The following is a 72,089-nucleotide window of genomic DNA, read 5'->3' on the forward strand; positions in this document are numbered from 1 at the left end:
ATTTCTAGTCTCTTTGCACCCTATTATCCAAACCTAGGCTCATATATCATTTGTCGGAACATTGTCCATCAAATGTGAATTTTCGCCCTCACTTGCTCCTTGTGGCTGGGGCAGACACCTAGATGGTCTGCTCCCATGAAGACACCTTATCCTGAGACATCCTAGAGGAGACACTGCAGCCAGGGCAGTGGACACCTACCTGGTCTGCTACCGTGGAGACACCATATCCTAAGACGTCCTAGAGGAAAACACAACCAAACAGGTGAAGGAATTAAAAAAAAATCCAGGATCTAAAAATGGAAGTAGAAACAATAAAGAAATCTCAAAGAGAGACTACCCTGGAGATAGAAAACCTAGGAAAGAGATCAGGAGTCATAGACGCAAGCAGCACCAACAGAATACAAGAGATAGAAGAGAGAATCTCATGTGCAGAAGATACCATGGAAAACATTGACACAACTGTCAAAGAAAATGCAAAATGCAAAAAGCTCCTAACCCAAAACATCCAGGAAATTCAGGACACAATGAGAAGGCCAAACCTAAGGATAACAGGTATAGATGAGGGTGAAGAATCCCACCTTAAAGGACCAGTAAATATCTTCAACAAAATTATAGAGGAAAACTTCCCTAACCTAAAGAAAGAGATGTCCATGAACATGCAAGAAGCCTACAGACTCCAAATAGACTAGACCAGAAAGGAAATACCTCCCATCACATAATAATCAAAACATCAAATGTACAAAACAAAAAAAAATACTAAAAGCAGTAAGAAGAAAAGATAAAGTAACGTATAAAGGCAGACCTATAAGAATTACACCAGAATTCTCACCAGAAACTATAAAACCCACAAGATCCTGGACTAATATAATACAGATCCTAAGAGAACACAAATGCCATCCCAGACTACTATACCTAGCAAAACTCTCAATCACTATAGATGGAGAAAACAAGATATTCCATGATAAAACCAAATTTACACAATAGCTTTCCAAAAATCCAGCACTTTGGGCTGGAGAGATGGCTCAGCCATTAAGGCTAGGCTCACACCCAAAAATCCAGCACTTCAAAGGATAATTGATGAAAAACTCCAACACAAGGAGGGAAACTACAACCTAGAAAAAGCAAGGAAGTAATCATCCAACAACCCCAAAATAAGATAGTTACACAAACATAATTCCACATCTAATAACAAAAATAACAGGAAACAAAAATCATTTTCCTTAATATCTCCTAATATCAATGAACTCAATTCTCCAATAAAAAGATATAGACTATCAGACTGGATATATAAACAGGACACAGATTTTTGCTGCATTCAGGAAATGCACCTCGGTGAAAAAGACAGACACTACCTCAGAGTAAAAGGATAGAAAACAATTTTCCAAACAAATGGTCCCAAGAAACAAGCTGGCGTAGCAATTCTAATAGAAAACAAAATCAACTTTCAACCAAAAGTAACCAAAAAATATTCATCAGAAGAAAAATCTACCAAGATGAACTCTCAATTCTGAACATCTATGCCCCAAATGCAAGGGCACCCACAGACATAAAAGAAACTTTACTAAAGCTCAAACAAAGTACACATTACACCTCACATAATAATAGTGGGAGATTTCAACACAACACTCTCAGCAATAGACAGATCATGGAAACAGAAACTAAACAAAGACATAATGAAACTAACAGAAGTTATGAACCAAATGGATTTAACTAATATCTATAGAACATTTTATCCTAAAATAAAAGAATATAACTTTTTCTCAGCACCTCATGGTACCTTCTCAAAAATAGACCATATAATTGGTCACAAAACAGACCTCAAATGATACAAAAAGATTGAAATAATTTCTTGCACCCTATCAGACCATCATGGACTAAGGCTAGTCTTTAATAAGGACAAAAACAATGGAAAACCCACATACACGCAGAAACTGAACAAGTCTCTACTCAATGACGAATTGGACAAGGAAGAAATAAAGAAAGAAATTAAAGACTTTTTAGAATTTAATAAAAAGAAGTACACATCATACCAAAACTTGTGGGACTCCATGAAAGCAGTACTAAGAGGAAAACTCATAGCTCTAAGTATCTACAAAAAAAAAACTGGAAAGAGCATACACTAACAACTTGACAGCACACCTGAAAGCTTTAGAACAAAAAGAAGCAAATACACCCAAGAGGAGTAGACAGCAGGAAATAATCAAACTCGGGGCTGAAATTGACCAAGTAAAAACAAAAAGAACTATACAAAATATCAACAAAACCAGGAGCTGGTTCTTTGAGAAAATCAAGAAGATAGATAAACCCTCAGCCAGACTAACCAGAGGACACAGAGACAGTATCCAAACTAATAAAATCAGAACTGAAAAGGGAGACATAACAACAGAAACTGAGGAAATTCAAAGAATCATCAGATCCTACTACAAAGGCCTATACTCAACAAAACTGAAAAATCTGGATGAAATGGTCAATTTTCTAGACAGATACCAGGTACCAAAATTAAATCAGGAGCAGATAAACCGTCTAAACAGTCCCATAAGCCCTAAAGAAATAGAAGCAGTCATTAAAAGTCTCCCCACCAAAAAAAGTCCAGGAACAGATAGTTTTAGTGGAGAATTCTATCAGACATTCAAGAAAGACCTAATACCAATTTGCTTCAAACTATTCCACAGAATAGAAACAGAAGGAACACTACTCAATTCTTTCTATGAAGCTACAATCATGCTCATACCTAAACCTCACAAAGACCCAACAAAGAAAGAGAACTTCAGACCAATCTGTCTTATGAATATTGATGCAAAAATACTCAATAAAATTCTCAAAAACTGAACCCAAGAACACATCAAAACAATCATCCATCATAATCAAGTAGGCTTTATCCCAGGAATGCAGGGATGGCCAATATTCGGAAATCCATTAATGTAATCCGCTATGTAAACAAACTCAAAGGGAAAAAAACACATGATCATCTTACTAGATGCTGAGAAAGCATTTGACAAAATTCAACATCCCTTCATGTTAAAAGTCTTGGAAAGTTAAGAAATTCAAGGCCCACACCTAAACATAGTAAAAGCAATATACAGCAAGCCAGTAGCCAACATCAAACTAAATGGAGAGAAACTTGAAGCAATTTCACTAAGAACAGGGACTAGACAAGGCTGTCCACTCTCACCCTACCTATTCAATATAGTACTGCAAGTCCTAGCCAGAGCAATTACACAACAAGAGGAAGTCAAAGGGATACAAATAGGAAAGGAAGAAGTCAAAATTTCACTATCTTCAGATAATATGATAGTATACTTAAGTGACCCTAAAACTTCCACCAGAGAACTCCTAAACCTGATAAGCAAAGTTTATTCAGCAAAGTGGCTGGTTATAAAATCAACTCAAACAAATCAGTAGCCTCCCTCTACTCAAAGGATAAACAGGCTGAGAGAGAAATTAGGGAAATGACACCCTTCACAATAGTCACAAATAATATAAAATATCTTGGAGTGAATCTAACCAAGCATGTGAAAAATCTATATGACAAGAACATCAAGTCTAAAGAAAGACATCGAAGATCTCAGAAGATGAAAAGATCTCCCATGCTCCTGGAGTGGCAGGATTAATTTAGTAAAAATTGCCATCTTGCCAAAAGCAATCTACAGATTCAGTGCAATCCCCATCAAAATTCCAAATCAACTCTTCATAGAGATAGAAAGAGCAATTTGCAATTTTATTTGAATAACAAAAACACAGGATAGCGAGAACTATTCTCAAAAATAAAAGAGCTTCTGGGGGAATCACCATTCCTGACCTCAAACTGTACAACAGAGCAATAGTGATAAAAAAAAAAAAAAAAAAAAAAAAAAAAAAACACAGCATGGTATTGGTACAGAGACAGGCCAGAAAATCAATGAAATAGAATTGAAGATCCAGAAATGAACCTACACATCTATGGTCACTTGATCTTTGAGAAAGAAGCTAAAAGCATCCTGTGGGAAAAGGACAGCATTTGCAACAAATGATACTGGTTCAACTGGAGGTCAGCATGTAGAAGAATGCAACTCAATCCATTCTTATGCCCTTGTACAAAGCTCAAGTCCAAGTAGATAAAGGACCTTCACATAAAACCAGATACATTGAAACTAACAGAAGAGAAGGTGGGGAAGACGCTGGAATACTTAGGCACAAGGGAAAAGTTCCTGAACAGAACACCAATGGCTTATGCTCTAAGATCAAGAATTGACAAATGGGACCTCATAAAATTGCAAAGCTTCTGTAAGGCAAGGGACACTGTCAATAGGACAAAATGGCAGCAAACAGATTGGGAAAAGATCATTAATAGTCCTACATCTGATAGAGGGCTAATATCAAATATATAAAAAGAACTCAAGAAATTAGACTCCAGACAACCAAATAACCCTATTAAAAATGGGGTACAGAGCTAAACAAAGAATTCTCAATTGAGGAAACTCGAATAGTCTAGAAGCACCTTAAGAAATGCTCAACATCCTTAGTCATCAGGGAAATGCAAATCAAAACAACCCTGAGATACCGCCTCACACCAGTCAGAATGGCTAAGATCAAAAACTCAGGTGATAGTAGATGCTGGAGAGGATGTGGAGAAAGAGGAAGACTCCTCCATTGTTGGTGGGAATGCAACCTGGTACAACCACTCTGGAAATCAGTCTGGTGGTTCCTCAGAAAATTGGACATAGCATTACCTGAGGACCCAGCTATACCACTCCCAGGCATATACCCAGAAAATGCCCCAACATATAACAAAGACATATGCTCCACTATGTTCATAGCAGCCTTATTTATAATAGCTACAAGCTGGTAAGAACCCAGATGTCTTTCAATAGAGGAATGGATACAAAAAATGTGGTACATTTACACAATGGAATATCACTCAGCTATTAAAAATAGTGAATTTGAGAAATTCTTAGGTAAATGGATGGAACTAGAAAATATCATTCTGAGTGAGGTAACCCAATCCCAAAAGAACACACATGGTATTTACTTACTGATAAGTGGATATTAGCCCAAAAGCTTGATATAGCCAAGATTCAACTCACAGACCACATGAAGCTCATGATGAAGGAAGAACTAGTGTGGTTGCCTCGGTCCCTCTTAGAAGGAGTAACAAAATACTCAAGAGAGCAAATATGGATACAAAGTGTGGGACAGAAACCAAAGGAGGGGACATCTGGAGACCATTCCACCTGGGTATCCATTCCATGTGCAGTCACCAAAGGTAGACACTGATGTGGATGTCAGGAAGGGCACACTGGCTAGAGCATGATATAGCTGTCTCCTTAGAGGTTTGCCAGAGTCTGACATATTCAGAGACAGATGCTCACAGCTAACCATTGATATGATCAAGGGCTTCCCAATGGAGGAGTTAGAGAGAAGAATGAAGGAGTTGAAAGGGTTTGTGGCCCGATGAGAGCAAGAATACCAATCAACCTGAGCTCCCCATGGTCTAAACCACTAGCCTGGGAGCACATAGGGAGGGATCCATGACTCCATTTGTATATGTAGGGGAAAATGGCCTTGTCAGGCATAGGTTGGAGAGAAGATCCTTGGTTTCATGAAGGCTGAGCACCGAGTGGGGGGGAATTCAAGGGCAGGGAGGTGGGAGTGGGGGGTAGGTGGGGACCCATCCTTATAGAAGCAGGAGGAGGGGGGATGTGATAGCGGGTTCCTGGGTGGTGGGAGGAAATGGGGTAAGGGGATAAAATCTGAAATATAAATATAATATCCAATTTTAAGAAATGTCAACTTTCTCAGTACTGCCCCTTCTGAGAATCTTCCCCTCTTCCCTACCACCACAATCCTCTTTATTATTCACATATTATCCAACTTCATGTATTATCCCAGGCTTTTGTGTACCCATGTTAAATATGCCAGCAATCTTTAGTAGCACTTTCTTTACTGATAATAAATTTTTCTCAGTTTCCCATTGAGCTACTTTTTATATCTATTCTCGTTTCTAACCTTACTCAGTCTCGTGACATTCAGTGTCTACCAGAGCCAGTGCAAGCCTATTATGTATAATATTGTATAATATTATAAAGCAAGAGGGAAAGAGGAATCTCCAAAATGCTCCAGACTAACCCAATCTTTCCCTCTCATTTCAAAAACAAAATACCAAGATACTGAGAGGCTAAGAAATTTGCCAAAGTAAACTCAAGGCAATCTTGGAATTAAACCTCAAGTCTCCTGACAACCAATTTTATACAACAGTATTTTTAAAGAAAAAGATAAATAATACCCCAACAGCTGGTATTGATTTGCCATTATTATATAAGATAGAGCTGCCAAAACTGAAACAGATTTCTCACAAACCAATGCCTCAGTTCCAAGGTATTTGCAAATTGAAGACTGATTTTTGGCAGTCCTTATGACATGCATATTAAACTATCACACAAAACAAGTCTGAGTGTTATTCTATCTCAAGAGACCAACAATTCAGTCTTTTAACAGTACATGGTTGCAATCAGGAAAATTCTAGAAGTACCCAATGCCTTATCTTCCATTACAGATAAAAATAGCAATTGTAGAATTTAAAGCAGATTTTTGCCATAATATTAAAGAAAGAAATGGTCTTAAATGAATAAATAAAAAACATCAGTTTGATTTTATAAAAGATATGGTATGATTCTGAAAAAAATCTAAATTGCTAAGCTGCAATCAGATACAATTAGTTCACAAGAAATAAATCAAATCTTCTCTCTACCATAATGTAGTCATATAAATTGATAAAGAGAAGTTTTTTTATAGTGAAAAAAATGTCCTAAAATGTTCTGTCTTTGCACTCAAAATTATAAGGTTCAGGGCTTGGAAATAGCTCATCAAGAAAACTACTTGCCCTACAAGTTTGAGGATGGAATTTCTCACTCCCAGAACTGAAGTAAATGCTGAGGGTATAGCATCCCTCCTGTGATACCAACTACAGCAGACCAAGAGGAAAAAGATTCTGGAAACAAACTGAGTCACTAGATAGACACTTTCTAGTCAGCTCTGAGTTCAAGTGAGTCTGATGCAACAGATAAGATGGGGATTGAACACAGAAATCTCTAACATCAACCTCAAGCATCCACATATGTGCCTCAAGTACATGTACACCTGCACAACTTATAATGTTCATGTCTTTACAAATTGTAAATTTACTCTTGCTTTGATATAAAACAAAAAGTGCCCCTAGAGTTTAAAAATATGCCATATTCTTGCTGCTACTAACAAACCACAAACTGGTATCAGCTCAACTCTGGTTCATCAATAAAAACTCTCTCACAAAGCCCACATATTTGTCAAAATTTATTTCATGAATCTCACAGTGATTCACTTTCAACTCCAATTGACAGGCTCAGTTTGGTTTATGCAATAAAACGGGGGAGATGTGGAGAGCTTTTGGGGCTGCCTGGCAGGAATTTGTCATTGGCCAAGAACAAGGAAATGGACTGCAGGCAGAAATCTGACATTGGACTAGAACAAGGAAGTAATTTCAGGCAGAAATATAAATCCTAGGATAGAACAAAGAAGACATTTCAGGCGGGAATTTAAATCTTAGGCTAGAACAAAGAAGTAATTATAGGCAGAAATCTAAATCTTAGGCTAGAACAAAGAAGTAGTCTTCATGCATGAAAATGACTTTGGGATAGGATAGGTAAGTAGGCTCAGATATTTTGATCATCCTGATAAGCCCTTAGAAATAGTGATCACAGGAGTGATCACAATATTCTGTTTATTGTCATGCATGTTCTTTGATTATCTGGGTTCATTGTCTTCCTGGACTATTTGCATCTATTGTATTGCTAGTTCCTCGACCTAGAACTGACCTTAATACTTGCATGTAATTTAAACAGTATAAAGGCAAAAAAGAAGGAGGAGGAATGGGATAGGGGATTAATGGGTAGGGAGAAATTGGGGAGGGGAATGGCATCTGAAATGTAAATAAATAAAATATGGAATTAAAAAAGGAAGATAGACCAAAAGAACACTGAGACCATATATTGTCCATGAATCAATTCGGATTCAAATGCAGCCATCTGCTTCCTGAAAGTCACTGTGGACTACTCTTCCCCAGTTCCCTGGCTTCCTGACTTGGTTGCTGATGGCAGCTCTGCTGTGTGGGGACTGGGAACTTATATTTTGTCAGCACTTGGAGACGATGGACTGCATGGGTGGCTGAATGAAGTGAGTGGTAATTTGTCAAGTTGCTGCTTGGAATGCAAAGAGCTCTGGTCATGCTAACAGAGGAATTTTGGCACACAAGCTTCAATTTAAAGCAGTAAGGTATATTTTTCTATGTAGTCTGTTCATGAGTGAAGGTAAAGGTAGTCCAGGGCTCTACTGAAAGTATTGGACATATTAATGCAGAACATTTACTTTAAAGGCTGAGACATGAGGTTCTTAAGTTCAAGGGCAGCCTAGGTAATTTAATGATTCAAAATTAAAGAGAGAGCTGAGAATTTAATTTAGTGATAGAGTCATTACCTAGTATGTATATGGCTCTGGTTTCAGTCCCCACTATGAATGAATGAATAAATGAATGAATGAACAAAAATAGGTGGGAATGGTGATAATACCTACTATAGGTGCTTGTTAGCTTGTCTCCTCACTTCTTGCTGGTGCTTTCTATAGTTTCATCTACTGATAGGGCAAGTGTATGGCTATCCATTCTATCAAGAAGGAGAACTTGCATAGTTTCCTTTCACTTGGTGGCAACAAAGACATGGTATTCCTGACCTAAGGATATGGCCTCTAGGCTGTGGGTCATTTAATCCTGTATCCTCAAGAACTATTTATAGTCCCACCAGATGCTGTGATAGTTCGTTCCACTAAACACATCATATTCTAAGATAATATTCAAGCTGTTCAAGAACAAGGTATTTAGTTGGCTTTATTAGAAAGGAGGAACAAGATTTCTTTGGTGCATACATCACCTTCCTCAGTTTACCAAGTGACCTGCAAAGCTTATGACTCTAGAAAGGCTTCTCATTGAAGCAAATGCCCACAGAAGATGGCTATGACAAATGCTGCTATGGCAGTGGTTCTCAACCTGAGGGCCATAACCCCTTTGGGGATTGAACAACCCTTTCACAGGAGTCACCTAAGACCATCTGCATATCAGCTTACAATTCATAACAGTAGCAAAATTACAGTTATAAAGCAGCAATGAAATAATTTTCTGGTTAGGAGTCACCACCACATGAGGAACTATATTAAAGGGCCACAACATTAGGAAGGTTGAGAACCACTGCTCTGTGGTCACTAGGGCAAAAGTCCCTTCAGTTTGGAAAAACAGTCATACATCCTTATCAAGAAAGCAATCTTCTTGGGAGAAATAATTCCTTGCTAGTTACTCAGTTTAGAGGACTCTGAACTAGCAAACACAAGAACACTAGACCTCCTTCCTTCCTTGCAGACCCCTCCCTCAGTGAGATGGTGAATTGTTGTCACAGGATACAAAATCAACACAAATGTTGAAAATACCACACATGCTCACATCTGAGTTACACATTAAACAGGAACACATTAAAGCAACTCCTTTATTCTTTAAGCTTGTGTTTTATCTTCAGTCAATTTGTTGCTTAGCTCAGAGAACATGAGATTCACTGCTTAGCATTATGCTGAGACTGCAGGATCATCTTCACTCGGGAAATTATAGCTCTTTTGTCTCCAACCTGAGTTTTCTGTCCTGAGACTGGGCATTCCTGGAGCTGCACTATACCTTTAAAATCATCAGATTCTGCTCCCCAGAGAGGAGAGTGAATGTTATCAGATACTCTTTGGTGGGTTTTTAAAAAGCACATGCTCTCTTCTTGAAATTAAAGTAAAAACCAAAACCCTATTTCATATCATTATGACAATTTTTGTGAAGCCCTATTAAATAAGATAGTACAGAGCAGGAATTAATGGCAATTGCTATTTAATTGCATCGTGTTGAGTTTCACTGCAAAGCATGGTCTGCAAAAATCACATCCCCCACATGGGGAAATGTTCAAATATGCCATCATTTGCAGCTGGATACTGCAATGAGAATAATTTTAAGTGAGCACTGCAGCATCCATGGGTATCTTAATAATCTTGGTTCTTGTCCATTTGAGTGTTCATTTGTGTTTTAATATGAAGATATTTTGCTTAGATGGCATAACACTGAGGAAATCAATAAACTCCCTAGACTGTGTGTTTTAACATTGCCATACTAAGACAATCATGAGATATATAAGATATATAAGCCCATGTAGAAAACCTGCTCACTTTCTGGATGTGTAATTATGAGAAAGTAACTTAGCTTCTCTGGGTTGGTATGTGCTTTAAACAATATCATGCAATTCAAATGTTTGCTGTAGCATCAGATATGAAACTAAGCTTTCAGCACAACAATACTTGCCATAATTATCTTCTGCAGTTACTTCGCTAGTAAAGCTGCCTTAAACAATGTACCAAAGCAGTTCAATGTGCATTAGAAATGAGGAAACAATTCTGTATAGAGGGGAAATTCCATGCACCCATCACCGTGGTGATTGGCATGTACTGTCTCTTGATCATTTCCTTAGAGATGTCAAATAGTTCTTTTTTTTTTTAGCTGGTAATCAGTCTTACATACCAAAATGACTCAGCAATGCTGAGAAGGCTTAGAAAACGCTAAGGAGGAGGAGTTCTGAGCCTCAAAAACTCAGGTTCACACACCACAAGTAAGCCAGCTGCTGGAGAAAGAGTACAGAAAAGCAAAAAAGTAATTCACGCTATGGAAAGCATAAACAAGCACGTGTGGCAAGACCAGCAAAAGTAACTAGGCCTTTTCCTGATGCTCATCACCTGCTTTGACAGAAGTAACCTTTCCCTCAGAAGAGGTTCTATAAAAAAATGTCTGAGAGATGAATGTTCCATCATGGCTCCATAATGACTTTCTGTCTGAGCTGATGGTCAAAGAGCAAAGTCTAAAGTAGAATCAAGTCTATTTTCAGTGATAAAACTAGGTGAGTACCTCAGAGTTCCAGCTATTTTTCTGGAGAGGAAACAGACTTAGATATATTCTTCCCCAGCTCAGATGTAGGCTGAGGGTCCCACACTTTGCTATGCTGTCTGTCTACAGTGACCAACATGTACAGATTTTTCTCTTTCCAAGTAAAATAACAGTAACCTTACAGAGCACTTATTAAACTGGGCACACAGCCCCTTAAGGAAACTATAATTTGAATTTGAATCTGAGCTGGCACAGTCTTATTAACTATCAGCTTCCCTAAACCTCTGCAGAAATTCTGTATTCCCATCTAATGTCAGAAAATATGAGTTCTGTTTAAGTTCCTCTGGGCCCAGAGAAGACAGGAAGGAGCCAAACCACCATGTGGCCTCCAGAATTTAAACAACTCCACTTTATATCTCTATCTTCCTCACTAAGCATCCTATACAGGAGCCTGCAGGCATATTTCTGTCCCACTGCAGTCATGACCTTGATTTTCTACTCTTTGGATAGCTGCAGTATTAACGTCAGCAAGTTCTGTGTGTTTAGACACTCATAAAGAGATTGTCTTACCATAGGGACTCACTCCTCCTCACAATCCTCGAAACTGACTTAAATCTGGGTTGTGATTAATAATAACTTAGCTGGTGGTTTGACATGGTATATTTCATCTCCAGATTACAAAATGCCCAACCAAAGTTCTTTCACATCTCCACATCTTCTTTTCCAGTAGGATAAAAAGAGAGAGGAGGCCAGATCTCTCTGGGTTGTTAGATAGTATTGAAATAAAAATGGAAAGAAATTAGGTCTTTGGGAGATTAAGTTTCTATTCACAAAGTCACAATGCCAGCCCCTCCCCCCCAAAAGAGTATAGAAATAATACATATGGAAGCTTGCAACACACATGAGATTTATGGTACACTGTTTTCTTTAAGGCTTCAGAATAGGCAACTAGTGAAGTGGAACTAACTTATTTTACTTACTGACTGAAGATACTTCAAAAGGTTTGGGAAATGGTTATTATTTTCATACTTTGTGCATTTTTTAATAAAGCAAATGCATTTGGTGATCTATGTTTCAAATAATCAGGAACCAGGAGAGAGACTTATTCTGTGTGCTTGAACTGAGTAGAATTTTCCAGGTCAGTACTATTAAGTGCTCACTGAAACTACAGAAAACTTCAGACTCTCTTGCTAACTCCAGAAATTTACTCCCTGGTCTCTGAGAGCATGTTTAGGATAAGTTTTGAGTTGGAGAGTGGCCAAAGGGTGCAATTTTAAAAAGGGGGGGTGGGGGGCTTGAGCCCTTGGAACACCTAATAGCAAGGACTGACTTATACCCAGTCTTCTGTAGCTTTCTTGAAATTTCCAGTAAGCTAACTCCCATGGGTTCAATAAAAGTCCTCTCTGACTCAACTCCCAAAGTTGTCATGCACATTACATCCATGGGCTGAGAAAACATCAAAGTCTTTCAAAATAATGACTCTGTGATAGCAAACTGGAGAAACTGAAGACATTGGTAGAGATCAATGTAAAACTGTTTGGGCATACAGTTTGAAGAAAGCATTGAGTGACAAGAAATGTGGGAGAGAATTCCTGTCCTTTTGTATCCCTGAGGCTTGCCTGAAATAACAGACATATACATGAAACAAAAGCTCATGCTGTATAACACAAAATTCAAATGGAGTAATCTGAAGAAGACAAAACATAAAGGGTATAAGAATGTTCACCAAATTATATATGAAAGTGAAGAAAACTGAAACATCAAAAATAAGAGGGAACACAGTACAATGCTGGGGTGTTAGGATAGCATGGTGCTCTCTGGAGGCAGTGTGGAGTAAGCAGGCAGTTTTTAGTTTGACAATGTAAATGATATTAAAATTACAGAGCTGGGAAGTCTAGAATGCTACATTATGCTACAAGACCCACCACATACCCACAGTACTCAATGAGAAGAACTAAGAGTCAGGAAAACTTTCCATTTTTAATAGAAACAAATCATTAAACAAAACTCATCAGTAAATGTTCAACATCCATTGAACAGACTAATATAACATATTCCTGACACGTACATAGCTAGACATGTATACATAAAAATAATCCAAAATAAGATGTTCATTTTCATTAAGTGCTAAAAGTTTATTTACCATTAATTTTACTATTATATTTTATCAGAACACTATTTGTAAGATTTACGAGCAATCAGTCACTCGGTGAAGAAAGGGTTTCTTTCTGGTAGGTGATAGTTCTAGGTATAGTACAGCAGGACTGGGGAAGTGGAGACATAAAGCTTGAAACAGCCTATCACATTATATCTGTATCAGGAAACAGGGTAGAATAAGTCATCCTACTTTCTCCATTTTGCAAAGTCCAAAGTCTCCTGTCGAGGGAATGGCCCCACCCATTCTCAAGATAGATCTGTCCACATCAATGAATACAATCGAAGTAATCTCCTACAGTGGCCCATCTCCCAGGTGATCATCAATTCTGTCAAGTTGATAATTAATAGTACCTACCACAGCCTGTAAAAGTAGAGACATCTGATAGGGCCAGCGGATTAGCAGGCAAATCAATGGCATAGAATTAAATATCCACAATGGGTCCAGTTGCATATTGAAGCTCAGGACTGTTAACAAGCGACATTTTAATCTACTCAATGATGAAAAAGCATAAAAATAAATGAAACTTCAGAAACCAGGTATTTATCACAGAATATTTTTCACAGTGGACATAAAAAAATGCCAGTTGACATGATACTCAAAACATAAAACTGAAAGCAACCAAATACAAAAAGAAATCATGGGTAAATTCTCTGTAACCATCAAAAAAACAAACTTAAAATGGAAGCCAGAGGAAAAAAGATTAAAATATATGATAAACACTTTGAATAGTGTGGCAAAAAATAAAGTATAAGCTAAGTACAGACACAAGTGAGCAAATGAAAACATTTAAGTAAGAGAACATGGTTTATGTCTGAAATAATCAATTATTTTCAATAATCTATGAGAAATTAGCAAAAGATATGAGAAGACATGGAACAGAAAAGATAATGTAAGTTACTCTCACCATAAGAATGTTCAGTCATTCATAATGGAAGTTAAAATCACAGAGATTTTATTCCCACCTACTGGACAATCAAGATTCTAAATGTTTAGTAAGACTATATTTGATTGGTCAGGCCATGAGGAACTAAATCTCATATTTTTCTGAAAGAATGCCAAATGAAAACACTGCTAAGGAGCGAAATTCGCAGCATCTGGTATAATTATGTTAGCTCTTCTCACCTCAATTGGCAATTTTATCAAATATTACAATGAACCCTTACTCCCTACCCCAGAAAAAAAGATGTATTTATAAATGTATTCATTGTCTTATTTTTAATAGCAATAGAATAAAAACCCAAATATCCAGTCAACAGGAGACGGCGAAATTAACTATAACACACTGGAATGCTAGATTCCTACTAGCAATAAAAACAGATGAGAATGATCTCTAATGTGGCTTTGTTGTTTTATTGAGTCCTACAAATGTTTCACAAAGCTGTAAACCAAAAACATTCAATGAATATAAAAAATCTTGAGAGTTGGAAACAGGGAGAAATTATGACAAGTGACTTAAAAACTTAGTATCTTGGTATTTCATTCCTAAAACAATATTTTCTAACAGTGAAACAGAACTGCAAAGAAATTCTAACTAAATTTGGTGCTTATATTTTAGCAGTAATATTGACATCATTACTTTGAAATATAGATGTAAGACAAATGGCCAATCATATTGGTGTTGAAAGTAAAATTTCTGTTCTGGGAAACTAGAGATATAAGTGTAGAATCAGGGAAGTTAGACAAAAACCCTGCATTACTAGTTTTCATTTGCAATAGTACTATAAAGTTATGTTGGTTTTCTTCCTTGTAATGTGCATTTTCTACTTCTACCTCCTAAGAAAACCTAAAAGAACAATCTATTGCTATTTGCACCTTGATTTCCTCCACTGTCTCCACGCTGCATTTCTGACAGAACAAACTATAGTAACTGGAAGGTTGAGGTCTACAATATTAAATGTACTCCCTACAGCTCAGAGAATCAAGGAAATTATCAAAATGGGCTAAAGTTGGGTGAAGAGGAGGTTAAGAAAGAGCTGCTGGTTTATTTTCAAAATAAAAGTACCTGAGTCAGCTTAGTTTCAGTTACAAACGAACAAGCACCACTGGCCCTTGTTAAGTTAGCTAGCTCCAGCAAACTCTGTTAGTCTAGGTATCCGCTCCCACCCAAACTAGAAGTTTAGAGCAGAAAACAGCCAAGCTTGCCTAACAACCCACCAATATGAAAGGTTATATACCTGCTAAGCTTTAAAATAATCATGGTGTAAGGCATAGAGGTGAGTCTGTGCAACGTCTTTGTTAAAAACTAAGAGAGCATGGGCACCAGATAGAGAAAGAACAAGATGATATTTCAGACTGTCCCTTCTGATTACCCAGCCTCTCTTACCACTTTCTCTCTTACCTCCTCTCTTCCCAGACTCACTTCCCTTTCTCCTCAGAGAATGGGAGACCTCCCCTGGATATCGACATTCCTTGGCATGTCAAGTTGTAGAAAGATTAGGCACATCTTCTCCTATTGAGCCTAGACAAAGCAACCCAGTTAGGGGGAAAGGGTCCAAAGAAAGGCAGCAGTCATAGACAGACCCTGCTCCAGTTGTTAGGGGTCCCACACGTAGTCCAAGATGTATGTCTGTTTAATATGTGTAGGGAGCCTAGGTCTGTCCCATGCATGATCTTCAGTTGGTAGTTCAGTGTCTGTGAGCCCTTATTAGCCAATGTTAGTTGATTCTGTAGGTTTTCTTGCCAATGATTGGTCCAACCTGAGACAGAGCCCACCCCCTGACACTGTTAATGATATTCTCCTTACATGCAGACAGGAACTTAGCATAACTGTCCTCTGAGAGGCTTCTTCACCCAGCAGCTGATGGAAACAGATGCAGAGACCCACAGACAAATATTAGAGGGAATCTTGTTTGAGGGGGGAGGAGGATTGAAGGAGCCAGAGAGGTCAATGGCACCGCAAGAAAACCTACAAAACCACTATGGTTACTTTTAAAAAGAGTTAACCAGATGTCATGGTGTACATATTAATTCCAACTCAGAAGGCTAAGGCAATAATCACAAGTGTCGGCCTCAACTACATAGCAAGATCATTTTTTAAGTGCTTATCTTTTTTATTTAAAAACTACAGTTTAGCATAGGAAAAATCCAGTGAGTTTGGAATGTAACTTAACATAATCTTAGAAACTGGTATAGAAAAGAAAGATGTGAACAGAACTTAGTAGGTCAGTAGGATTGACTGTATAGTAAGAACTACAAGAAAGTAGGTGATGGGTGAAAGGTCTTTAAACTCTCTCTCTCTTTCTCTCTCTCTCTCTCTCTCTCTCTCTCTCTCTCTCTCTCTCTCTCTGTGTGTGTGTATAAGAAAGAGAGAGAAAGAGAAAGAGAGAGGAGTTTCCCATTCCTTACAAATTGGAGAATAAAAAGCTCCAAGTCTTACCATTGAAGCGACACTGACAATCTCTTGTCAGAAAGAAGAGACCTGCCACATTACAAAAGTCTCATATACTCATTCTTGTCTTGCATTCTCCTATGGGGCTCAGAGGAACCCAAAATAAATCAGTGATCCCTTCAAGACTGAGTTTTTAAAACCCAAAGCAAAGAGCTCTTCAGAAAAGAGTGGGTGGCAACATATTTTCCTTATGGCTTTTTAAACCGAGAAATGAAAGAAAAACAGCTACATACGGGTCAGACGCTTATGATTCCCCCATGTTCCAATGGATCAGCTAGACACTGTTTCCCCAAATAAATTGCTATTGCATAACTCAAAGACAGGAAAAGGTTGAGCAAAGTCTGCCGATCTTTTTTGGAATGAGTCTTTAAATTACTTGAGCAGAAAATAAAAATGGCATATTGCTTTTTTCTCTAAAGGATCAAATCTAATACTCCTAGCAATCCAAGACAAACCAACCTGTGCTGTCTGAAAGAATGTTTATGCTACTAGCTTTCATTTTTAAAAATGTTTTTCTCAAAAAAAGAAAGAAAAACAATGATTATAAAAGCAAAGACTGTTAAGTTCTCAAAATTCCTTGAGTCTGGACTGCCCACGTAGCTTTATTAAATATCCAGTTCCTGAGACTCCGTAAAAGAGCACTTTGATTTCTTTTGTCCTCCAGCCATAAGCACTATTGCTGTGGTCAGCATACCTTAAGGTGGCCCTCCATGCTTCTGCCCTTGATATGTAATACAGAGTGTCTTATGTCTGTCTCCCCAAAATCAGTAGGATCTAGGTTTTGCTTATAATCAACCTAACATAGCGAAGATACCAGGCTGTCAATTCTGTAACTAAGTTGTTACATGCTAAATGTAATGAGTTGGCACCACTGCAAGTTGCCTGTGATATATATGTATGCCTCTGTCTTGCTAACAAACAAAGAAAGGAAAGCTCTATTTTGGCTCATAGATTGAGGGTGCTGTCCATCAGTCACAGGCACAAAAGCATGAAGTAGCTGGTCACAGAAGTCTGCAGACAGAGAAGGATGAATGCTGGCACTTTACTCACTTCTCTTTTACATCCAGTCCAGGACTCCAGTCCATAGAACGGCACCACCCATAGTTAGGATGGATCTTTCCATCTTGAACAATGTAATCCAAATAATCTCTCACAGACTTGCTCAAGTTCATCTTGTTTATGACTCTAGATCCTGTCAACTTGACAGTCAATATCAACCAACAAATTGTTCTTTTATTATGACAGACTCAGAGAGTACCCTACAAAAATACAGATCTACTTGTAAAACAATTCAACCCCTTAAGCACTGATACCTATTTAAATTAGAAAGGAGCCAAAGAGTTCTAGAAAAAGGAATAACAGGATACTAGGTGATATGAAGGGGGAAATGGAAAGAGAGGCATGTCTTTAGTTGGAGAAAGGGGACATCAAGGATTTCTAAAAGTCATCATCATCATCATCATTTTTTGAGGTAGTTCTTACTCTGTGCCCTTAGTTGGCCTGTAACTTACTATGTAGACCAGGATGGCATCAAGCTCATAGAGATCTACCTGCCTCTGCCCCTGAGTCTTGGGATTAAATACATGCAATATAACACCCAGACAGGAATTATATTATTTCATAGTTATCTACATTACACAGCATATATATCATTTTAAATGAAATCAAACCACTTGGAGTGATAATGTTTCCCCCAAGAGCCATGAACTATCTAACAAAATCCCTAGTAACAGCACTGAGAAACCTTTGAGCTGTTGGTCAAGAAACAAGGAGGCTTCCAAAACTATAGGTTATTGTTGTTGCTCTTGATTGCCTCCCAGAAGTTTAAGGTAAGGCCCTATTGCTAAAGAGACCACATGTTTTGAATACAAGACTCAACAGAGTTCCTGAAAGCCTCCTCCTTGGAGACTAGATTTCAAAGTACTGGAATGTTCTACCAAAAAGATAAGGTAATCAATAGTTCTACCCAGCTGTGACGTCTATGTTCAGCAGCTGTTGCTATAGGTGAAATTGTGGTTCTTATATTTTGGTAGCAACCAACAGATACCAATCAGACTTAAGGGCTGATAAATAAGATGAATATCATACCTGATACTTTAAGCCTAGCCAACTACCCACGGCTAGTGAGGTCATAGGCCTTACAAAAACAAAAAACAAAAACAAACAAACAAACAAACAAACAAAACCCTACTACTGCCATTTTCCTAAACTAGACTGATTCTTAAAAGTACTATCAATACTTATCTTTATATCCAAAGAGAAATATGGATTTCACCCCTCATCGAAGAAGCTTCCTTTTGAAGGAGATAGAGACCATTACAAAAATCCACATCTGGTAAGAATGCAGAAAACAACTGATCACAGGGTTCCCATCCCCAGTTGAGCCACAAGTACAATCTCTACACCCAAAGCTCACAGAGTATCACAGAAGGGAATGCAGAGGACCAGGAAGCTACACCCAAGAAATATCAACACCCTGGCTCCCTAAAAACTAGAACAATGACAAAACCAGTGGACGTGCCAGCATGGCCAGAAGAAATCTCACGGGGCCCCATTCCTAGATGAAGAGCAATTAATGATATCTGAGAAAAGGATAATTAGACTCCCCCAGGGATGAGCTCTGTAATTGGTTAACCAGTGACAAAATGGTCAGCACTAAACTCATGCAAAAGTAAGCAGCACTAGGCTATGCAATTATATTTTAAATTTTAAAAAAAATGAAATATTTTTTAAAGGTAAGGATCCCATAAAAATAGACCTCTGAGTTAGCAAAACTTAATGGAAAACAAGATTTCAGCAAAGCTGAGCAAATTGGCCATTGGGTGCACTGACTGCAGTAAATTGTCCAGATGGCAGGCTATTACTCTTATTTATCTGCTTGGCAGAAATAACAAGAGAACTGGTGCCCTTAGGTAAGACAAGCCAAACCTGAGCTACAGTAGCTGGCCCAGTCGCTCCAGAGAAAATGGGACATAAAATGACATTTGAACAAGGCAAAAAAGTAAGCAAACAGAAAACTATGGGGGAAAGGTCATTGTTTACAAAGTTTGGTAAGTTGGCCTTTCCTGCCAAAGCATTTTAGAACAAATTTAGTTTATTAATAATTATAAATATTATAAGCTCATTAGTTAATTAATTTATCAGTATTTTATACAATAATAAGAGATTTCCCTGAGAGATGTAATGTCAGTTATTTAAAACATACCTAAGATTCTGGCCCAGGGTATAACTTGGTATTGAAATCTATGCTTGGCATATGGAGATCATGAATTCAACTCCCCCATCGCCACCAACAGGAATAAAAAGTTAAAGGCCTAGGAGCTGAGCTTTAGAGTAATGACACTCCACTCAATCAACTTTAATGGACTCAGAATGAGACACAAGTAGATTTTTATTTTTCGTAAACAGCATGCTTACTTCAAAAATGAAAATAATTTCAAAAATACTTCCCATTGCATGGAAAAACCAACAACTAAACCAAACACATTCTCTCCTTTAGCTTTCTGGTCTTGCACATATCCTACAGATGTTTCCCATGGAGTGTTACTACTGTTCTTTCTGCTTCTTCAACTCTTGTTGACCATCAGGTCTTGGGCAAGCAACCTATTTTGATTTTATATTTCTTTTTGGGTTAAGGGTTTCCTCATTTTGTGTGTATTTGTGAGTGCCTATATGTATGCCTGAATATTGCTTTCATGGCTGGTGCTTATGGAGGCCAGAAGGGGGCATCTGATGCCTGGAAGTGTGGTTGGGTCATGATGTTAGTATTAGGAACCAAGTTCAGGTCTTTCATAAAAGCAGAAAGTGCTCTTAACCACAAAGCTATGGCTCCAGCGTCAGGAATTCTTAGTTTTGTTATTATTGAGTTATGACTTGTTGCTTTGTATTTGGTTTTGAAATAGAGAAAAAGAACAAATAATACCAAGGCTGTATGATAAGTCTCAAAGAACTATATTTATTGTATGTTTATTGTATATTATATTTATTGTATATTTACCTAAAATTGTACAAAATACATATGAGTGTGTGTGTGTGTGTGTGTTAAAGAATATTATATCACTTGGCCTGGCAATCTTCTCTTAAAAAAACCATAGACAAACATCCTAATACTAGGTACAAGAATTCTTTTCTTATGTGGCTGATAAGACTAGTCCAAATAACTCACCAAACAATATAGAATATTGATATAGACCCTGGAATTCATTTTTTAAATGAGTGGGTAAATACATATGACTGACAGAATCACTTGGCCTCGTATTTCTGTATAGTTATGGAAGTTTCTATGGGGAATAAATTAAACTTTTCTAGACATTTTCTTTCATTCCATCTAACTTCTAAATACACTGCTATCTGCACAGTTTCTCTTTAGGTTAATCAATCTTACCATTTTTAACTGTTAATTTCATGTTTGTCAAGAATAATGAATGACTTTGGCCTTGCTGATTCTCTGTTGTATGATCACTTCCTGTTTTTATTTGCTGTGCTTCAATATTCCTTTAATCCAGAGGTTCCCAATGCTGTGACCCGTTAATATAGTTTCTTGTATTGTGATGAATCCCAACCACCAAATTATTTTCATTGCTACTTTATAACTGTAATTTGGAATGTGTTATGAATTATAGGTTAATAGCTGATACGTAGATGGTTTTAGGTGACCCCTATGAGAGGGTTGCTGAACTCTAAAGACATAGCACCTACAGATTGAGAACCACTGCTTTAATACCATTTGGTTATAGATTATTGTGTTATTTTTCTAAGTTTTGATTTATGTACCTGGTACCACATTTACTTCCTTAGACGCATACTGTTGTGAACCACTCTACCCCACTTTTGGGGGCCAAAATGTCAGGGATCGCACTATCAATGTTGAAACCCGCACTGCCAAAAGCCTTGGGGGCTAAATTGTTAGAGACTGCACTGCCCCAGGCTGCTCCAGTCCGTGGGTGGGATTCAGCAAGAGAGAGAGTGAGGATGGACAAGAAGAATGGAAACCAGACAGAGAATGATTCAATCCCATTTATCTTCAGTCTCTCTTCTCTCCAAGTCCCAAGTCTTGAGCTCCTAGTCCCTAGTTCCTAGTCCCTAGTGCCTCCAAGTTCCAAGCTTGTTTCCAAGCTCCCTTCCAAGTTCTAGTCTAGAGTCTCATCCAAGTACAAGTGTCTAATCCTAGTTGCCTGTCTCGAGTCTCAAGTGCCTACTCCAAGTGCCTAATACTTAATAATGATTTCTTCTGTCTGCCTCTCACCTTTTATATGTCTCACTTCTAAGCCACACCTTTAAGTCACGCCTTTAATTCATGCCCTTAGGTCTTCTCTCTAAACCTGATCTTTAAGTCACGCCCTTAAGTCACACACCCTTAAGTCTCACACACTCAAGGGAAAATCCTGAGTATCTAAAACAAGATGTTATCAGAGTGTGCTCAGCTGTTGTAGGCTATTGTAATCAAGTCTCTTGTCAGGGTATATGGCTCAAGATGGCTGCAAGAATGATAGCCACCTTCTGTCGGCTCCCCACAGCATACAGCTTTGAATTCTGCTTTTCCTGTGGGATATAGCTCCCTCAGCCTGTTTCTCTTATTGATTTCTAATTTCTAATAGAAATTGATTTGTCCCAAAATAGCTTTTGGCTAATTCTCCTAATCATTTCCGATGTACTGACTAAACCTTTAATTATCCTGTGTAGCATTCTGTGTCTGTCTATTAGGTCACACTTATTTTTATTTATTTTTAATGTTTGAAGATTTATTTTTATTGTTTGCACATATGAATTCAGGTACCTGAGTAGATCAGAGGTATCAGACCCTCTGGTGGTTGTGAGTCATCTGAATGGGTGTCGGGGATCAAAGTCTGGTCATCTTAAGCATTGAACCATCTCTCTAACCCAAGATTATTATCGTAATGTTAAAATGTTATGTGTCCTTCCTTATAAATTTTTGATCTTCTATATGAAGAATAGTATAATATAATTTCTATATAGCATTAAAGATTAATCAGTTTCTCCCTTAAAGTCTAAGTTTGATTTTATTTATTTTAAATATAGGTCTTAAAACAAGATGAGGACTAGAGAGACAATTCAGTAGGGAAAGTACTTGCTGTGCAAGCATGTGGACCTGAGTACAGATCCTAGTACCCACATAAAAGCTAGACTTGGGTGCATGCATCTATAAAGCTGGTGCTGGCTGGCAGGGGGTAAGCAGAGATGTGGGCTTCCTGCCCAGCTAGTCAAGCTGAACCAGTAAAGCCAGGTTCAGTGATATACTCTATCACTAAAACTAAGGTGGAAACTGGCAGACATCTGATGTTTAGTTCTGGGTTCCTTATATACACTTATGGATGAGTACACTAGAACACACATGGAGGGTGGGAGGGAAGGAAGGAGGGAGGGAGGGAAGGAGGGAGAGAGGGAAGGAGGGAGAAAAACTAAATAAAAATTATACTTTTTAAGGAGTTGAATCCCTTACTACTGGGTATGCATTTTGCCTTGAAATCTTCCTTTTTAAAAAGACTTAGTTTTTATTTTATTTTAATATTTTATGTGTATGAGGTTTTTGCCTGCATGTATTTCTGTGTACAATGTGTGAACCTGATGCCTGCAGAGGTAAGAAAAGGGCATTGGGTTCCCTGAAATTGCAAATGGTTGTGAGCTACCATGTGGGTGCTGGAAAGTGAACCCAGGTCCTCTGTAAGAACGAGTGTCTTTCTCACTGAGCACAACCCCCTGGAAGTCTTCTTGATTTAACTAAACCAGTGTTCTTTACTCTGGACTTGACATTCACGTCTTTCCATTCCCATACTTTCTATTTTACTATATCTTTACTTTTTTAGGTCTTATGTTTGCATACATAGTTTTATCTTTGGTCTATTTTACCATATGGAAATTTATGTGTTTGGAGATTTTAGTCAATTTTTTTTATTTTCATGATTTATTCATTTTATGTATTTGCACTATATGGTGGTGTGGTTTCTACTTGGTCCTTTATTATTTCTTCTCTTTCCTCTTTTGTGTCTTAGATTTGAATTTTTTCTCACTGTTTTAGTAACTCTTTTAAAAAATTTTTAGTATGTATGCATTTGACACAGAAAAACATCTTGAAATCTTTTCTTATAAACAAGAAAAAAATACAGGTACACTACTCAGTACTTGCTATGATGGCTATAAATTCGTGCTTTTTCTGTGTCTGATCCCAAAGAACAAGTCTGAAGAAAGTCACTGCTTCCAAATTCTACAGCATCCCAGGTACACATGGGCCAAGACTCAGTGTGGTAAAAATACTCAGGCAGATCTACTCTGGGGAAATGTTGGCTTCCTCTCAAGAACATCTTTGCTGTTTGCCTCAAGGAGTCAATACCAACCATTCAAAATATTTTCATAACCTCACACTGCTGAATCTTTCTGTCCAAACTCCCCTCTCACCTTCCTGAAGATCAGAACACCCTCCTCCCTGACCCTCATTTCTCCTCACAGATATTTTCCCTGACAAATAACTTTCACATTTAATACTGATCTGGAGTCTGCTATTGATGGACCTCAGGCTAATCAACATCATGAAAGACGTGCTGCTAGAGGAGCATGAATAGAGATTCAGGGATGATGCACCATGAAGACAAATTGTGCAGCATCCTGGTTTGGAAGATGGGACTGATTATCGCCAGCACAAGTTTGCCTTCCAACCAATTTCTTGAGCTTCACCTTTGCTCCATCACACTTTCTTTCTTTGTAAACTACGTTTTGTTTTCTTCCTCTGTGCCTTGCCTTGACAGTCTTCTAAGGTTCCTTTTTTTCTGACACTGAGTACCCCATTTAGCTCTAGAAAAATCTGCTTGCAAACCATGCTGATCTGGTTTCCATCTACTGAGAAGCCTACCTACCATATGCCTGGTGTTATGTATCTTACTAATCTCTACAACTGTGCCAGCAGTTATTATTATCTCATCTAGACCCAAGATTCAGAAATATTCAGTGAATGGAGGGAGGCCATAGCTTTACCTAGGTTTTCAGCTATCTGTGCTTATTTATGTAGGAAATAAAGGGTCTTTAAGGGGATAGCTTGAATCCTAAGTAGTAGGGGTGTGTTCAAAATGTAATCAACAAAATGGGTAGCTATATTGATAGATACATCATGCAAAAAAGATTATAAGGAAAGACAATTCACCAGAATGCAAGAAAGAATGTGCCGTTGCATGAATGATAGGTATCAATGATGCATAAAGGCTACAAGAGAGTAGTAAAGCAAAGCAGGACCTGGCTGCTGCAAGCCAGCTCAATCCCCGAGAGACGCCATGCTTCCTGGACACCCTTGGAAAAGTAACAGAACCATAAGCACCCACTGAAAGGGCTATCACAATAATAATAAGGAATTTGAGAACTAATTAACCTCTCTGTGAGAACTACTTCACAACCCCCACACGAGCAAAGAATAAATAATACAGAAAGGCAAGCAGTCTCTTTGTTTTTGTCATTAGCATGGGAAAGAGGATAAAGACAGGGATCTTTGTAGCCATAAGGTAGAAGCAACAACAGCACCTTCAGCAACTCACATCACTGCACTGCACTGCACTGCACTGCACTGCACTGCACTGCACTGCACTGCACCGCACTGGCTGAGCAGTGCCCCAGCTAATAAGACACAGAGTTCTGTTACTTCAGGCTACTAGAGTGCTTCAGGGGCAGCGCTCCCACTACACAGGGATCAGACAGTACAACTTGAACAAGCATCAATCCCCACAACCATTCATTTTATAAATCAATCACTTACAAAAGAGGTTCTGTGTGCCAGTCACTGCTGGGCCAGGTTTTAAGTGTTGTAGGTAAAGCATCAGAGCTGTTGGTACTACAGAAAGAACAGTGGGGAAAAGAGCTACGTCCATCAACCGCGATCATATTCTGACTAGAAAAGTCTTATTAGGAAACCCTGCCTTACCAGGCTTTCTCTTCTGTATTAGTTACTTTTATGCAGTTGTGTCCCAAATACCTGGAAGTAATAACTCCAGGGAATAAAGATTTATTGTAGCTCATAGTTTCAGAGGGCTCCTTCAAACCATCTTCTCCTAAAGAGTCAATATCAACCAACGGTGGAGTGACTTATGTTTCAAAAGACCTTCAACATTCACTGACTATATTTACCCAACAAATGCGATAAATTCTGAATGTTTGACACCACATTTTATTGAACACTGACTGTACCCTAAACTCTTCACATAGATCATGTCCTGCAAACTTCAAGCATACCTTACATGGCAACTATTTATACTCTATCTAGCAGATAAATAAACCAAGGAAGAGAGTCCACAGGGTCCACAACTGGTAGCACCCATGCCTACCTATCAGCACTATGTCGCTAAAAATGTCCCGTGGATAGAATGTCAGTTTAAAGGTACTGTCAGATGCAGTTATTTGCTAATAATAACCATAGTCATTTCTGACATGTTCATCATTGAAAGACTTCACAGTGTCAATATTTTAAATGAACAACTACATAAATTGGCAGAGGTAAAGAAAGCATGGCAGAGGGTCTTTTCCAAATGGAAAATGTATGAATAGATTTGCTGAAGACCTAGAGTTTACCTATTCTAAAAAGAATCAGTGTTAAAAACTTGAAGTTAACACATTTTGAAAAACTTGAAATCTTTTGCTTTCAAAGCATAAGCTTAAAGATTTGTGTATTTTCCCATTTTCTGTCAAAATTCTTAAACATAGCTTACTATGGATATATTTGAAAAGCAGAGAGTTTGAAATTTTATAATATGATGTCATTTAAATTTTCTTCAAAATATACTCATACTTTCTGTGGATATCTGATCTGTGAAAGTGGACAGAGATTACAGACAGTCTCAAGAAAACGTGTATTTCAGAAAACAGAAGACAGATAGATCAATGTATCAGATTGGTAAATAATGCACAGTCCAATTTCTAATTAAAATATTATAGATCTTTCTCAATTGCTCTTTTAAAGTAAAGATTACCACAAGGCTGGTTAGTGTGATAGGTCACATACAGTGTTTATATTGCTTCTAAATATAAAGTATTGGAAGATTTCCATGCCATAGTAATAATATCCTGAGATGCATAAGGTTGGTTTTAAATATGTCTTTGAATGAAGGTTAGAGCACAAAGCTTAGCAAGGCCTGTCCCGTGCTCACCTATATTTCTTGGGAGTATTTGAAATCACATCACTCTTCCCTTAGGCTATTTAGGGAACCATCAAAATATCATCCTGGTTTTATCCTATGAGCTACAGGCACAGAGTTTCTAAGCATTTTATCTCCTCTGACATTTGGTTTGAGGTGGCTTTTCCTAATTCTAGGGTTTTTAAATAGGACTATTGTGGTTCTCCAAAATGTGTACAGGAAAATGCATATAGTGATGTTTAATAACATTTACTTTCTAAATCCCAAGCTTTGAATGCACACAAGGGCATCAAGCATCTTCCTATTGTATGTTCATATGTGTGGCTCATACTTTTCTGGAAAATGTCAGGGGGTGGTTTTCATCACATATTCAAGAAGTATTTCCTAAAAAAACACAAAACTCTAAATATAGGAAAGTTGAACTCTGAGCAAAATTTATTTCCCTAAAATCAAATACTTTCAAAACATAATATAACGTAATCATAATTGACTTTTCCTCTTCATTCTACACAGTATCTGTTACATTGCAAACCCTGAATCATATTGGTGTTGTCTCAGAAATTCTCCTCTCTCCTTTTCTTTCCTTTCTTTTCCTCTCCTCTTCCCTCCTCTTCTCTCTTCTTTCATCTTCATCATTCTCCTATCCTTCCTCTCTCTTTCCGCTGAAATTATTTCAACAGTTAGCTAGTTAACTAGTCATCTAACAACTATTTCTCCCACTTCAGTGCATTTTCTATATATTACAACAAAATAATCTTTAAACTCCGGTTTTCATATCTCTGATTGAAAATAGTTCCTAGTTTGCTGATAGCCATATGATCTTTAAATATACAAATTCCTTAGGCTGGTTTAATGTTTAGAAAAATTGTAGATGAATGTATTTTATTTCTAATTTTGGATCCTTCACAAAGCACAAAAATGCTTTAATTACATAGAAGATTGTCATATTGGACAAAATTAAAATAATTCCATCTTCTTTGTCTGTGTTTATGTTGTTCACTGAAGACCAGACTGTCAGGTGTCCCATCTTCTCCCAGCTTCTAGTTTCACAAGGTTCTATATGTCTTCCAGCTAACCTACTCCCACCTTCTGTAAATTCTAAACAATCCTCTTTGTTCTCTGGCATTTAAGTCTGTCACCAGAAAAATCTGCCTATCTTTTAATTCATCTCTAAATTCATCTTCACCTTGTTACCTTGATGAAAACGTCTCTCTCCTTTCAGGGCATTCTTTTTTGTGATATCACTTACGATAGTGACAGTTCACCTACTTATCTCTCTTGTGAGATCACATGGAAGGGAGCTGTCCTCACTGCACATCATTGCTGTCTCCAGCCATGTACTATGATTCTTGGAAAATACCCCATCTTAAATTGTAAACCATCAGTTTACACTAAACTCAAAATTACTTTCATTGCTTGATGATTCTAGTTTCAGACTTACAATTTCTCAAATATTTATTTGTCTTAAATCTTTGTGAATTGGGTATGTAATTGAATGTTTTTTTAAAGCAAAGTCTCTCAGTTTCTTGAACATCTATCTCTCTAGTCTGCCATTCTACTACCATGACTTAAAACTTGTTATTACAATTACAACCCTTTATTATCTTACCATTAAATTTGTTGTTTGACAATTTCATGAATTGTTATAACACATTTTGTTTTGTTATCTTATTTTTTATCCACTTTACATCCTGATCACTGTCCCCTGTCCTGGTCCCCCTTTCCACAGTCCCTTCCCCACAAGAATTCCCACATTCATATCACCATATATTTATTTTTGTTTTTGCGTGTATGGGCATTTTACTTGCATGCAAGTCTATGTACCACTTTATGTGCCTAATGCCTACAGTGGCCATAAGTGAGCAGCAGATTCTACAGAACTGCAGTTACAGAGGGCTATGAGGAGCACATGGGTGCTAAGAATTGAAATCATGTTCTCAGGAAGAGCATTCATTGCTCTTAATTGCTGAGACATTCATGCAGTGCCTGATGTAGTTATCTTAAGTCCTTGTAACAAAACATTATTTCAATGAATACACTTTCAAGTCTAACACATACCAACTCAACATGCACACATCTTTGCTTAAAGGGCATCCTATTCAGCCTAATCTCCACACCAATTAACACATTTTTACATTGCTCAAGCCAGAAATCTTGAGTTACGTTTGATTTTCCCTTTGTTCCTTAACCAATGTCTTTAGAAAAGGATGATACAGAATCCAATGACCTATCTATATGCCTGATTGTCACCAACCCAGGTCATCTTCACTGTCTCCTACTAACATCATAGAAACTCTTGTCCATGTCAGCTTATTCACCCAAATCAATTTAAATAGAAAACATATGCCCTTACAATGCTTAACAGATCGTTCTAATTCTGGCTGTTCTCAAGTGTCAGTTATTACTTTTCTTTCCCTGATTTAGTATGTTTCAGCCTCACTGACATAGCTTTCTCCTGAACATACTGAAGGACCTTAGGGCTTAATGTTCTCTCAGCCAGAAATGTTCTTATTCTCCAAGTTGCTTCTTGATTAGCACCCATTCTCTTCTAAGTCTTCCTTTTATCAGCAAAGTCCAGCTATAACCTCTCTAACTTCTGATCTTGTTTTCTCTAGTTTGTGATTCAAGTGCTTTATCCTCAAACTTTATCTGAATTTTCAGATAAGGTTCGATAATTTAGTGTATTGTTTATTGCTACTCTTCCCTGTTAGAGAAACTCAACAAAGGAAGATTCTTACTTTTGTTGTCTGAGTATTCTAATATTTAGTAAATAGTCATTAGATAAATTGTGAGTAACTTAACCGATCAATAACTAAAAATGCCCATCCATCAAAAAACACTAACAGCTAGATTTACAGACATTCTTGACCTTACACAGCTATCATGATGGTCAAACATGCCTATAATCCTAGCCTTTGGAAAGCTTAGACAGGCAGATCACAAGTTTAATTCTCACTCAAGTGAGAACCAGTATCACAGAAGTAAAGGAGAAATAAACAAACACTATGAAAGTGAAAGATTTAAGACAATGGTGATTAAGATAAGTAGCTAGATCATATACATGGTTTTGCAATGTATATACTTGTTTTACACTTTGTCTTTCCTTTCTCAGTATTGAATGAAAATAAAAAGTAGAGTCTGGTAAGATGTCTCAAACACCATGTCTGATACTGTAAGTTTGCTTCTGGGATTACCACATGCTGGAAGGAGAGAATCAACTCCAAGTTTTTCTCTGAGCTCCACACGTATGCTATTACATGTGCATGCACACAAATACACAAACATCAGATATATGCATACATATATATATACATACATATGTACAGTGAAAAATAAAGCAAAACTTTGTCCTGAGAGGAAATATCACTTTTGAGGTGAAATAATAGCTCTTAAAGAACTATGTTGAACTTCGCTTTACTCTTTGTTAATAAGAAAGCTGTCTGCTATGACATGCAATAATCAAGATCCAATAGTATAAACTTATCTCATGAAAAAGTGTACCATGATATTAACCTCAAGAATATTTGTCATAAGTTGTAAATATTTTCTAATGTATTTGACTATGATCAAAATTAAAGGATAATTTATTTGATTTTAAATAATTTTAAAGCCAAACTTGTCTTTACCTAAATATATGGCATGTAATGCTTTAACTTCAAGGTTTGCATAATCATCTATAATTTGTAATTGTATTTTGAAGACTACATGAGTCATAGGTATATTTGTTACAGAAAGTCCCATTACTTTATAAAAATATTCTGGATATTTACTTGTCAATTATTTTCCTCATTTTTCTCCTTTTCTAGACAAAGAAAGCATGCAAAATTTATCTAGCTTCTCCCTAAATAAAACTGACTGTGGCATTTCTCTAATTTATATGCTAGTGTAAAGTTTGGGGTTCTCCACTTTGAAGGCAGACTTTCAGTGCATCAGTTGGATAACAAATGCTTTGGTGTAAGAAGCAAGATCCTGATCTGGACCTATCATAATGTCAATCTCATCCTCTGCGTTTGTGGTCACATCTTCTCCTTAGCCTGTGTTTTTCATCCTGGATTCTGTTGTCTCTGAGCCCATCATCATTCACCATCCCCACCACCATGGCTTTCCACAGGCTCTTCACTATATACCCTCTGTCTTCATGTAGCCTTCATCGACTCAATCTCAGTCCACATTCCTGCCACACTTAGTTGTCATTGTTTCTCAAATCCTCCCAGCCCACTCACATAATCAGAATATATTCTCATGGGTACTTAAGACTTGAGGTCTTTTTCATAGCTGTAGGCTCCATTCACATTTCCCAGGAGGGGTTTCTATTTCCACCCAGCATGGCCAGTGAATTGGCTGACTTGGGACTTTAGTTCAATCTTTACTGGGTACTGGATTGTTTGTTTGTTTTATGATGACATTAATTAAGTTAGCATAAATATCAATTTCCCAATCAAAGTAAGAGCCCTGAGTAATATTTTATCTGTTCCATGATATTTTTTTTAATCTACTAGCCTTCTACAGCAAACCTTTATTTAAAATAAATGAACACAACCATACTCTAATTTCACCAATACTAAGAACTGGAAATTGAGATTATTAATGAACTTTTGAATTAATAATACAAAGATGCATGGTACATTGTGTCTCTGGAGAGTTACATACATGACAAATCTAATATTCTTACTGTTGGTATTTCAAGGCATGTTTTAATGAATTATTGCTAATGATTTGAAGAACTTAATTTTACATTAAGATTAGTAAATTAGGTCTTGCATTTTTAATAACCACTAGATAAGCTACTCTTTCATGAGAACTCTAATCTCTACTAATCATAAATGATATATTCCAATTTAGATATAGTAATGCAAAGAATGCAATCCTAAAACTTATTGTGAAAGAAAAAAATGGTTCTGCTGCCCACATAGGTCAGTCAGCATGCTGACAGGCTTAGCAGTTGAAAAGCAACACAAAGCTAGTCAGATTTCTATCACTAAGCAGGTAATGTTTAATTGTTTCTATAAGTCTCTAATTAATATATTTATGAGTAACAATTTAAGCAAATATGGATAATGAAATGAAAACCAAATGAAACATGAAACTTAACTAAAACACCAGGGCAAATAGTAAACACACAGAGGGCTAGACTATGAGAAAATTATGAAAAAAGAGGAAAAAATAATTTGTTATTGTGGTAGCTCTGGGTTCTGGAGAAAGTAGCCCTGGAATGGACCCTTAAATTATAGAGCTGTTTATAATATAGGCATTTTGTAAAGAATGGGGAAAATTGATTTGTGCATCCCTTTTGCTGAACAAATAGGATCAAACCTCAGCACATTCAAGGTAAGTTAGTAAAAAACAAGCTTTTTGAACATTCCTAATAAAGTAACTGTGCTAAATATTAAAGAAAGATATCATTTCAATACGATGTCTGCATATGTGTATGTGATTCATATTATATTATTTTTTTTTTAGTTAGTTTAGGGAGATGGTTCAGCAATAAAAATGTTGCTTGTTGACTATTCGCAAGGCTACTCAGGACCACAATAACTAAACAACTGAAAATAATAAAAGAAAGCCATTAGTTCTGAGGGGGGAAATGGTCTCAGGTTGTGATGTTTTATGTTGATAAATGACTTATTCAAGTTCCTCTATTCCTTCTGTGTACCTGATCCCAGAAGTAGAATTATGCTCTTTACCAAAACATGTCTTGGTGCTGAAACCCTGTTCATACTCACTCTGGTCCCCCACTATCATTGGTGATATCTCTAGACTGTGAGCAATTGGAGATACAGTGAGGACATCACTCCTGTGGCAATAAAGTTTCTTATGGCTATCATATGGCTTTCCTCTCCATTATATAATTTTGAGAGATCTTGGTATACAAATTTTATTAGGTACAGAGAGAATTTTTGCTTCTACTTGGCTGTCTAAAAACATGGCTCTTCTGAACAACAATTCAACTAAAGCTGGGAAAACCTCTCAGTCTCGAGAAATTGTACTCCTATCCTTAGTAACCAACAATTCTACCTTCTTGAAAACACTGCGTGTTTCCTTTGTGAATTGTGATAGAAATAGAGGGGAGGAGAAAGTAAGCTATATTTAGATAAATGCTAGATTAATAAATAAACTAGAAGATAAACATACATAATAGAAGCCGATAGATAGATAGATAGATAGATAGATAGATGATAGATAGATAGATAGATAGATAGATAGATAGATAGATAGATAAAATTGAAGTACATTGTCTTAGTGAGCCATGCTCAGAATTTATTTTACAAATAGGTTATATTTGATAATTATCAGATAGTGACTTGGAAGCACAAAAGAATTCACTCCATTTTTTTCTTGTATAATATATGTGACAGGTACAAAGGGATACTAAAATGTTTAGCATAATTCAATGCATTTTCTGTATTCAGGATTACTCAACATTAATTATTCTAAAGCCTGCTTTCCCTTTTGGACCTTCACTGTAAGAGAGAACTAACAGCAAAGAAACTTATCCTTTCTTTGAAGAAAAAAAATGTATTGTGTGTGTTATGTGCATGTGTAAATATTAAACTCAGTCCTACTAATATATGCAATTTGTGTTAATAAAAACTTGAATAATAAACAATGTAAAATTCTCTTTTGAAGTCAGCTTGGTGGTCGTAGTCTCATTTTCAGGACATAAATATTGAAAACTATTAGCAAAACACTTTTAGTGACCATGCACTGTTGGTCAGTGTAGTCATAGAAAGAGATGTTAAAATGAATGTACAGGCTAACAAGGAGAATGCACAGGAAGTGTCTAAATATTAATGGATTCTCTAAGATACTTTATGTGACACCTCAAAGAAGAAAGTGAGAACACTAATAAAGAACACAAACATGTAACATGCTCAAAATAAGAATCTTTGCCACCACCATGGACAACCAGCTCTCTGACATCAAAACATGAGTGAGCGTATGTGGAGATGAAGAACCTCCCCAAAAAGCCTCATCACACCATGCTTACTTTAATCACATGGTCAGTGCTGAGTCTTGCTTTCGTCCACTAATTTGTCCATCATAATAAGTCTCTTGCTGTGAATCTGCTCTGGTTCCCTGGGTACCAGGACCAGTGATTTATTTTCTTCACTTGAAGTCTGAGACCTTGATGCCAGTGTAGAAAATTTCCTATAGAGGTCTGAGACGTTTTAGATGTCTAGAATTTCTAAATGTATCCTACAAATAGAACTCACTTTCTGAGTTAAAGTCATCTGGAGTTCCCAGAACTAATTCACATGAGAGATGAACTGTTTCCAAGGAGCTGGCACTCATCGTTTGCACTTGACATTGGAAATGTAGGTTCTGACTCCACTTATTTGCTCCTGACTACATTCTAACTGGTCTTCCTCCCATAAAAATCTAGTCTCCCTACCTTTGCAGTTGTATACTGCATTGGTGTGCCCCTTGTTTTCAATAAGAAAAAAAATTTAAATGTCAACTGCTACTTTAGTAACCTCCTCTTTCTGGGAACTGATTCATCTATTTTTTTATTTCTTAAAAAAATCCAGTGTACAAGTTATGTTGAAGCCATGGCAAAGCTTTTCAGTTTAAAAGAAAAATGCTCAGTAAGTGAACCATTCCATCAAACTACTGCCAGCCTACTTCTACAGTACTGTTTAGAAAAGAAGTATCTTGTTACATTCCAAAATTGAAAGTAATACTTTTTCCTAATCAGTAACTTTTCAGCCTAAAATCAAACAATGTGACAAAATAGCAACTATAACCCTCAGTTAATAAAGAAATGGCTGCTACAGAATGAGCCAAGAAGTGTCTTTACATTTCTCTGAAAACTCCACACTGATGTCCAAGAAACGATAGCTGTGTAAAACATGAAAGAGCACATCTTGATTTCTGTGTAAAACATGAAAGAGCACATCTTGATTGTAGATAAATGTTTCTACATAGGATAACATCTGGGGAGATGTTTCATCTGGGGAGAACTTGGTTGTATTATATCTATGTATATACTTAAAGTATAATTCTGCCTCAGTCTTCAGTGTGAACTGTTTATTTAACACCAGAGGAGCACATTGAACACCAACCATAATTTGACATGCACACCAACAACATGAGAGCTCTTCAACCCACTTAAGCAAACAAACTACACAGCAGCAAAGAACTCACATGGCACACAGAAATCATACAGAATAACACTTCAAAACACCCCCATCAGTAGGACATAAACAATAATTTAAAATGGAAAAGTAAAACTTTGTACTCCAAAATCTTACCTGAATTTTCTTGCATGTTTTTTTGTGTAATGAAGAATAATTATTTTTATCTGTATTGTAGGTAGGTCCTAACGTTCTGTGTATCTGTATTTTCATGTGGCTCAGTGGTTTTTAAAGTTATTAAATGGGCTTTAAGTTATTCAATGGTCTGCTTTATCCATTTCAACTATAGTTACATTATATACTAAATGTACCAAGAATTTTTAATCTATGGTATTTACATGGAAAGCATAATTGTATTATTACTTCAGTAAAGATCTCTTACCCCCTAAAAACTACATTTTCACTTAGAATTGCCCCACAGTAGAAAACCAAACAGCATTATTCACAAATACTATTCTTTAGTATCAGTGCAAAAACTGGATTCACAAATGACCACTAAAAGAAAATCAATATACTTCATGAACATGGTAATTTCTCACCATCCCCACTTTTCCTTCTGAACTTAATCATTTTGTCACTGAGTATTAGATTTTAAGGGAAGAATGTAGACTAAAATTGGACTGGTGAGACAATTTAATCAGTAAAGTATCAAATTTGCAACCATAAAAACCTGGCTTTGAGGCCCAGAACCCACATTTAAAAATGTTTTAAGCCATGTATGGATGCACACACTTGAAACCCAATCATGGAGAGATAGACTTGGGTCACCCTGGCCAGCCAGCTCACCTACCTGGCATGTTCCCAACCATGCCAGAGACTCTGTCTGAATAAATAGGTAGTTGGAAGAACAGCACCCAAGGCTGGCTTATAGCAGATATGCATACATATACATACACAAATGCAAAAGATTGTACAGTTAAATCACACATATACAAAGTAATGTGACAAATGGTTGCAACTGCATTTAATTCTAGAGCAAAACAGTCATAATGTATTCCTTCAACAGTTTTACGAGACATCTGCTCTTACGACAGAAAAAAGGAAACAGAATTCTCTGTGATGTTACTCTTTCCTCTAGGGTGATCACTTTAGCACCTTGTTATGACATGAATGTGAAATGACCCCTGCAAGCTCATGATACTTGGTTCTGAGCTGGTAGTCTGGTAGTACTACTTCAGAAGGTTGTGGAAGTTTATGAGTTAGGGCTTCAGTGAAAGAAGTCAGTGAGTGAGTGAGGATGACTTAAGGCTTAGAGCCCATCCCTATTTCTCTTTCTCTCTCTCTCTCTCTCTCTCTCTCTCTCTCTCTCTCTCTCTCTCTCTCTCTCTTTCTTCTTTACTCCTTTTGTCTCCCTTCCCCCCTCTCCTCTTTCCTTGCTAGTCAATCAAGATATGTACAAATACTTTTGCTCTTGTTGCCATAAGCTATTCCCACAACCCTGTCTCCTCTGCCATGATAGACTGTATCTTCAAACTGTCAGCCAAAGCAATTTTTTCTGACAAGACACAACTGAGTGTCTTGTCAGGCATTTGGCTAAAATAATGAAAAAAATAATACACTCCCAGACAGCAAGGTTCTGAGCATTATAGAAGCCATAATAAATTGTGGGAAAAATAGAAGTTGTCTACTTTACTCCAAAGAAAGTACTACTACCTGACCTATATTTATGGACTTTTGTCTCTGGATTATTTTGTTATAGGAAGAGAATTGCTTAAAACAAAATAGTGCTAGTTAATAACTCCAAACCTGTACTAAAAATGAGAGCCCTGTAGAATATAGACATGACTTGGTTTGGTGATAAAATTTGAAGCTGTGTAGATCTTAAAGAGCTTAACAACTACCCTTCAAAGTTGTTTAAGAGAAAGTTTCACTATCCCTGTAAAGGGGTTGAGGAAAAATGATTTCATAGTATAACAGTATCCATCCAACAGAGTTATCTGATCTTTTGAAAAGATCAGGAGTCATTATATCATTACATTTTTTTTCTCAAACATTTGTGAAACATAAGCTACAATAATGACTGGCCTGGCAAGATATGCTTATGGTTCCAATAATGGCATGAACCTTATAGGAATAATCAAGCACTTTGAGCTTTGATTTAAAGCTCATTCCACAAAATAAAACTGTAACATTCGGCATAGCTCCAGGGATGAAGCTGAGTTGAGCATTGAAGGAATGAAGAAAAGGCAGACACATGGAAAAGCTATATGTGGGTGGTCTGGTGTCTCTGATAGACAAGGCTCAACATTCTGCAAACTCAACATGCTTAGTACATACAGTTGAACATGGAAGTAGGGCTATTGCAGCTAAACAAGGAGGTAGAATTGTATTATATAGACAAACAAGGTGTTGGTATTTATGATATATATCTGTATCAAAAAGACAGGTTTATCTAATCTCAGTTGGGCCAGTCTCTATAAGGAAGCAGTCTTGTAAGTATTCTGCGGAGAAAGTTTTGATGGACATATTCTGCACACATAGTCAACATTAACACTCATACCCGAAGAAGGCTCTGAGACTCAACACTGGGGAGAAGGCTTTTCCATTTTCCCATAGATCAGAGGTAAGAGTCTTTGACATGGCCATCTCCATGTCAACAATAGACATACTCTCAGAACTTCACTGACATAGTTCCTATGCTGCTTACAGGCAACTCATCTCTGGCATTGCAAACTGAGCCAAGAACCCATGGCTATAGGGGAAGACCTACTTCTAATATTTTTGTTAAATAAAAATAATACCAAACTGCATGTTAAACCCCCATCTTTATTTTCATAGATTAGTGCATCTCTCAACTTGTATCAGAAAAGCTTCCTTTTGCAGTAGATAACAGTTAACATAGAGGCCTGCCACTTTTCTAAGTATAGAGAATAAAGAATAGTTGAGTTCTCGACCCTAAATAGGAAACCTGTGGTGATTTGAATAGAAATGGCCCCATAGGCTCATTCATGTGACTACTAGGCCCATAGAAAGTGGCACTATTAGGAGATGTGGCCTTTTTGGAGGAAATCTGAAAGCCCGCTTTGAGATCTCATATGCTCAAGCTAGGCCTACGGATTAAGATGTAGAACTTTCAGCTCCTTCTACAGCACCATGTCTGCCTGCACCCTTCCAGCTACCATATTTTCCACCATGACAATAATAGCCTAAACCTCTGAACTGAAAGTCAGCCCCAAGTAAATGTTTCCTTTGTAAGAGTTAACATGGCCATGGTGCTTTTTTAAAGCAATAAAACCATAAGACAATGTCTATATAATACCTCCACACACAAGGCTCTATTATCATCTTACAAGAGGGAGCATAAAGATTGTAAGAGCCAGAGGTTGAGGAAGACTGTTGTGAGATCATGTTTTTCATATATGGCAAGGCTGTGGCGTAAGGAATTAACTACATCTATGGTTGACAACATAAGAATTGCATAAGATAAAGCTAGTCAAAATTCCAGTATGGATGAAGAAGGTGCTCATGATGTCTTACCCCTAGCTAAGGAATATTTGCAGTTGATGGCTCCTAGAAGTTGAGAGGATCAGTTTTCCTCAGGAGTGTGTCCCAGGTAAAATGCCAGTGCTCAAGTGGACATACTGGAAGCACCAACTAGACATTAGACTCAGTAGGTTAGAAAAAGTTGACATCAAGTTAGAAGGGAGTTAATGTGAGTAGAGGGTCTGAAAAAAGTTGAAGGGCATGGGGGATAAATATCACCAAAATATATTATATATTTTATTATAAATATAATATATATATATGCAGGAAATTCACAAATTAAAAATATATTTTAAAAACCATCCTTGGAGAATAAAGGAACACAGCCATTAAATACAAGGAAATATGAAATGTTTCTCTTCAGGTTTTAGAGGTAGGCTATGTCCACATACTCTGAGGGTCCCTCTATCTACATCCAAGTGTATCCATGGTATACAAAGCTCTAAAAACTAGAAACTTGATAAATTATAGACATTTTGAGGGTGACTTGGCCTGTGTGGCTGGAGAGATGCTCAGTCGTTAAAGGTTCTTACACCATGGGGACCTGATTTTGGATCCAGCATCTGTTTAAGAAGGCAGCCGCAGCTGTGTTCCTGCAACTCCAGTATTATAGGAGAGGGAGACAAGAGGATGTCTGTGTTCTCTGGCTTCCAGCCCACAGAAGGCACAAGCACTGTGTTCACAAACCCTGATTCAAATGAGTAAGGTGAAGGGTGAGAGTGGAGGACACCAGGTGCCTTTTTTTTGGCTTCAGTGCACATGCAGAAGCATTCATACCTACATATGCATTTGTGTACCATACAAATTGTGCATTCATTACACAGATACACCACACTGGGAGAAACATATACCAAACAATAAAAAGGATAATATCTTTAATTTTTAATTTTTTAAAAAAATTTAGATTTATTTTATGTGTATTCCTATTTGCCTCTGTGTGTACCACATGAATGGCTGGTGCCCACAGAGGACAGAAGAGGGCACTGGACCCTTTGGAACCGGAGTTACAGATGATTGTGAATCACCATTCGGGTGCAGGAATCCCTGTCTAAATCCTTACAAGAATAACATATCCTCTTAACCATGGAGACATCTCTTCAGCTCCACTTTAAAAAAAATTTAAAGACTCTCAGCTGGCATCATTAAATAAAATGTAAAACTGAAGAATAAATTAACAAAACACTCATTGGTATGCATTATAATTTCCCCATTAAACACAGCTTCATTTTCCACGTTTTGAGTTACATGTGATCAAAAGTGGCTCATAAATATTAAGTGGAAAATTCGAGACATAAACAATTCATAAGCTGCACATTACACATCATTCTGAGTAGCATTAGGAAATAAGGCATTCAGTTCTATTCCTTCTGGACCATGAATCATCATGTTCAGCACATCCATGACTGATCTGCTAAAAGATCACCTGTCTTGGTACCATAGTGCTAATGTTTTAAGAAATCCCTGTTTCACATTGTAATGGCCCCCAAGTATAAGTACAGACAGATAACAAGGCAGAAAACACAGACAGATCAATTCTGGTACTATACAGCATTATTGCAGTATGTGGTGAAAACACAGTGTATATAAAGGTTCTTATGCAGGGTTTCCAACATCCACACTTGGGAGATTCCTAGGAGTAAGGAGAACTGCTGTTCGAGTGCTTATAAACTGATACAAGCAACATAATTCCCTTTTAAAAAGCATCACAAATATTCTCCCTTGATTGCTAAACAAGAATCACACAGCAGGGTGCTTTGAGGGAGCTTACAGACATCCTTACAATGAAGTGTCGATTAAGATCAGTAGATAGAGAAATTATAAATGCACAGCGTTACATGTTGCATTGCTCCCTTTATGAACACTTTGTGGTTTTCCCTTTTCCATGTCTTGCATTACTTTTCTTAGGCCACCCCTGTATCCCATTCTTGATGCTAATATGGTGCTAAGATTTGATAGCGCATGTATGTACTCCTAAATGCTAATGAAAAACATCTGATTGTCTAACAGGAATAAAATGCTTCACAGCCCTAAAGCTGCATAAAAATGTATTGGTTTACCTCATAAAGCTAATTCTAACTAGTAGTAAACTGAAATAATCATGGGGCTATGCTGCTAAGAAATAAATGTGAAAAATATGCACACATGTGTGTGTCATTATGGAAAGTGTCCTCTGAAATGTTGTGTATATAAGAGTCTTTTAGAACAACTATAACATAAAGACTACTGAATAACAGGAGAAATGCACCACATTAGGCCCCAAGTTTGTAATTCTAAAAGTCAATGTTTTAACCCTGAAAGGTATGAATTCTACTGAACTTTTTTCCTCAAGGCAGAAAAAGAATATTGGGAATTCTATTTTCCACCTTGTGTTATGTAATGATAATGCCATGAAAATCATAAATTGTGTATTCAAATAAAAAAATCAATAATCTTTATGTCATTTAAATTAAATCTGGTGTGTCCATGGGTGATCAGAAATATTGGAAGAAATACAAGAATCCTGACCCAGTGGGTTTTTAGATACAGAAGGATAACCATTTTTAGCTGTTGAAATATTAGAGAAGTCATAATGGGATCTTTCTTGGGGCCTGGAATTTGGCTTAAAGTGAAGTAAACTCTCTCACTTTTAGCTTGAACTTCTAACATCTATTTACAAAGCCACATTCAAATGTCACCTGCCAACCATTGCTCTCCCCATCCCAGAGTCTCTGTATTTTCAGATGAGCAAATTTGAAAGCAATAGGGTTAAGAAAGAATACAGGAATAGCACATCCAATGAGAAAACGAGAGACATATGGAGCTGCTAAGTACTAGTGTCCGAGGCTGTGACACTGTGTCCAGCAGATGCTTCCTACAGAACACAATGTAGTATGAGATTCGATGGAGTCATCATCCTACCATTAGGAAATGAAGGGACATAGTCAACATTTCATTATATTGCATATTACATATTCAAAAATATGTGACAGGATTTCACTTGAGCTTTTGAAAAATATTCTTTATTAAATGGATTACGTTTCTTTGGTAGACTTGAAGGTTTTTTAATACATATGTACATCATGGTTATGTTAGATGATTTCAACTATTTGATATGTTGAAATGATTTATGGTTTTGTTATTTAAGTGTGATAATAAAATAAGTTGCTAAAGATTAAATCATTTTATTAGTAAAAATGAGAGAACAAAAAAATCAAAAGAAACTTCATATTTTGGAAAAATATAAATATTACTACTATTAATAGCAAAATAAAAATGTTTTTATAATATTTATTTGAGGATTTAATTATACTAGTAAGTGATAGTGGTCTGATATCTTACATATATTTTAATGTTATATCTGAATTTTAACAATGTATCTACACCCCATATTTGTTTTATTAATATACATTATTAATTATATATGAAAGTCATCCCTAAGAGTAATTTTCAAAATAAAAATCAAAACTATTTATACTTTTTAAAAACATCTAAAATGTCATAGGAATAGATATGGGGCAAATAGGAAATGTCCTTGCTATATGAATCATGATTCTCTTTCCAGATAATTTAATGGCTTTCTTTTTTAAAAATATAAATACATTTATTTTCTTTTTTTATCCCAATCACAGTTTCCTCTCCCTCTCTCCTCCCAGTCCCTACCCATCCTCCCTACTGCTCCTCTCCATCCACTCCTTTTCCTTTTGTCTTCAGAAAAGAGCAGACCAACCAAGAATATCAACCAAACATAGGATATCAAGTTGCAGTTAGACTAGGCACCTCCCTTCATATTAAGGCTGAATAAGGCAACCAACATATTAAAAGGAAAGGGTCCCAAAACAGGAAAAAGAGCCAAAGACAATTTCTGCTTCCACTGTCTGAAATTCCACCAAGACCAAGCTACACAGCTGTAAAATATGTACAGAAGACCTACGTCAAACCCAGTTAGGCTCACTGATTGTTGGTTCAGCTTCTATGAGTCCATATGGGCCCAGGTTAGTTAATTCTGTAGGTTTTCTTATGATGTCCTTGATCTCTCTGGCTCATACAATCTTTGCTTTCTATTTTCTACCAAATTCCCTGAGCTCTGCCTAATGTTGGACTGTGAGTCTCTGCATCTGTTTCCATTAATTGCTGGATGCCTTTCTGGTGACAACTAGACTAGGCACCAATCTTTGAGTATAGCAAAATACCATTAATAATTATTTCATTGTTTGTTTCTTGTTGTTGTTTGGTTGGTTTGGTATTTTTGTTTGTTTTTTTGTTTTGTTTTTGGTGTTTTTGTTTTTTTGGTGTTTTGTTTTTGTTTTTATTTTTGCTGGTCTTATTTGGTTATATTCTAGGCCTCTGGGCTATTCAAGCTCTGGGGCCTGATCCTCCAGGCAGTCTCAGGAGTGGACTCCCTCTTTTTTTTTTTTTTAACTCTATAAGAATATTTATTTATTTATGAGACTTTTATTCTACTTCTTTTTCACCGAAAATTAACATACCTTTCTTTTCATTGATGGTGAAAATGAAGAAAGGCTAGCCATGTTACAACAATTATCACTTATATAGGTATCTCAACTAGTTCACATCAAAAGAATTTCAACTGTATACTCACAAGGTATATAGCCCCCGATTTTCTTTATGCCAATATCACTCTCTTAAATATAACATCAAATTTCATGTGTCACTTTCAGGACATAGGTAAATATATGAATGGAACAACTTTGTCAGTGAACATCCCAGTGGATACTCCTGCATGGAAAATAGTGGTTTCCCCAAGCATCTTGCTTATGCTTCACAATTCTTTAAGGGTGATTATACTTTGCAGTTTTACAGCAGGGGGCAGTCATCTCTAATATCTGTTGGAGAATTACATAACACAAATTTAAGCACATTTTTAGTAACTCTCATTTCTTAAGGGTTGCAAGCTACATTTTGTTATTTGCATATTCTCCAACCAATGGAATAAAACTCGTTCACTGAAGCCCTTGCTCTGCATACAGGATGGCAGACTTGCCTTCATTTGGCCTCTTTACTCAGGTAAGTTGCTATGAATAGGAACATTTTTAGTGTATCATATCATGGTCTTGGTAACATCTATTATGCTATTGAATTCCTAACTAGAATAGCAAATGTGGACAGATGAGCTCTGGTCAAATTATTTATACATACAGGCTTGGAACCAGATTCACTCATTAAGAGGAATATCTGAAATTGATTCAAGGAGCTGAGAAATCAAAATAGATATACATATTGTGGTATGAGTCTCAAGCTGAAACAGTCATTGGTTAACCATTCCCACCTACAATTGCTGCACCACATTTACCCCAGCCCATCTTATAGTCAGAACAAATTGTAGGTCAAAGATTTTTTTGTGGCTGGATTGGTGTCTCAGTGCCTCCACTGGAAGTTCTGCCTGATTAGAGGAGATGGCCAGTTCAGGATCCATATTCCCCATTGCTAGGAGTCTTAGCTAGGGTGACCTTTGTAGATTCCTGGGAGTTTCCATTGTACTAGGTTTCTACCTCATCCCAAAGATGTCCCTCAATTCTAGTTATCTCTTCTACTACTCTCTCCCTCCAGCTTCCCCACACCTGATCTCTCCTGTTTCCATCCTTATCCCAGCCCCACCTGAGATACCCTGCTCTACTCCACCCCAACCCCTATCCACCCACAATATCTATTCTATTTCCCTTTCATGAGGAAATTCATGAGTCCTCCTTGAGAATAGCTATAATTTTATTTTGCTTTTCTTATTTGAAACACTTTGGAAAGCAAATGTTTATTGTCTGTAGGTTCAAACCCAAGAGTAGGGAAAGTAATGGATTTTCTTTCATGCATATCCCACTTTTTGACATCTAATTTGATGTTGAATGACATTCAAAGTCATCATGTATTTTTCTCCCCTTACACAATGTCTGGGCTTTAACTAAGCACATCTTTACAAACAATTTGCCTCAATGTAGATTCTGCTATTCAGCTAGCATTTTTTATCCTCTCACAAAAGGGCATTTTAGAGCAGAAACTACAGAAGCATAATAAAGTAGAATAGATAAGTATTTCAGCACTCAGCCAAAAGTGGACTTGTGAAAACAGATAAATGACTATCATCACAATTTTATCTTCTAGCGGTTACTATGAGGAAGGCTACAATATGATTAGTTAAAGCAGAACTATAATCAAGGAGAAGAAGGACAGAAGACAATTTATCACCTACCTAATGAGTGATGTAACACCACCTACTAATATCAAGTTGAACATATTGATGCAAATGATCATTCAACAGAATCTTGTGGTTTGTGGCGTGAACATAGACAAGAATATATAGAGAAATCATGATCATGCCACATGCAGTGATTAGATGTCACCCTGCAACTAAAAAAAAATATAAAGGAGCACAGGGAGTGAATGGGCAGGGGCTAACTGGTAGTCCATATGGTTTAGATATAAAGAATATAACACGACCTCATGTGTTCAAGATTCCAGCTCCAATAATTGAAAGGTTATTGGATTTTGCGGTCTCTGTTTATTCTTTGTTACTTCTCTATGAAGGTTTCAGTCTGTTTATCTACTCATTATATATAAGCTGAATCTATTATTATTTTCATCTATAGAATCGAACAGTTGCAATATTGTGTTACTTTCAAGACTTGAAATGGAATCTTAGCTTCTGTGTACAGCTCTGTCATCTGTAGTCTAGATGAGATCAGCCAAAAATGTTTGTTACTTATTATACAAACAGTCTTCAGTTAAATTGAGAGAGAGAGAAAGAGAGAGGCAGAGAGACAGAGAGAGAGAGACAGAGAGAGAGACAGAGACAGAGAGAGAGAGAGAGAGAGAGAGAGAGAGAGAGAGAGAGAGAGAGAGAGAGATCAGCAGCTTCCTTGGTAGGGAAGAAAAGACTGAGGGTTAAAGGCAAACAATACAACTCTTCACATTTTCTCACTGTAATTGTATGCCTTTGATAGTCACTTTTCTCTCGCTATAAAACTAGAAACCTTCTGAGTGAATACACAGGAGATAACTCTTCCCTGAGAAGAGAGAACCTGCACTATAGAGCAGAAATCCTTTTGGAACACTTCAGTAATTTCTTACTTGAACTGGTCAGTATATTGTGTCCTCTTGTTTCAGGACTTAGCCTGTCCTTGTCCTTATTTAAATATTTGTTCATTCAGAATATATAACGTTTATACATGAATGATGCCTATACTCCTGGAAAATCAACCCAAAACTTCTCTACCTGTGATTTTTCACACTACTGTCAAAACATAACATGACTAAAGTAATGTTCCAGGTATATTTTAAAGTAAATACCCATATGATCCAGAACTTCAGAGAACAATAATCATTATAGTAAATTTTTAAAATGTAATTTAATGAATATAAACATATATGTATGTTTGTATGCACCACCATTGGCAGATTTTGTCTTCCTGACACTCTTTGCCTGCCAGAAAAACTTCAAATTCTTTCCTTAACAATTAGTCTCTACTTTGCCTCTTATTTTATAAATTAAAAAGTCTAAAATCTAGGAAAGTGTTTTCCTCATTTATTCACTATTTATATACTAATAATCATTCATTCTAAATGATACATCAGGTACAATTTTTTCCACTGGAACATACAAGTAAAACAGAGGAAAAAATATTGCTTTTACAGAACTTAAATTCTTACAAAAGCAAGAGGAGACAGATATTTATGGAGACATTTGATAAATATTCAAATGCTGTCACAGAATCAAAGGATTGTGGTAAAAGCCAGAATAAGGCCCCAAGGTGAGCTAGGGTTAACTGAACTGTTAGCAATGTATTAATTTAAACCTTTGGCTATCAGTCAAACCCTGGTCCAGCCTTCTGTGATCATTGCAGCCTATGGGCATTTGCACCACTTCTTGCATTCTAGATCATTCAGCCAACTTTACTTCACCTTTGTTTTATATTGGAGAATAAATCCTAAACAGAGTGGAGGCTGAACTCCCAGGAGTTCTAACATGCCCAGGAGTGTAGGTGAGTAAGCTGCAATCCCACTCCCCAAAATGGGAGTAATTTGGGACCTGCTGGGATCCATGAACTCCCTCAAGGCCAGTGGCACACAACCCTTCCTGTCTGTTTCATGCCAAATACCACTAGATTCATGTTAATTTTACAATTTACAGTGGTAGTCATTATAATTAGGAAGAAGTTTAATGACACTTGCAGTGTATTTGGCATAATTCTAACACCTCTCAGGATGTTTTAATGATACATAGGGAGCTTATGAATTTCAAGAATGTTGTTCTGCTGAGCATTGATATGGTAAATACTGAAGATAAAATAATCTATGGCCTGAAGTCAGTATTTCTGTTTTGGTCAAGCCTCAAAAATGGCATATATAGCTTCATCATGCTAGCCATTTTGTCCTGGAAATACTTTTATTCCTGCCCATCATGTAAAGCTTGTCTTTAATAACATCAGCATGTTGGCAGCCAAAGTACATGGCTTGAACCTGAAAATGGACTCCCAGAGTTATTAAATTAACAGGCTGGCAAGCCAAAGACAGGTAAGATTCTGCACAGAGCCTTACCAACTTAAGACATAAGTGCATTGCTTTTGATAATCCATATTCCATGATGGGTAAGGAAGGCATTCTTGTCAGAAGAACCTAAGACAGGCTCAGTCTTGTTAATGAAATAAAAAGGGGAAGAGGTGGAGAGCCTTTGGGGCTGCTTGGCAAGAATCTGACATGGGCCAACGACAAGGAAATGGGCTACTTGGCAGGAATATGACATTGGCCAAGGAAAAGGAAGTAGGCTTAAGGCAGGAATCTGACATTAGGCTAGAACAAAGAAGTCATTTTAAGTAGGATCTAAATCTTAGGCTAGAAGAAAGAAGTAATTTCAGGCAAAAATCTAAATGTTAGGCTAGAACAAAGAAGTAATTTCAGACAGTAATTTAAATTTTAGGCTAGAACAAGGAAGTAGGCTTCAGACATGAAAACAACCTTGAGCTAGGACAGGGAAGTAGGCTCAGATATTTTGATTATCCTGATAAGCCCTTAGAAACAGTGATCACGGAAGTGTTCACTTAATGAGTATAATGCCTTGCTTTTTCTTTGACTATTTGTGTTTATTGTATTGCTTGTTCCTTGACTATTATATTGCTAGACCCTCAACCTAGAACTGACCTTAATACATAAATTTAGTCAAAATGATATAAAAGCATAAAGGAAAAGGTGGTATAGGACAGAGGGTTCTAGGGAGGGGAAATGGGGAAAGGGGATGACATCTGTATTGTAAATAAATAAAATATCCAATAAAAAATAAACCTAAACAGAAAGGTTGGGAGAAGAGGTGCAGGATTCTAGGTTCTCTGTCTCTTTTCCATAATGTTTGGTTGATTTTTTTTTCCTTTTTTAAAAGGGGTTTGACTAAATTTTATAATATTTTTGAAGGTGAAATACCATGATCTTTATATTCATGTTCTTTTCCACATATAATTTTTCCATAAATATATCTTTCACTTGTGTTTTTCCTTCCCAATTACTCACACATCAATATGTAATAAGTTCTAATTTGGTGGTAAGAAGTGTCTTCAGTCTTATTATTAAAATGCTTTTCAGCAACAAATAAGCTTTTTCAAGCATAAGGCAGCCTTCCCTTAGCTGTAAATATTTCATGCCCCAAATAAGCCTCTCTAATCTGAGGAAATTGTGGATTCTAAACAAATTTAAAATCAAATACTCATAGTTCTCAGGCCTTTTCCAGAACATGAAGTAAACAAATATTTTATCTGGAAAGTATTGATCATCTCTGTTGATTTTCTCTAGGAAAACATGCCTCAATAAGGCTTCCATGCCACATGGGGTTCCTATTAGCAGGAAATCGTGTGCACTTACTTGTCAATCAAAGTCTGCAAAAGGAACTGTTAAAAACTAGACTGTCTGGACCAGTGCCTCTCATTAATTCACATGTGAATTACTTTGGCAGATTATGTCTCAGGAAAGAAGGGAACTGGTTGCTCATGCTAGTTCAACATGCTCCTGGGTGATGCCAGTTCTGTGAAGCCAGGTCATACCAAGCAGCAAGAAACCAGAGGAAATCTGTTGTGGTATGGAGCATGTAGAAATATGATGGTAATACGACAGAGGATTTTTGTTATCTTTGTACTGCTAAATAATTGAGGTTATTTTTCTCCATGTAAAATATTAGTATTCTTACTCTTTCTTATGATGGGTGGTTCTGTGAACAGAGTCATTTGATGTTATAGTTAATTTGCTAAAAACCAGAATTAAGTAAAAGACTTACTTATGTTGAGAGATTAATCCTAGCAGTAATTTTGAATTGGCATATATTGTCCTAGACTAGGACCATTTTTAAAGATGAAGTCTTATTGATTTAAAACAACATAAGAGCTGTTAGGAATAGGAAAGAAAGATGTATTGTTTCTGAAGGCCTTCTAAGCCTTATCAAATTCCTTTTGTAATTTAACACATGTATCATTTCCAATCAGTTGCTATAAAAATGGTACCTGCATACAGGGCTCTGGTCTCCATGCTATGTGCAGATGAGACAAGGCAGTAGAGTTCAATAAATCAGGCAGAGTGGGGTGAGTAATGGACCTGTCTCTCACAGCGTAATGAATGTGTGCAAACAAAACAATAAATACTTGACACTGTCAAAGAGAGAGTCCAATCACTGGGCAAACCCAAAAAGCCATCAGCATAGCATATCAAAGTCAAGACACCTTGAAATCCAAACTTCAAGATACAGAACTAAATAAACATTGAAATTAAGTATGCTGAGAATAGAAAAACATGATTTAAAGAAATAAAATGGCTACAGAGTGTATCTATTTTGGAGCAAGCTGACATCCACCCCAGGCTTTCATGGCTTCTATAAATGACTGTGAGTGAGACAGATTTATTACACAGAGATGAGATCGACAGCAGATTAGGAAATTATTGATCTCACACCAACTCATAAAACTCAACTTTAAAAATTCAGCCTTGCTTGTCCAACTCATGTAATATAAGCTATAAGAAAGCAGAGTCATAGATGAATAACCATTCCTTATTAAAATATTAGACTTGTTTCTGAAAGCTAAATAATAAAAAGCAACTTGCATTCATCTGTGAACGTCTCTGAAAGGGCTGCTGAATAAGAATCTCGTGTCCTAGTTAAGGAAGTCAATTAGCTTTTGTTAAGCACACAATCAGAGACACTGTGATTCAGGGAGCTACAGGAAACTTATTTTCTCAAAGGCTGTCAGATTTTATTTTCTATGTTCATGCATAATGTACTTTTGCTTGTCAAAAAAAATAAATAAATAATCCTCATCTCTCAGGTTTCCCTATCAGTTTCTTAGGACTCCTCTGCAGATCCAGGAACTCTTGATCCAGGTCCAGCCAAGTTGGAAAAGATGAGGCTGATGGCCCTGCTTCTCAGTTCATACTCCAACCACCAGTGATGGCTAAAGGCCCTGAATGACCAGCTGCTACCCCACAGCTGCCAGCACAGCTGAGTTTCCCAATTATGGAAAAACATAAAATAAGACTTCCTGGATATAGAGGGGGAAAGGCCAGTCCAAGAAAATAAGATTTTAACAAAATGGAACCTGACCTTAACATGTAAGCCCTTACCTGATGCACACAAGGTACTGTTTCATTTTCTGCATCACTATAGGAATATACTAATAGTAACATCTAAGATGAAAATGGGAGCCACATTAACTTCCAGGTTTACTGAAAGTGATCTAAATGCACATTAACTAGTGATAAAGGGCAAGGAAATTACTTTTGTCATGGTATTGATGACTGGAAGCTCAGAGTTGAAAAGTAGGTACATAGAATGGCTATGTGACAACCTTGACCCCATCTCCAACCTTCCCCCCAAAATAACAACCTACACAAAAAGCCATCAAGGAGAACTCTTTAAAGTTGTGATAAGGATGCTGAAGTGTAGTTCTCCTCAATTGATGGTTTCTGGTGTGGACATGGATTGGGAAAGACTCTCTTTTCTTTAAGGGGCTGGCCCCTGGGAGATTGACCATGCTCCAGTGAATATATGGGCAACACAAAAATAGAACTTGTTCTTTTCCTTTATGTGGGGAGAGGTCACCAGGATAAGGCTAGACATGAGAGGACTGAAAAGTGTGATCAGGGTTCATGATCTGAAATCCAAAAAATAATCAATAAAAATATCATAAGAAGGAAAAAGAAAAAAGGACTCTCAACGCTTCCATGATTTCCTTTCTCACTTTGCTGATTTTTCCTGTACTTTACCTTCTCTCTTTGAAAACAAAATGACAGCAAAATGTTCTCTTGGTTATTTTTTACCAATAAGTTCCAGTACTGAGGTCGATTTCAGTAGTCTCCAACACAGTGGGTAGCTCAAGTTGTTTCTATTGAACCTCACCCAACTACAGAGTTCTTTGGAATGCTCTACCATGTCCTGTGAAACGGAAATAGGCTCATGTTTTGTCCTAACTCTGTGGGTTCTCATGGGATGCTGCAAAGGAGGCTACATAAGTGAGTAAATTGGTGTACAAAAAATATGCAAAACAATGCAGAAAAACCAAGCAATGATGTCTAAGCTAAGAAATAGACATGATAGCTATTCTGCATCACTGCTTTCAAAACCAGATACCTAGTCTTTATTGAAAATTTTCATCCCAGCAGTCAGGAAGCAGATGCAGGAGAATCAAACGTTTGAGGCCAGTCTGGAGTACACAGTAAATTACACTCCAGCCTGAGATACAGTGAGACTCTGTACTAGTTAGAGTTTCTGTTCCTGTAATGAAACACCATAACCAAAATCAACCGAAGGAAAGGGGATTATTTGACTTACATTTCACACTGTAGTCTATCACTGAAGGAAGCCAGGACAAGAACTCTAGCAGGGCAGGAACCTGGCAGCAAGAGCTGATGCAGAGGCCTTGGAAGGGTGCTGCTGACTGGCTTGCTCCTCATGGTTTGTGCAGCCTACTTTCTTGTAGAACCTAGAACCACCAAGCCCAGGGAGAGCCCCACTCACAATACACCAGGTCCTTACCAATCAATCACTAGTTAAGAAAATGTCCTACAGATGGATCTTATGGAGGCACTGTCTTAATTGTGGTTTCCTCCTTTCAAATGACTCTAGCCTGTGTCAAGTTGGAAAAAAAACCTAGCCAACACAAGACCCCATCTCAAAAAAAATTGTTTTCCTTAAAAGTAAAATGTTTGCCAATAAGTAGATGTTTATGTTTCTTGTTATTGAATATCACAATTAAAAATATAGTCTATTGGTTACCTGCATGACTCATGAAGAGCTGATCACAGTATTCAAAAAGGGCATTACCATTATTCACAAAAATATTTAATATGTTAAACAAAAGTTCTACCTCAAAGAGAAATTATTTACAGCAAAGCTGAATTTTCAGTATTAAATATAAATTCCTTTGGATAAACGTTTATGTAAGAAGGATATCTGATTATAATGGACATGGACCTTAGATTCAAACTGTACATCAAGCATTAATTTTAGGACACATATTTAGCACAAATAATTAAACATTCAGCAAAGACACTACAAATAAAAGGCTTTGGCATTGATAACTAACGAATATTCCAAATGAGCAAAATGTGAAAAATAAAAAAAATGTGTTGAGAGTTTACTTTATTTATAGTAGAACAGACTCCAAACAGATAAAGATTTAACTGAGAAATAAAGATAGCCAATGTTAAATTTCTCTTACAACTTGGGTATAGCAAAAACCACTTTAAAACTCTGACTCAATCTCCAAAATAAATAAAGGAAATAACATCTTATCATTTTAAGCATATACTTATGTTTTAAAGCTTAACTCATTCCTGTAGATAAGAACACCCATAACCAAACACAAAAGATGGAAGCCAAGGCAGAAACTCAAGTCAGGAACCTGAAGACAGGAACTAAAACAGAAACCTCAGAAAATGCTACTTACTAGCTATCTTCCTTCCATCCATGCAACCACCATTTCTATATAGCCCAGGTCCACCCGCCCAGGGATAGCACATCCCACATTGGGCTGGGATCTCCCATACCAATTAGCAATCAAGAGTCAATTTTATAAAGATACATGTGTCCACGATTGAAGCCTGCTCTTCTCAGGTGTGCTAAGTTGACAACTAAAGCTACCTGAAACAATTAAGAAAAGGGTTTAGGGGGAAAAAATCAGGAGAGGTTGTATACATGAATGCATTTTATCTTAATTTGCTAATTAAATATTGGGGATAGATTAAAATGAAAGCCTTAGGGGTAAAAAGGCAGAAGCTAACTACAATTTAGGTAAACTTTTCTTTATATATATAAAAATAAAGTAGTATTATTCCAATCAATCTACATACTTGCTTTGATACTGAATAGTGAATCTAACCCTTTCTGAGCTCTAGTACCATTAGAAAATCTAATTAAAATATGAGATCTCTGGGAAAAGATTTTACCCAGCAAAAAGCTCCAGCCCTTCTTAGTACCCAGACCCAGGTTAGGAAATCCTGAATACTCAGATGACTCACCAGGCAGCAAGACATCCCATCTGAGTTTGATTCCCAAAACCCACATAAAAAGGCCAGAGTCAGTGATGCAATGTCTACAATCCCAGTGTTCCTGTAAGGAAATGAAAGGCAAAGACAGGAGAACTGACCAAAGCTCACTGGACAGCTAGTTGGAGTGTCAGACTATTCACAGAACTAAGAGACACACTGCCTAGATGCAAAGTGAAAGAAGAGATCACATTCCTGCAAGTTGTCCTCTGTTGTCCAGGTGTGCACCATGGCAACACACACACACACAAAGTGAGACTGAAACAGAGACAAGACAGAGAAAGTCAGAGACAGACAGACAGACAGACAGACAGACAAACAGAGACAATACAGAGAAAGATACAAAGGAATAAGTTAATTAATTATTAACTGTTTTGAAAGATTCACAGACTCCCAGTCAAAAAAAGTCCAACGTGAGATGGGCCTGAACTAGCTCCATCAATTACAGCTGCACACACAAATTGCATTTGAGAATATTTTATCATCTGACGATATTTTAAATTCACTGTGACTCATAAAAATACTTTCACTGATATAGCATCATACAATTCTGGGTTGATGGTTTTCCCATTTATGACTTTAAGGATATTTTTCACTTGTTTCCATGGTTCCTGATGAACAGTCCACAGTTCTTCAAATCATCCTCTTAGTATATAATGTCATTTTCGCAGTTTTTTCAAACTGTTTTCATTATTTTTAACATATAATGCCATTTGAATACAGTTCTCTAAGAGTTTATCCTACTTGATAATCTCTGAGATTTTTGATTCAACTTTTGAACTTTTGGGGTCATTATTTTCTCAACTTTTTCTTTTCTGTGACTTAAGTCATATACATATTTGACCAGTATTAATAGACTATCTAGCCTGAATTCTCTTCTGTTAAATTCACCTCATAGTTTTAAGATTATCTAAAAACAATCAGGTCCATGTGGCTTGAGTAAATTCTATCAAATATCAAATATTTGAGAAACAAACAATAACAATCCTACATAAGTTATTCCTGAACACAAAGAAAGAAGGTATATTAATTTCCTAGTACTAGAATAAAAGATGTCACAAGAAATGGAAACTAGACCAAGATCATGAATGTAATATACAAACCCCCTTATCAAACTATAAACATGCTAAATCTAGAAATACATAGCACAGCCACTGGAACATGATCAAGCTTTAACCAGAAGTGCAAAGTCAGCTTCAAAACAACAACAATATCAACAACAACAATAACAACCATCATGGAATGAGGGATGGTGCAGTGGGAAAGAGCATTTGCTGTGAAAGCAAGAAAACCCAAGTTCAAACCCCAAGCATTTATGTCAAAGCTGAGTATAGCTAACACAAAATATTTTCAGTTTATTCCAGAAATGGAAGGTTAGTATTTTAGTTGATAATCAATGTAGTTCATTATAGGGACATAAAATAACACACAATCATATGATTTCTATCCTTCCTAACTGCAGAAAGCTTTGATTTTATTTTGATAAAGCTCTTACAAAAATATTTACCTCATCTGAGCAAATGTTGCTAAGAAGATAGATAATAAATAATAGCCTTCAGGAAACACTATTTTAAATTCAATTGAAATACATTAAATTCAAAAATATAATTTTGAAATCTTTCCCTCTGTCGTTGGAAAGAGAAAGGATTGTCTGCTATCAGGATTGTCTGATATCAACATTTTTTCTCAAAAATTATTTTAGAAGTCTTGGCTAGTCAATGAGGAGGGGGGTGGGAAAAGAGTAAAGAGAGAGAACGGGAAGATAAACACAGGATTGGGAAAGTAAAGACATGCAAAAGTCATCGATCTATATGGAAACCGAGAAAGAATATATAGCCAGTGTTTAGTTGTTGTTTCTTTCGTGCTTTTGAGGATGGCAGCCTGGCATGTGCTCCCATTGTGCATATATTCTGCTGGTAAGCTGTGGTCTCAGATTCATAGGGTTGGAGGATTTTGTTATTGTTTTATATTTGTAATGCTGGGGACTAAACCCAGAGCCTCTTGCATCCTAGGCAAGTACTCCATCATTCTTTGGATTTGTATTTTCTCCTGCTATTTTTTGACAGTTTTTTCTCTCTTGATTGTATTTAAAAAAAAAAAAAAACTGTGTTTGGGGTACGGATCCTTTGATTTGGCAACCTGTGTCTTCTTGTCTTTGTGCTCTGCTTTTCCATGTGTAGAACATCTCAGAAGCATCAAGATTTGACTCCAGCTTTAAAGCCTAAGACCTGCAGTTTCTCTCTAATAAGGAACTTTCCCATTATTTTCTGGCTCTATTATAGCTTCTGATTTGGATCCATACTTCTATTGCAATTGATCTCTGGCTGTGATATGTGAGATAAAGGCAAAGATTCATTTTCCTCCACTGCAAAGAAAATAAAATGTTGACCAATTAATTAAATGAAGAAAAATGTTCTTTCCCTTCACAGTCTGCACTGTATTTATGCTGTCAATCAAGCATTCCTGTGAATCTGTCTCACACTGCCTTGTACAACTGGCCCAACTGACTTTGTTTGTTTGTTTGTTTGTTTGTTTGTTTCAATAAAACTCGAGCATTGTTAGTGTGGTTTTGTAATAACTCCTTACATCCCCTTGAATACAATGCCCAACTCCTATGACAAGACTCATCCAAGAACCCTTCCTCAGAACTATCTTAGGTCTTTTCAGTGCATTGTACTTTAAATACATTTTGAAGCAATTTGTGAGTTTCCTCACAAAATACTAAATTAGCAAAGACTGAAGGATAAGATTTCATCTGAGAGAAATTTGGGGGACAAGTAATAACTTCATAATTTGTCTTTCCAATCTCAGAAGATCTACTGTTTCTTATTAAACCTTCTTTAATTTATGACCACAGAGCCACTTCCCCAGCCCATAAGCTTTCTCTCTTCCTTTGACTGCCGGTCTCATTGTGTCTTCTTTATTTTCTGTTTAGAATCATTCTAAGAAAAACTGCATTTTCAAACTTGAGCATGAATATTCTGGCACATCTTATATTAAGCAATGGTAGAAAATGTGAATGAGAAAATAGGAAAGAAGAAATGGAAGGTGAGAGATAGGTGAGGTGAGGAAAGAAATACGGAGGGAGGAGAGAAGAGCGAGGACAAACCCACTGGCTGTCATGGGGAGCAGCAATGATTCTAACTTTGAAAACTAGTAGTTAAAAGAAAAGCATGAAACAGTTGCCCTGCTTTTTAAAATGAACCATAATTTACTGCCAGTTGATTATTGAAACTTTTTCTAGCAGATGAATATATAAAAAGTATAGACAAGATAATAGTTCTGTAATGTAGATTTTTAAAAAAAAAAAAAATTACTTCAGACAGGGGTTGTTGGTAAGTGGTAAACCTATCTGATGAAAGGCTGATGGGACCAGCTGACCACATGATGCTTTTTCCACCTTCATGTCTACAGCCAAGCACACAGAGAAACACCTTTCCATAAAGAGACCCATCATTACCTCCCTACTGGCGTGAGAGTTGGGCTGCTGAGGACAGCACTTTCATCCATTGAAGTGAAGTTGTAACTTCTAAAATTTTTGCCTGGAATGATCTAAGTCTAACCAGGCCTTTAGAACTAGGCTACAGTTTACAAAAAATGTAGAGGGTAGTAAAAATTAAAGAATGCCACAGCAAGCAAACAGATAACCTCAAGATGCAGACACCAGGCAAGGTCACCAGTCTGTTCTCTCTAGTAATTCAGTGTTGTAAACAATGAGACGAGATGGTATACAGACTATTCTAAACCAAAGAGATATAACCCAATATTGGTTCTCAAATTATATTCAAGAATTGAGAATTGTGAATATTCTGTGTGTAATAGTAGTATATTGCCTTAATGAGAGAATCCCCCTTTTTAAGCAGATGTGTACCAATCTGTTCAGGAGATTGATTTTCTCTGAAATTATTCTGAATTTTGGCTAAAATACTCACCACTATTCATCTCATTGGAAGACATAGAGACTGTCAGTCTACAATTCTTTCAATTTCCTAGTCTGCTGGAAAATGATTATTTCAAAGGTTAAAGTCTTGTGCTTAAAACAGTTTAACATTTTAACCTCTACTCTCTCTATAGAGGTTAAAATCTTTCTTCAAACAAAGCCTTCCAAGGAAGCACAGGAAATCAACCAACCAGCAGCGCAATGTTTTGGCTGAAGCAGGTTGGTGAACCAGAGAGCTGTGTCTCTGACAGCACACCCATATCCCCACAGTGGAGGAACCTTGGAGCCTTCAGAGATGCTCTCCTGAACACCAGCCCTCTCCCGGGCATTCTGGAAATATTCACTGGCAGCATGTGCAGAAGCCCAGGTTTAGCAAGGAGGCCTTTAGGAGCCGGTGGCATCATTAAATCAGCGACATTCACCTTGCAGTATAGAGCCAAAGAGTCCATCTACTCTAAGCATGCAATAACCAGATGAAGCAGTCTGAGATTCCAGGCGCCTTTGCAGAGAAAGACTAAAGCTTTGAAATCCTATTGAACTGCATGTTACAAAAGACTTTCAGTCTTGGTGAAGTTTCTAGGGTAAAACAATGCAAATTAGGCAAGTTTTTATTGACTTACCATTTGAAACATATTACACTGTGAGAAAATAGCCTACTAAATGTATGCGTATTTTAATTATGTACTGTTTAGAGCATAATTAGATAGTATGTGTTTTAATTAGGTACTGTGCTTTTCATTTTCTTTCTTTTGTATACTTGTTGGGTATGTGAGGGTGTTTATGATTTAAAAGACTTTTCCTTAATTAGTTTCCACCCATTCTGATCTTTCTCTAAAATAATAAGCTGCACCATGAATCCTGTTCATGAAAACATGTGCAATTTTCCAAGAGACAGATTGTTCTAAGAAAATACTTTTATGAACTTAATGGAATAGTCATTTTCCTAGATACTTTTACCTGTGGAATAATCACTGGGATGAAGGTTTCATCAATCTTGATTATCCTTAGAAGTGAGAAACTATTATTTGTATTTTCAAAAAGAGCTAGTAGAGTTCCTTGAGAGCCTATAAAAAATTCATTCTTCTTGACATTTAATAATAAACTTTTCTTAAAGAATTGCAATTTCTGGGCTAGAAAGGTGACAACTCAGTGGTGAAGACTCAATTTTGTTTCCCAGAACCCATGATAGGCCTCGAACTCCGGGGGATTGGATGCCCTCTATTCCAAGAACACTTTTCTTGAACACAAACACGTGCATGCATGCACAAGCGCACACACCCACCCACACAATGGAGAAAGAAAGGAAAGAAGGAAGGAAGGAGGGATGGAGGGAAGGAGGGAGGGAGGGAGGGGAGAAGGAAGGAAGGGAAAAAAGAAGAAAGGAAGGAAGAAAGGAAGGAAGAACTAATACATTTCCAGGACTCAGGATTCAGCTCAGTGATACAGCACTTGCCTAGCATGCACAAAGCCCTAGGACCACAGTAAATAAAAATAATGATGGTGATTACATTAAATTGATTCATGAGTCTTAGTAAAAATTAGTCAAGCTCTCATTTCTATAAAAAAAAAAGAGAGAGAGAGAGAGAGATTCTCTCCACTGACAAAGCCAATCTAAGAGTGCTACCCATCAGTCTTTGGGAGAGGGAAATGAAGGGAGGGAGAAAGAAAACTCTCAAGTTCTGAATAACAAAGCAGGAGTTGTGGGCAGGATCCTTTTATGTCCATGGTCTCATTCATGTGGCAGTCCTACCAAGTAGAAATTATTAGCCAAGTTATACAAAGTACTTAGCCTGGGATTAAAATATACATGAGACCTGCCTTATTCAAAACCTGTATAGTTGCCAAAATATCAATCTTTATTAGAGGCTAGGAAATGAAGAATGTACCACACCTAAAAGTAACTGCCTGCTTGGGTAGATATAATGTGAGGTAAATAGTTATTACTGGTGGTAAGAAATTATAATGAAACAAATTAAAGCATCAAAACAGATGTTTTTCAGTCTAGCTTAAATACTAAAGAGAACAGACACTGGGAAACCACAAGAACGTCATCTTGTTCTCTCGAAATGCAAGGAACCTACATCAGTGGTGATTATAATCTGTTCACTATTCTTTTAGAAACACAAATAATCATTCATACATATATATATATATATATATATATATATATATATATATATATATATTTCCTGTCTGTCTGGAACACAGCAATAACTAAAAGATGATTAATTGTGTCATTGCTCCAACACAGTTATTGTCTCCATAGCTCAGCCCACAAAGTAAATTAACATCAATATAGGTGAACATCAAGTTCATTAAGTTGGGTGGGCAAGGAAGGAAGGAAGGATAGATCTGAGAGAAGTTAAGGGAGTGGAGCTGAATATGTTTAGAATATAGTGTCTGAAATTCTTAAATTAAAAAATATTTTTAATAAAATAAAAAATCGAGTCAACATTTTGAAATCTGTAAAATCTATATATTATGGATTTAGTATTGGGGTTTGTCATAGATTTCTTTAACACTGGTGTTCTGTTTGTCCCTAATAAAAGTTGTTTAAAACCCAAGAACACCAACATCACCTTTGGTCTAGTTAAAGCATGCCTTTCCTTTGTGTTTGCTTGTCTGAGGTAACAAGCTTGTTCCTCATCCCACTGAGGACATGAACTTTTTAGCTACTGACCACAAAAATAGAGAAAATAATAACAATAATGGCAATGAGCAACATTAAAGGCCTTTAAGCAAGTTTTCCCACTCACATATTCTTCTTTAAGATTAGCCAATTTTAAATGGTACTGCTACAAATGGTGCCCATGGACCTTTTTATGGTCTACTTACTTACTTTTAAATAAATTTTATTATAAATATTTGAAATGTACACATTAGGTAAATAGAAATAGTAAAAATAGTTTATTTAGTATTTATTTTATTATTCTCATAATCTTAAACATGCAGTCCTCCAGGCACATATTCTCATTCCCCTATTCCCCCTTGGTTCCCATCAACTGTGTGCAAATGTTGCTGCCTCTGGACCCCTCATTGGTCCTCATGAGCATCTGTTGACTCTCTTGTATCTAGGAGTCACAGTTTCTGTTGTTTCATGAGTTCTGTTGGCTAATGCCTCTGGATCTTGAACACTTGAGCCAATTACTCCTCCAGAGTTCTTTTCCAGGGTGGCTATATAAAGTGGACGGAAGTCGGGAAATACTTATAAGTCTCTCCTAATATAAGTAAGTGTCCTTGAAATGTACACCTGGTCTTAGACCTCACACATAAGCATTAAGCCATCTGCTAGATAAAGAAGTCTCCCTGAAGGACATGCATAGCCATCCCCCCATTGAAGAGGAAGCAAGGTCAGACTTCATGGCTGTCATCCAGAGACCTCAATGACAGATTAGGGGAAAAGTCACAGAAAAACAAGCTTGTAGACAAATGTATGATGGCTATGTGGATTCCTGAAATACTGTAGGTTCTTGTCATAGACAGGCCAAATAATATGTTACTTTTTCTAGGAATTTATAAAGTCACCTTACATGGAAGAGGAAAAAGCACCTTACAGATTTAAATTAAAGATCTTGCAACAAAGACACACCATCCTAGGTGATCTTATTAGGCCATAAATCCAGTGGCATCTGTTCTTGTAAGAAAGACTGATAGGAAGAGATGGAGTCAAGATAAGTCTTCTTAATGGAAAAACAATACCCAGCTAATATTGAAATCTACTGCCTACATTACACTACACTAATTAGCAGAATTTGTCTCTCCATGAGATTTTGTGTGATATCAGAACAGGAAGCATGTCAAATTATCCCTACCCAACGCAGTGTCAAATATATAGTAATGTATTTGTTAAATAAAGGAATGAGTTTCTGGAGTAGAATATATTTAACTAGTAAAGTTCTTGTTATTTAAACATAAGGACCTGCGTCCAATCCTTAAAACGAATGTCAAAAGCATAGGCAGGATGGCAGTTGCTGACAATTCCAGTGCTTTAGAAGAAGAGAGGCAGCCCCCCAGGGCCTACTGGTTATCTCACTTTGCCAAACTGGTGAGCCCCAGCTCACTATCTCAAAACAAACAGAAGAAAACCCCATAAGTTGGAGTCATCTGGAGAAACAGTATCTAACATGCATATACATATATGGCTCATGTATCCTACATGCTTCATGAAAAGATTTCTCCTGAGGAGATGCAACATACACACATAGACACAGACAGACAGACAGACAGACAGACAGACAGACACACACACACACACACACACACACACACACACACACACCCTACTCACCCTAGATAAATACTCAACAAGATACCAAAATACAGATACCACCAAACTCCAACTTGGTAAATTAATGAACTTTATTGGGGGTATTTACAGGGATATTGGTGAGGATTTACTTACGTGATCAGAAATAACTCAAAGACAGCTGCATCACCTAAACCCACCACAAATGGGTAACAGCTCACAAATGCTGAGAAGCTAGAGAACAGTGCACAGCTTGCAGGCAGCTTCTGTGGACACTGTCTCAAGAGTGTCCTTTTTAATTAGCTCAGCTGTTCTGAGCCTCTTCCAGGAAGTTCATAAGGTTTCTTATTTTTCCAGACAGCGGTTCTAGTCAGAGTCTTCTTTGTATTTAGTCTTCTGAGATTCGTTTTTGCCCCTTGGTTTTTCTGAGAGTGGCACTCAGCAGTCCATTGTCTACTCTTGAGAGGGAGGAGCATAGTGAATCTTGTTGGTTTCTGGGACTTCCTGAAGCTATTTTGAGTTGTTTACCTTCTGTCTAAAAGAGCTTTCTTGGAAAATGTAATATTTCAATCTGGAAGAAAACTGCTATACAATGCCATGTGTATGCACACATACATGGACACACCTATATACACACCTGTATAAAATGAAAGAAGTGTTAATCTTTTAACATATGTTTAGTCAGCTATAAAGCATAAAAGTAAGTCAGTACTTCTCCTAAGTAGCTCAGGTCATTGTAGGAAGGAGAGGAGGGTAGGTATTCGTAGAAAAGAAAACCTGCAGTTACAGCAACTAGAATAACATTGACTGAATGATAGAGCCTCTGACCCCCAAAGACACAGCAATTTTTCCCAGACAAAGGGAAATACTAGTGTAACTCAGAGTAAACTGGAATTGGTCAGCTGGTTCTGACAATCAGGCACCTGGACTTTTTTCTTTTCCTGTCTTTTACACAGAGTGTAACCACAACTCAAGTCACATTCTGAAGAGAACAAGCCACACATCATCAGGCAGAGATAAAAAGAAAGAACCATTCTTCCATAAGTACCTTTAATGCATATAAAACGCTACTTGTTATTCTATGATATTCCTATTTGCAAGAAGGATTATTAATGCTGTTTGTGTGAGCCTTAAAACTGAGAATTCTATATATTGTCCAAGGAAGTAGAGATAATGTATACTGAGTGGTATGAATTATTAGCTTTTCCATAACTTTTAACTCAAAAGGAACAATACACATGTTAGACTATAACAAAAGCCCATATGGTTTTGAGAGTACCAGAAAAAAATAGCACAATTCCAGCTGAAAGCATCAGGGAAGGGTTAATGAATAGGTACCACTTCAGCAGACCATGAAAGAAACACAGAAACACAATAGAGGGAAAATGGCCCCAGAGATAATGTTATAACAAGAACAGAGATAGGAATGTACACCATGTATTTTTTTTAAAGGATGCATCAGGTATAGTAATTGAAGAAGGAGAGAAGAGCTTTTTATTAAAACAAAAAACAAAATCATGAGCAGTGAGCCACAGAGACTAAGTTCAACCAACAGCCTCATGACTCAGTTGGTAAGTAATGTCACTGTGAAGGAGAGTTTTCAGACAACAAAGCTAAAAACTTAGAAATAAAGAAGAATCCTGATCTCAGGAAGAGCGGACATAATTTCCACATCAAAAATTTTGAATGTATTCTATTGGTAATAGTGAGAAATGATATATGATAACAGTTGTATCATTCTTTTGTTATGGAACATCCCTTTGGTAACATTAATAATCATAACAAACTTTTTAGTACAGGAGGAAATCTATGTAGCTTCACACCATTGGATGCCTCCTTTCAGCTTTTAAACCATCTAGCAGACACATGCAGGGGGAAAATCTGTTTGAAAATGGCAAGTATAAGATGTTTTATAAACTCCAGATGGAATTTGGTCTTTACAAAGATCAAGCATGTAAAGATATCCAGGCACCAGGGTGGATATATAGCAAGCCAATTCTGGCTTTGTGGGATGAGACTGACTGCATTTTGTTCACTAAGCTTCAGTGGGGAAGTACAGCCTTTATATTACTAAGTGAAAGCAGAGGGAACATGAGAGCTTAGCATTATTTTTGATGTTCTCTAGCAATGGTGCCAGAGAGCTTGTCAAGGGGATATTGCACCAAATTCTATTTAGCTCTACTGTCCTTCTGATCACTGTCAAGGTATTAGGACAAGTCACTCAAAAAGCAGCATAGATACTGGCAGAGTTTATGTCAAAATAATATAAGGCACCCTCCATAGTGAGCATAAGCAATAGCCACATGGACCTTATTTGGTGACTTTTCTGTTGCTGTAATAAAATACTCTGACAAAAACAATTGAAGTAAAGAAAGGTTTATTTTGGTTCAGAGTCCCCAGGGAATCATCTATCATGGCAGCAGGAACTTGAGGCAGCCAGGTACATTGACTCCAGTCAGGTAGCAAAGAGACATAAATATTTATGCTCAGTTAACTTTTTATTTTTATTCAAGTTGGGATTCCAGACTAGGGAATTTTACAACTCACAGTGGAAAGAGCTTTCTATCTCAATTAACTCAATCAAGATAATTTCCCACAAGCATGTCCAGAAGGCCATCTCCTAGGTCATTCTAATTTTGCCAAGTTGACACTGGAGACTGATTTTCACAGGACCAAGGCAAAGGAATACAGTCTCATAGAGTGAGAATGAACAATGGTCAAAGAAACTATGGTGTTAATCTAAATATCTAGGTAGGTTTCATGCTACTTCTCAATGTTTCTAGACTAGACTGACTTTCCTGTTTACCTGTTGGGATCACTAACAGGCCCATTTTAATTGGTTGTCATGGGAAGGGCAATGGTATGTCTTTATTTTTTTGTAACAGAAAGCCTCCTGCTGTAGCCAACTTATAATTTCTCAGGAAATTGAGGAAGTGTATCCACCCTGGGCAAAATGTACATTTCAAATCCCACTGTTTTGATGAGTAATCAAAGTCCTGCAGTTTCATTTTCTTGTTTAACAAGCACTTAATTATGAAGGAGAGGTCTGTCCCCACTGATCTTCAAGCCTGCTGATCAAACTACCTAACATAATTAATATATTCAATGTCTCATTTTAACCCAACAATGCATAGAACTGAGATAAGGGCCTGACCAAAGCAAAAGGATGACCAGGACTCTAAACCCAAAGCTCACTAACTGAAAGGTACTTAGTGTTTGGAGAGATGACCCAGTGGTCAAGCGTGAGTGCTGCCCCTGAAAATAACCTGGTTGGTTGCCAGAAACCATTTTTTCTCACAAATGCCATCTATATCTTGCTGTAGGGGGTCTCAATAACTCTAGACTCCTCTGCCACCTGCACTCACATGCGTATACTCACACACAGAGACATACAAGCACACATAATTTTAAAAAGTAATAAAAACCAATCTTTTTAAAAGTACATGCACACAGGTGATGCACTTTCTCACTCAACCAATCACACACTCCTGTTTCACTGTTAATTCATTAACTTATTCCACCCACCTTTTAACCAAATTTTATCTTCAATCTTCTGTTCATCTAGATGTTTTACATTTCAATATCCATTGACTTTTCTTCTCTACTCAGTTTGTCTCATTTTCTCATTTAAAATATAACATATAACCATATCACGCTATAAGAAGAAAAATGACCCCAGGCCATTTATCATTTCCTTGAAAGCTTCTTATTCTTTATTGACCCTTGCAAAAACCAGACACACTGAATATAATAGAACAGAAAGTGGAAAACAGCCTTGAATACATTGGCACAGGAGAACACTTCCTGAACAAAACACCAATGGCTCAGGCACTAAGGTCAAGAATTAATAAATGGGACCTCATGAAAATGAAAAGTTAATTTTTTTAGATTCTTTTTTATTGGATATTTTATTTATTTAGAATACAGATGTCAACCGCTTTCCCCATTTCCCCTCCCTAGAACCTTCTATCCTATACCCCCTCTTTCTTTATTCTTTTATATCATTTGATTACATGTATGTATTAAGGTCAGTTCTAGGTTGAGGGTCTAGCAATACAATAGCTGCAAATAGACAAGGAACAAGCAATACAATAAACACAAATAATCAAAGAAAAAGCAAACACCATTTCTAAAGGCTTATCATGATGACCAAAGATTCTGAGCCTACTTCCCTATCCTAGCCCAAGGTCATTTTCATGTCTGAAGCCTACTTCTGTGTTCTAGCCTAAACTTAGATTCCTGTCTAAAATTACTTCTTTGTTCTAGCCTAATATTTAGATTCCTGCCTGAGATTAATTTTGTTGTAGCCAAAGATTTAGATTCCTACCTGAAATGACTTCTTTGTTCTACTCTAATGTCAGATTCCTGCTTGATTCCTACTTTCTTGTCCTTGGCCCATGTCAGCTTCTTGCCAAGCAGCCCCAAAGGCTCTCCACCTTTTCCCCTTTTTTATTTCATTAACAAGACTGAGCCTGTCTTAAGTTGTTCTTACAAGAATGCCTTCCTTGCCAATCATGAAATGTGCATTATCAAAGGCAATGTACTTCTGTTTTAGGTTGGTAAGGCTCTGTGCATAATCTTACCCATCCTTGGCTTCCCAGACTATTAATTTAATAACTCTGTCTGGGGATTCACATTCAGAGTTAAGCCATGTACTTGGGCTGCCAACATATTGATGTTGTTAAAGATAAGCTTTAACACCATGGGCAAAAATAAAAGTATTCCCAGGACAAGAAGGGCTAGCCTGATCGAGCTATATATGCCATTCCTGAGGTTGGACCAAAATGGAAATACTGAGCTCAAGCCATGAATAATTTTATCAGCATTATCTGTAGCATCAAAGGTCAACAGACCAGCATTCTTTAAATTCATAATCTCACTATGCAAAGGTAACACACCCAGAGAGGTGTTAGGATTATGTCAAATATTCTACAGGTGTCTTTAAACATTTTTCTAATTATAATGACAATCATTGTGAATTTCAAAAGTAACACTACTCTAATAATATTTGTCATGACACTTGGAACGGCTTCTAACTCTTGAACCCAGAACCTCCTTCAGGGTAATAGAGCATCATTCATTGTTCCAGATACCTATATAAATTTTTTTGTATACTCAATACATTAGTAACATTGTTTTGCTAGATGGTTAACAAAAATAGTTGTCTTAACTCCTTCTGCCAATGCTACTGCAGAAACAGTGGTGCTAGCAATTAATGGAATTAAAGCTGTTATACCAGAAATAATCAAGCATGCTATCCTCTTGCTTCTGCTTAAATCCTAACTTACTTCTAGCACATCCAAGTTTTTTTTTTCAGAGAATCAAGGTTTTCTAATACTCAGGGCAGTGAGACAAAAGCTGGCTGATAGACCCCCCATAACAGACATGCCAGGTTTCAACACACTAACATAATTGGAAATTATACAGTCAATGCAACTTACAATAAATACTGTAGAAGAGACAAATCTAATTTTAGCTTGACAAGTAAAAGAGTCTTAAAACATGCTCTAACCCTTGTTTGAAATCCAGATCCTGTCCCAACATTATCTCTTGCTATCCTAACATCATAGTGAGCTACAGCTAGCTTCCAAATATGTCTCTGACAAAGTCCAGATCCAGTCTTCCAAAAGTCGACTGTTATTTCCCATATTGGATTGATATCTAGACCAGTACATGATTGAGTCCTACTAGCTGGTCATCTTTAAGAATAATACAAGAGACATAATATCTCTTTTTGATTCTCTATCCCACAAGGTCTATAAATAAAATATCCAATAAAAAACAGATAATGGGTCTGGCAATTGTAGTTGAGCAGTCAAGACTTTTTGTCAACAATTTATTACAGGGATTTTTTATAATCCTCAAGGATGAGGTATTGTGGAAGAGACCCATGGAACTTTAAAAAGATTGATGAGGCATACTGTTGCTAAGACAAAGAATGATGCTGACCTGTGAGCTTGCTGAATGCCTTGATAGGGTGACTGGGGAGCTGTATTGAACATACGTGCCTGACCCACCTTTGCTTGACTATATCCCAGATGGGACAAGCTGCCTTGACTCATGAAAAGGTTATAAGGCAAAGGATACTGTTAATAGGACAAAATGGCAGCTCACAGGTTGGGAAAAGATCTTCACTAACCCTTCATCTGACAAAGGGCTAATATCCAAAATATATAAAGAACTCAAGAAGTTAAACTCCCCCATAAAAATCATACAACCTAATCAAGAAATGCAGTACAGGTCCTTTTGGCTGGGGCAGAATCCTAAGTGGTCTGCTCCTATGAAGACTCCATATCCTGACCCGTACTAGAGGAGCCACTGCAAACAGTGCAGCAGCCTCCATATCCTGACCAATCCTAGAGCAACCACTGCACTCAGAGCAATAAAGGAACCACTGTACTGAGAGCAACAGGATTTTAGGATCCCAAAGGCAGCCTGAGTCCCAGGAGCTCTTCTAACCAGGAGCTCAAAATCACAGGATAACAGAGAAAGCTGGACTCTCAAAAGTTCTGACACAAGCAAGATAACTGGAAAGACAGGATCTAGTCAGAGACAGTAAGAACAAGTAGCACTAGAGTTAACCACATGGTGAAAAGCAAGTGCAAGAACATAAGCAACAGAAACCAAAGTTACCTGGCATCATCAGAACACAGTTTTCCTACCATAGCAAGTCCTGGACATCCCATCACACCAGAAAAGCTGGATTCAGATTTAAAATCACTTCTCATTATGATGACAGAGGACTTTAAGAAGGACATAAATAACTCCCTTGAAGAAATACAGGAGAACACAGGTAAACAGGTAGAAGCCCTTAAAGAGGAAACACAAAAATCCCTTAAAGAATTGCAAGAAAACACAACATAGCAAGTGAAGTAATTAAACAAAACCATCCAAGATCTAAAAATGGAAGTAAAAACAATAAAGAAATCTCAAAGAGAGACTACCCTGGAGATAGAAAACCTAGGAAAAAGATCAGGAGTCATAGATGCAAGTATCACCAACAGAATACAAGAGATAGAAGAGAGAATCTCATGTGCAGAAGATACCATAGAAAACATTGACACAACTGTCAAAGAAAATGCAAAATGCAAAAAGCTTCTGACCCAAAACATCCAGGAAATCCAGGATACAATGAGACCAAACCTAAGGATAATAGGTACAGAAGAGAGTGAAGATTCCCAACTTAAAGGGCCAGTAAATATCTTCAACAAAATTATAAAAGAAAATTTTCCTAACCTAAAGAAGGAGATGCCCATGAACATACAAGCCTACAGAACTCCAAATAGAGTCGACCAGAAAAGAAATTCCTCCTGTCACATAGTAATCAAAACATCGAATATATGAAACAAAGAAGAAATATTAAAAGCATTAAGGAAAAAAAAGGTCAAGTAACATATAAAGGCAGACCTATCAGAATTTCACCAGATTTCTCACCAGAAACTATAAAAGCCAGAAGATCCTCGACTGATATCATACAGACCCTAAGAGAACACAAATGCCAACCCAGACTACTATACCCAGCAAAACTCTCAATCACTATAGATGGAGAAACCAATATATTCCATGACAAAACCAAACTTACATAATATCTTTCTACAAATCCAGCTCTACAAAGGATAATATGGAAATCTCCAAGACAAGGAGTGAAACTACAACCTAGAAAAAATAAGAAAGTAATCTTCCAACAAATTCAAAAGAAGATAGCTACACAAACATAATTCTACCTCTAATAACAAAAATAACAATAAGCAACAATCATTTTTCTTAATATCTTTTAACATCAATGGACTCAATTCTCTAATAAAAAGACAGAGACTAACATACAAGATACATAAACAGGACACAGAATTTTGCTGCATACAGGAAGTGCACCTCAGCAACAAAGACAGACACTACCTCAGAGTAAAAGGATGGAAAATAGTCTTCCAAGCAAATGGTCCCAAGAAACAAGCTGGAGTAGCCATTCCAATTTCAAATAAAATCGACTTTCAACCAAAAGTTATCAAAAAAGATAAGAGACACTTCATACTCGTCAAAGAAAAACTACCAAGATGAACTCTCAATTCTGAACATCTATGCTCCAAATGCAAGGGCACCCACATTCATAAAAAAGACTTTACTAATGCTCAAAGCACACATTGCATCTCACACAATAATAGTGGGGGATTTCAGCACCCCACTCTCAGCAATGGACAGATCATGGAACCAGAAACTAAATAGAGACACTATGAAACTAACAGAAGTTATGAACCAAATGGATTTAAGGGATATCTATAGAACATTTCATTCTAAAACAAATAAACAAAAAAATACCTTTTTCTCAGCACCTCATGGTACCTTCTCCAAAATAGACCATATAATTGGTCACAAAAAAAGGCAAGAGATAATTTCGAAAAAAATTGAAATAATCCCTTGCATCTTATTAGATCGCCATGGATTAAGGCTGGTCTTCAATAATAATAAAAACAATGGAAAGCCCACATACACGTCGAAAATGAACAATGCTCTACTCAATCATGACTTGGTCAAAAAAGAAATAAAGAAAGAAATTAAAGACTTTTTAGAATTTAATGAAAATGAAGGCTTGTCATACCAAAACTTATGGGACACAATCAAAGTATAAGAACTAAATGTGAATCTAGAGTTGTATACATTTGTTCCTTTTGCAATTTCACTTTATTATGTATGTGAATGTATGTGTGTGGGGGCAACTGTGTGCCACAGGATGTATGTAGAAGTCAGAAGGCAACTTTGGAAGTGTGTTCTTGTAAGAACTAAATGTGAGATTTTCAGGTCTTGGAATTCACTGCCCTGGGATGCATTCTGCATTTTGGGAGAAGTACATTATTCCTGAGTCAGAGGACACTTGCTGGATTAACATTTAGAAGAGGAAGAAAGAGGACGATTAACATTCCTCAGACCACAGGGAAGAGAACCCACCTGTGGGTGGGGAAGGCCCAGAGCACAGAGATACATTCAGGATGAGAGGTGGTCAGAAAGAAAGTTATCTGTGAATCTGAGTCATCTATAGACAAGACCTGAGAAGTTCAGCCTTCGGGATCCTTTCTGGTTGCCCTTGTGTACTCTGTATAAAAACCTCTCCCAGTTTTTATTCGGGGCTCTCTTGCCAGCATGCAAGCGAGTTCTGGTGCACCAGTATCATTAAACCTCATGTTGTTGCAACAAATCCCGTCCAGGTCGGTTTCTGGGTGAGCACATACCCTGGTTTTGGATTTTACAGTCCAACAAAAGCACTGCTAAGGGGGAAACTCATAGCTATAAGTGTCTACAAAAAGAAACAGGAGAAAGCATACACTAGCAACTTGACAGCACACCTGAAAGCTCTAGAATAAAAAGAAGCAAATACACTCAACAGGAGTAGAGGGCAGGAATAATCAAAGTCAGGGCTGAAATCAACCAAGTAGAAACAAAAAGAACTATACAAAGTATCAACAAAACCAACAAGATAGATAAACCCTTAGCCAGACTAACCAAAGGGCACAGAGACAGTATCCAAATTAATAAAATCAGAAGTGAAAATGGAGACACAACAATAGAAACTGAGGAAATTCAAAAATTATCAGATCATACTACAAAAGCCTATACCAACAAAACTGCAAGATTTGGATGAAATGGACAATTTTCTAGACAGATATCAGGTACCAAAGTTATATCAGGAGCAGATAAACCATCAACACAGTCCCATACCCTCTAAAGAAATAACAGCAGTCATTAAAGGGCTCCCCTCCCCACCTAAAAAAAAAAGTCCAGGACCAGATGGTTTTAATGCAGAATTCTATCATCCTTCAAAGAAGACCTAATACCAATTCTCTTCAAACTATTCCACAAAATAGAAACAGAAGGAATACTACCCAATCCTTTCTATGAAGCCACAATTACGTTCATACCTAAATACAATGAAAGAGAACTTCAGACCAATCTCCCTTATGAATATTGATGCAAAAATACTCAATAAGATTCTCACAAACTGAATACAAGAACTCATCAAAACAATCATCCATCATGATCAAGTAGGCTTTATCCCAGGAATCCAAGGATGGTTTAAAATATGGGGAAATCTATCAATGCAATACACTGTATAAACAAACTCAAAGAAAAAAAAAAACACATGGTCATCTCACTAGATGCTGAAAAAGCATTTGACAAAATTCAACATCCCGTCATGGTAAAAGTCTTGGAAAGATTAGGAATTCAAGGCCCATACTATATTTTAGTAAAAGCAGTATACAGCAAGCCAGTGGCCAACATCAAACTAAATGGAGAGAAACTTGAAGCAATCCCACAAAAATCAGGGACTAGACAAAGCTGCCCACTCTCTTCCTATCTAGTCAATATAGAACTTGAAGTCCTAGCCAGAGCAAGTAGAGAACAAAAGGAGATCAAAGGGATACAAATAGGAAAACAGGAAGTCAAACTATCACTATTTGCAGATGACAGGATAGTATACTTAAGTGACCCCAAAACTTCCACCAGAGAACTCCTAAACCTGATAAACAATTTCAGCAAAATGGCTGGATATAAAATCAACTCAAACAAATCAGTAGCCTTCCTCTACTCAAAGGATAAACAGGCTGAAAAAGAAATTAGGGAAATGACACCTTTCACAATAGTCACAAATAACATAAAATACCTTGGTTTGAATCTAACCAAACAAGTGAAAGATATATATGACAAGAACTTCAAGTCTCTGAAGAGAGAAATTGAAGATCTCAGAAGATGGAAAGATCTCCCATGCTCATGGATTGGCAGGATTAATATAGTAAAAATGGATGTCTTGCAGAAAGCAATCTACAGATTTAATGCAATCCCCATTAAAATCCCAACTCATTTCTTCACAGAATTAGAAAGAGAAATTTGCAAATTCATTTGGAATAACAAAAAAAAAAAACCCCAGGATATTGAAAACTATTCTCAACAACAACAACAAAAACCTTCTGAGGAAATCACCATTCCTGACCTCAAGTTGTACAACAGAGCAGCAGTAATAAAAACTGCATGGTATTGCTACAGAGATAGGCAAGAAGATCAATGGAATGGAACTGAAGACCCAGAAATGAACCCACACACCTATGGTCACTTGATCTTTGACAAAAGAGCTAGAACTGTCCAGTGGGAAAAGGACACCA

The sequence above is a fragment of the Arvicanthis niloticus genome, chromosome 11 (assembly GCF_011762505.2).
Source record: "Arvicanthis niloticus isolate mArvNil1 chromosome 11, mArvNil1.pat.X, whole genome shotgun sequence".
NCBI classification, from domain to species: domain Eukaryota; kingdom Metazoa; phylum Chordata; class Mammalia; order Rodentia; family Muridae; genus Arvicanthis; species Arvicanthis niloticus.